Source organism: Mauremys reevesii, linkage group 13 (genome assembly GCF_016161935.1).
Source record: "Mauremys reevesii isolate NIE-2019 linkage group 13, ASM1616193v1, whole genome shotgun sequence".
Lineage (NCBI taxonomy): Eukaryota > Metazoa > Chordata > Testudines > Geoemydidae > Mauremys > Mauremys reevesii.
The window spans coordinates 47,047,540-47,110,483 of NC_052635.1; the positions used below are offsets into that span (position 1 = coordinate 47,047,540).

General features: G+C 52.9%; 1 protein-coding gene and 1 long non-coding RNA gene across 6 annotated transcripts; one reads left to right on the forward strand and one right to left on the reverse strand.

Moving 5' to 3' along the window:
* Positions 1-10,197: 10,197 nt before the first annotated feature.
* HM13 (histocompatibility minor 13) lies at positions 10,198-41,485 on the forward strand. 4 transcript variants are annotated; one of them, XM_039498196.1, is made up of 13 exons: positions 10,198-10,550; positions 15,163-15,261; positions 18,303-18,385; positions 20,312-20,400; positions 21,217-21,302; positions 21,471-21,596; positions 27,599-27,656; positions 31,725-31,808; positions 33,437-33,473; positions 34,792-34,894; positions 36,404-36,489; positions 39,600-39,797; positions 41,042-41,485. In XM_039498196.1, the coding sequence occupies exons 1-12, from the start codon at positions 10,545-10,547 to the stop codon at positions 39,748-39,750; spliced, it is 1,008 nt and encodes a 335-aa protein (XP_039354130.1). In that variant the 5' UTR covers positions 10,198-10,544; the 3' UTR covers positions 39,751-39,797; positions 41,042-41,485. The 4 variants fall into 4 exon arrangements, with proteins under 4 accessions (XP_039354130.1, XP_039354129.1, XP_039354127.1 ...); XM_039498195.1 differs by having other exon boundaries at positions 10,198-10,546; XM_039498193.1 differs by lacking the exon at positions 10,198-10,550 and adding an exon at positions 12,885-13,140.
* A 6,223-nt stretch (positions 41,486-47,708) lies between these two features.
* Positions 47,709-50,986, reverse strand: LOC120380484. 2 transcript variants are annotated; one of them, XR_005587779.1, is made up of 3 exons: positions 50,450-50,986; positions 48,797-48,900; positions 47,709-48,479 (listed from the first exon to the last, which is right to left on the reverse strand). It is a non-coding gene; the product is annotated as an uncharacterized LOC120380484 (long non-coding RNA). The 2 variants fall into 2 exon arrangements; XR_005587780.1 differs by lacking the exon at positions 50,450-50,986 and adding an exon at positions 50,350-50,397.
* Between the last annotated feature and the right edge of the window lie 11,958 nt (positions 50,987-62,944).

Here is a 62,944-nt window from a genome sequence, read left to right on the forward strand (position 1 = left end):
TCTGACTGCTACTGCTGGGTCAGGAGATGCGGCAATCACATCTCACCCTAATACTTAGGACTTACAGAAGGTGATGAAGGTTCTGCCATTGCCAGGACTTTGCACTGTATCCTTGGGGGTCAGTAGATTGCAGAGGACCCAGTTGTCTTGCTCCTATCCCAAGGCAACCCCAGTTTGTGAGTGTTGAAGCTTCTGGTGCTATTTCAAGAGAAGCAGAAGCACATCTCAGTGACCTAGCCTGACCAAGGCAAGGTCTGCATCGGAGAGAACGTGACAACCATTCTGGAGAAGGCAAACGCAGTAATGGCCACTCTAGACTGTGTTTGCCACATGGGCCCCTCTACTGAGAGTGTGTCCAAGGCTGACTCCGGTCCCACCCCGTCTCAGCACGGGTAGCTTTCCCCCTGGCCGAACAGGCATGCCTGTCTCATCTGATGGAGGATTTCCCTCCTCCTCTGCTTACTGGCATGAGCTTGGATATCTCAACTGACTGATAATGCCATTTGCAGCCTCTTTGGGCAGCATTCTCGGTCACTTTTCAGTCCACGGCCCCTCTGCTCTGCAAACAAAAGGTTCATTTCAGCTGTTTGCAGGGCAAGAAAAGAGGAGAGGAAAGAGAGTTAAAGAGGAGAAGCAGGGGAGTAGCAAAACCATCACTTCTTTTCTATTCTCTCTCGCCACATTCCCCCCTTTCCAATCTCTCTTCATCCCGTCCTTTGCCCTTTCCTTTGCCTCTCTCTCTCCGGAGCCTTGTTTATCCTGCACTCACCATTTCTTTCTGGTGGCGGTGAGAGATGAAGTGAGGCAGCATCTCTCTGTCTCTCACCCTCTCAAATTCAGTGTGCGGTTCCCCCTCCCCACTTGAGGGGCATCAGACTAAGGTCATCTCCAGAGCTTGGTGCTGGGAAGATGCACCAAAGGGACAGGGACAGGGATAGGATTTGCAGCTGTGAATCTCAGCAGGGAAAAAGGGTCCAGCCTGAGGATTTGACCCTGAAATTTTTTGTTGCTTTGCATTAAGATTGCTAAATTGACTCTGAAGTCTAACGTGTGTGTGCATGCGTGCGTGCAGAGAAGGCATCTCAAATCCAGCAGCCTGGGGTGGAAATGGTTACACGTATAAAATGTGCCACAGTTCATCTTCTCATGGAGTGGCTCTAAGAAAAGCTTTTGGGAAGGGTGGTCTGGCGCCTCTCCTGCTCCTCACTACAGACTGCAGGCAGGTCATGTTCCAAATCCCTCTAGTACAATGATAGTGGAAAGTCCCTCCTGCTTTCGCAACACATGTTCTTGCAGAAAATTCCTGTTACTTTGCTGACCGCTCCACTCTGCTCACTGCTACCCCACTGTTGGACTCTCTCTAGCAGAAGACTAAAATCCCTGCAATTAACTCTTCCTGGAACCCTGAAGCCACTATCCTGGGGTGATCCTATCTCGGTCCAAGGTGCCTGCCTACATGCCATGGTGATGGGTGCATTATAAATGCTAGAAGATAGCTAGAGATCCCGAAATCCACCAGTCCTGCTTTTTGAAACTGTCATTCTGTAATCAGCCCCTTTAGGACTAAGGGCTTTTGCCCTGAAATCTACCATTGCGATTCACGGAGGCTGCTTTCCCCAGGATCAGACTCACACCAGCGAGAGGAATGGCTGGCCAGGGTTTGATTGCAAAGCCAGAGATCTGCTGAGGCTGTGCACACCCACATACATGACACTGGTGAGCTTTCTGAGTCAAGCCTGTTGGTGCTTCCTGCCACTGTCAACGGAAAAGAATGGTCCGTGAGCAGGCTTCATAGAGCTACAACTTTATTTCTAAATTCAGTTCCTTCAATTGTGTCAAAGACCCTCACCATCTTCATTACAAACAAAGCCCCTGCCAAGCTGGACCTTTCCTCTCAGGATGGGGTCCCCACTGAGTATGGGTTGTAGCTGTTTGATGATCCCCTGTATGGGTTCCAGGGTGGGCTGGTAGGTGACCACTAGGGGCATTTGGTTGGGGGCAGAGGGGTCATTTCTGTATTGAAACGGATTCTCTTGGGGTATTTGGGAGGCCCATTCCATGACGCGGTCCATGTCTCTGGTGCAGCGTCCATGTTTGGTGAAGGCGGTTTTAAGTGCGTTAGGCAGAAGTTCTTGTTAATAGTCCCTAAGTGCATGACAGTGCACTGTGTAGTATTAAATGTCATCCTATTTCTATTACTCCAGGCCTCTAAGCCATCCAGTTCTTCCTGGCTAATATTCCGCTCCTCCTCTGTATTGATGATGCTTCCCAGTTTTGTGTCATCAGCAAATTTCATTCGCACGCAAGGTCACTAGTGCAAATATTAAATGAGCTCAGTCTCACCACTGACCCTTGAGGAACTCCTCTAATAGCCTCCCTCCATCCCAAGAGTTCTCTTTTCAGCACAACCCCCCGTTGTCATCTCTCCTTTAGCCAGTTCCCTACTCACCCTACAATTCTGTGCTACTCCCCACCTTTTCCAGCTTAACAAATCACTTCCCAGGTGGCACCCTGTCAAATGCGAGGTACACGATATCCTGCAGAAAGCTGGCCTTCAGTTCTGCATCAAGATCCCTGGCGTCTCTGTCATCGGGTTCAGCACCTGGAACTTCCACGCCAGCTTCATTCAATTAAAACCGGTGTTGTTTTTAAAGGTATCAGCCATGGACATTAGTACTACAGTCAGTAGAGTCACCCTGTATTAGTTAGTTTGAAATTATATTCCCCCTCCAGTGAGCCATGGATGGCAGTTTGGAATTATGGGGAAAATATTTGTTCAATGTTTCTTCTAAAATGCTCAGCAGTGAAATAGTTAACAGTGTTAGCATTTAAATGGTTATCCTCAAGTTTCAGATTTAACAATCCTTTGAAATGAATTGGTCAGTTCACACCTCTCCAAGCTATTGTTTCAGGCTGTCTCCAAACTCAGGCAGACAACACTGCATCAGTCACACTCCATCCAGGTTATCTAGGGCACCTTTGCAACCATGCAACGTAGAAATATGGTTTCTAAAGTGAAAGCTGAGATTCTGCAGCAAGGCATGGATATCACAGCATCATGGAATCATGGCCCTGATCACATGATGCTAAATTATTTTCTGGGGTGCACCAGGGTTGCATTTTTGAAGTCAGCACCATTGTTCTGGTGTAATTAAGAGCAGAATTTGACACTAATTTTGTTCTTCCAACCGAAAAAATAAAATAGGCTGAAAGGGTTTTCTCCCATGGTGATTTTTCTAGCCCACTTGGGAGTGATCTTTTCAAACATGCCTCTGACGCAGGGCATAATTCAGTCATCATCACCCTGAGTTGGCATGGAAAATGAGAAGCCTTGATTCCACGATGTGCACGTGTTTGTCGCTGACGAAGAGCACGCTCTGGGGCTGGATTCCTACGGCTTTCAAGGGATTGGGACAGGGACTGAATGTGGTTGAGATAAAGTCATGTAGAGGTGGGGAGAGGGCAGTAAGGGGGAGCGTTTTCCCTGCATGAAGGGGTTACAGCCAAGCCCTGGCTTAGAATATGCTTTACACCTGCTGTCTGTGAGAGAAGGACAGACAATGAAAGGAGACTCTCTTGGTCAGGAGACCAGCCCCATAGAAATCGGGACTGGACCTTTCTATCTCCCCTTTGCCTGAAATATGAAACGAGGAATCATCCCGTCTGAGCCCTGAAATAGGGTTTTTTTAAAGGGGATAAATTAAAGAAATCGTCTTTCTTTCCTTCCTGGGCTCGTTTGCCATGCCTGCACTCTGAATTTAAACTAGCACCCAGACCTGGCTTAGCAAAGAACTGAATGGGCCATGAGACAGAACGACCTCATCCTCCCAAGAGGTGGTCCCTCCAGGCCAGGGCTGCGGAGCATTGATGGGGCAGGCTGAAGGAAGGCAGCACGGCTACTGCATGTCTCCTGCGGATACAGGGCCTTTGGTCTCCAGGACTGCCAATGCTGCACCTTTTACCTGCACTAAATTCCTCAGGAAAATCCAGAGCCCCTGTTACAAGAGGTTTCCAAGTAGCAGCCGTGTTCGTCTGTATCCACAAAAAGAACAGGAGGACTTGTGGCACCTTAGAGACTAACACATTTATTTGAGCATAAGCTTTCATGGGCTACAGCCCACTTCATGGGATGCATGCAGTGGAAAATACAGCAGGAAGAGATATATACACACAGAGAACATGAAACAATGAGTGTTACCATACACACTCTAACCAGAGTGATCAGTTAAGGTGAGCTATTACCAGCAGGAGAGAAAAAAACTTTTGTAGTGGTAATGAAAATGGTCCATTTGCAGCAGTTGACAAGAAGTTGAGAGGAACAGTGTGTGTGTGTGTGTGTGGTGGAGGGGAGTAAACATGGGGAAATAGTTTTACTTTGTGTAATGATCCATCCACTCCCAGTCTTTATTCAAGCCTAATTTAATGGTGTCCATTTTGCAAATTAATTCCAATTCAGCAGTCTCTCATTGGAGTCTGTTTTTGAAGATTTTTTGTTGTAATATTGTGACTTTTAGGTCTGTAATCGAGTGACCAGGGAGATTGAAGTGTTCTCTGACTGGTTTTTGAATGTTATAATTCTTGACGTCTGATTTGTGTCCATTTATTCTTTTGCATAGAGACTGTCTGGTTTGGCCAATGTACATGGCAGAGGGGCATTGCTGGCACATGATGGCATCTATCACATTGGTAGATGTGCAGGTGAACGAGCCTCTGATAGTGTGGCTGATGTGATTAGGTCCTATGATGGTGTCCCCTGAATAGATATGTGGACAGAGTTGGCAATGGGCTTTGTTGCAAGGATATGTTGCTAGGTTAGTGTTTTTGTTGTGTGGTCTGTGGTTGCTGGTGAGTATTTGCTTCAGGTTGGGGGGCTATCTGTAAGCAAGGACTGGCCTGTCTCCCAAGGTCTGTGAGAGTGAGGGATCGTCCTTCAGGATAGGTTGTAGATCCTTGATGATGTGCTGGAGAGGTTTTAGTTGGGGGCTGAAGGTGACGGCTAGTGGCGTTCTGTTACTTTCTTTGTTGGGTCTGTCCTGTAGTAGGTGACTTCTGGGTACTCTTCTGGCTCTGTCAATCTGTTTCTTCACTTCAACAAGTGGGTATTGGAGTTGTAAGAATGCTTGATAGAGATCTTGTAGGTGTTTGTCTCTGTCTGAGGGGCTGGAGCAAATGTGATTGTATTGTAGAACTTAGCTGTAGACAATGGATTGTGTGGTGTGGTCTGGATGGAAGCTGGAGGCATGTAGGTAAGTATAGCGGTCAGTAGGTTTCTGGTATAGGGTGGTGTTTATGTGACCATCACTTATTAGCACTGTAGTGTCCAGGAAGTGGATCTCTTGTATGGACTGGTCCAGGCTGAGGTTGATGGTGAGGTGGAAATTGTTGAAATCATGATGTAATTCCTCAAGGGCTTCTTTTCCAGGGGTTCAGATGATGAAGATGTCATCAGTGTAGCACAAGTAGAGTAGGGGTGTTATGAGACGAGAGCTGGGGAAGCATTGTTCTAAGTCAGCCATAAAAATGTTGGCATACTGTGGGGCCATGCGGGTACCCATAGCAGTGCCGCTGATTTGAAGGTATATGTTGTCCCCAAATGTGAAATAGTTGTGGGTGAGGACAAAGTCACAAAGTTCTGCCACCAGGTTAGCTGTGACATTATCGGGGATACTGTTCCTGATGGCTTGTAGTCCATCTCTGTGTGGAATGTTGGTGTAGAGGGCGTCTACATCCATAGTGGCCGGGATGGTGTTTTTAGGAAGATCACCAATGGATTGTAGCTTCCTCAGGAAGTCAGTGGTGTCTCTAAGATAGCTAGGAGTGCTGGTAGCCTAGGGCCTGAGGAGGGAGTCTACATAGGGTCTCATCTACACAAGATAGAGCCTAAAAGGGATTGGGCAAAGCATATTCTAAACTCTCCCTCCCAACGGCGCCAGTGCATTGATAACTCAACTATGTTGCTTTCCTCTCAAGAGGCAAGTGGAGCCTTCATTCTATTTCTTCGTGCTCTCCTCGGCTAGTTGGGGCAGCCCGAAAGGCTTTGAAGGATGTTGTCATTCCCTGGAGCCAGCAGCCGTAGGGAGAGAGGAAGTTGGCTCGTTTCAGCACTCTAGGTCCAGTATAGCATGGGGAGAGGGGCCAACTGTCAGGTAATCAGGATCCAAATCACTAAAGATTTATAGGTTTAAAACCAACACCTTGAATTCTACTTGACAACTCAGACATTAATGCACATTCTGAAGCCCCAGCAGGGCTGCAGTCTCCTTGCAATACATTCGCGAGATCACAGCCCATGAGGCCAGCACACGAGGTAATTAGTCATGAGTGAAGCAGATGACTCTTTGGGTTCAGTGACTGGTAGTTTGTGACAGACTGAATTTACCAAGTAGCCTTAACAACTTGAGCCTACCTAAACTCTCCTACTCAGAGCCATAGGAAACCTGTGACTCTCATTGCACCAGCAAAGCCCCAGCTAGAGTCACCATGTTTTATGATGAGTAAATCCCAGTTTCCCTTGGTTTTAGGATGGTAATGTTTTATTGGCTGGAAACAGAGCTGCTGTATCCATCATTGCTACAGATGAAGGACACGTGTCCTTGTGTGGGGGATAGAAAGGGCCGCTGCCCTGTGCCGCTGCCTTTACCAGGTTTGAATTTTAGGACTTCACTGATCAGAGAATATGTGTGAATGACCTCCTCATTCAGGGCTAGCGCCTATGGACTGGAAGACCCTGAGATAGACACCTACACAGACAGGCTTAGGCATCAGAAGAAGGATCCACAGGAAGCAGAAGGACTGATTTCAAGAAAGCCTAATTGCAGGGATGAATTAGGAAGAGGACATAGCATCCCAAATGCACCAAGCCCCTCCCACCCCTTCTGTGGCAGATAGGAAAGGGGGACACTATTTTATGGAGATATACCTATTGCATAGACAGGGCCGCCCAGAGGATTCAGGGGGCCTGGGGTCTTCAGCAGTGGGTCCTGGGGCGGAAGGACCCCCCGCCGCCAAAGACCCGGAGCAGAAGCAGCTCCGGGGCCCCCCCAAGCGAGTGAAGGACTTCACTCCAGGGGCCCCGAAAAACCTCTCATGAGGGCCCCTGCAGGGCCCAGGGCAAATTGCCCTACCCCCTCCCTGTGGGCAGCCCTGCTCATAGAGCTGGAAGGGACCCTGAAAGGTCATGGAGTCCAGCTCCCTGCCTTCACTAGCAGGACCAAGTACTGATTTCAGCCCACATCCCTAAGTAGCCCCCGCAAGGATTGAACTCACAACCCTGGGTTTAGCAGGACAATGCTCAAACCACTGAGCTAGCCCTCCCCACCAGTCTAGGAGCATCAGTGTATAACCTAAGGAGGATGCTTAATAACACAGCCAAGCTGCCAGCAACCCAGGAAGGAAGGAAATATTCACAAGGAAAACACACATTTCAGCCAATTTTCCAGTGGAGCCCTGGCTCCTGTCCAGCTGCATGGAAAGTTTGATTTCATTTACAAGGCATTTTTCCTGAAGAGTTTTCTGCTGAGTCCTGCAGCAGGTGGGATCCAAGGAAGAATTAGGGGTGAGAAGGATCCAATGAGGCAAAAGGGAAGATTCAGAGCGGTTAGCTTTCACTCTGAACCAGACAGCCCCAGAACAGGGAAGCCCAGCATAAAACAGGGACATTTGTTAACGATTATAGCTCCAGACTTAGTAATTTATTCAGATTCCTCTGCTGGCTGTATATCTATCTCCTTCTCTTTTATTGCCTTCTTCTGGAAGCCCGTCGTGGCAGTGAGGGTGGAGATGAGACGGGAGAAGCAGCTGCAAGGAAAGTTAAATACGCAACACTGCGTATTAGAAGCGTTGTGCACAAAGAAGCTAGCAACGCACACACTGCTCCTGGAGGCAGGCCAGGCATCCTTAGGGTCTGTTTCATTGGTACAACCAGTGTAGAAGGCCCTTGGGCCACATCTCCAGGCACAGGACTGGAGGCCTGTTCTACCCTGTCCCCAACCAGTAAGTGGCTGAGCCTTTCGTACCCTATGTTGGCCATGGACAGAGATTTTACTTTAGGGGTTGGACCAAGACTTCATCTGCAAAGCGTAAAAGTTCTTGGCACCACATCTTCAACAAGGAGGGGCTTGGTACCCTGACTCCACAACACAAACTACAACTGCAGTGACACTGCTCTGCTCCTACCCAGCATTCAGTGCTCCATAGAACAGCCTACACATACAGAAAAAAGAGGGACCCCTCCCCCCATATTGTACCCTTTTACACAAAGCTGCAGGGAAGCCAGGGAGTTCACCGGTGTCTGTCTATCAAGCACCTATTCATAGTGGTATCTAGTCCTGAAATACAGATTTAAGGACCACAGTCATAGCTTATAAAACTAGAAGGGACTATTGTGATCATCTGCTCTGACCTCCAAGATTACACAAGCCATAGGATTTCCCTGGCTTGTGTTTGACCTAGAGCGGATTGTTTAGAAAAACATCCAATCTGGATTTAAAAGTTTCCAGGGATGGAGAATCCACCACAACCCTTGGTAAGTTGTTACTTGCTCTAACTGTTGAGAATTTGTACCTTATTTCTAGTCTGAATTTGCCTAGCTACAGCTTCCAGGCTGCACATGGCCCTTGTTACATCTTTGTCTGCGAGATTTAAGCACCCTCTTATCAAGTTTTTGTTCCCCAGGTAGTGACTATTGAACTGTTGCTATACTCGCCCTGAAGGGAGCCAGACCCATACATGCTGGCTAGCACTCTGATGCTAAGGGATGATCTTGTAGATGCTGGGGCTCCATTTTGTCTGGTGGTGTTCCCAGTCCATTGTGAGTGAAGATGTCCTGGTGGAGAGGGCAGTCACTGTACTCCTGCCCAGGCAGCAAACTAGCATCAGAGACTTTTCAGTAACTGGAAAAACAACTGCTGCCCCACGCTAGAGCAGTTCAGACATTGCAGCTCTCTGAACACAACCAGACACATTAAATCGCTCAATGGTATCGCCCTCCGGATGCAGATTATAGAGAGAGGGGCTGCAAAGTCTTCTCTTCCACACAGGCCGCATCAAGTCCACGCATCTATCAGCTGGATTCTGCTGACCTCTGGCGGCTCTCGGGTTAAACAGCAGCTCACTCCAAGCAGCCAGCTCAGGTAAGAATTTTCTGGAGATGATTTATTGGTTCTATCATGGTTCCTCCAAGCTCTTCCTGGTGACCCAGGCAACCCTCTATCTTTCCCCCCTCTATTATTTCCCATTCACAGTATGAATCCTGAATCAACCCCACCATCATTCTGGATGAAGAGAGCTGGAAATGGCTCCCCCTCCACCCCTCCCTAAGCACCCACATGAATACTTCTGAATCAGCCAAACGGTTCACTGGAGAGTGATCTGAGGGGCACTCCCTCTTGCTGTGGCTACCTTTGCAGTGTTATTCTCTAGTGCCAACCCAGGAGTGAAAGACTACAGCACAAGTCCCAACACTGGATCCTCTGCATGGTAATGCACTACATTTCCACTAGCCTGGGGGTGGGCTCTGTTCCGACAGAAATCTCACGAAGACGTGGGGCCAAGTCTGTGGCAAGCCCTCCACACAGAAGTGTTTTTTTCACTGCCTGAATTGCTCAAGGTGACACATGTCTGGATCAAATATCCTTTCTCTGTCACAGGGTGTGTTCTCCATCTCTTTCAGCTTGAGTGATCGGAATGTGGGTCAATCTCCAGACACCAAAAGGAAAGAGAGATCTCTCATTTCTAATCTGGGGGTCTCTTATCTGGGAATTTGCTGCTGTTAGCAACTGCCTGGCAAATGCTACTTGGCTGGCAACTCGAGATCTGGTTGATTAGCTAATCAATAACACGCTGTTCCATTGCTATATCTGTAATACTTGAATACAGTTGAATATGTAGCAACAGTTGTGGCATTTAGAAAAAAGAGCTGACTTGTGTGCTCTAAAAGGCCAGGTTTATTTTGTGCCATGGGGGACGCAGAGCTATGCTGTGTGAAATGTCTAGTTATATAACAGCTTGTACTCACTTTGTCAAAGAAAATATTTATAACACCTCGGCTGTGATGGCCTTAGGCCTGTGCCAGCTGTGTGATCACAATTATTACCCATTATAATAACTGGGCTTACAAATTTATCCTAATTGTGAGCTCAACTGTAAGGTCATAAGATGTCACAATAACCTATAACAACAAAAGTTGATGGGAAAAAGTATGAAAGTGAGACAGACTGAATTAGTCCAAACAAAAAGACCTCCTGAAATAACTCATGGACTGTGCTAAGATCATGCTTGGTAAACAGAAATCAGTGAACCAAAATTGGTGGGTTGGAAACTAGGCCTAATTGGTGGACAAAATAATGAGATGGGCTATTCCAACCATCATTCCTTTGTGAATCCTTAAAGAAGGAGACTTTGGGGAGAAAAATTGGCTACTGGAGCAAACTGCAACATCATGGCTGCCATGCCCACCGTCTCCTGAGATGCCAGGCCTTCATCATCCTGATCCTGAGAGAAATCCTGACTAGACTGAGCAGAAAGAGGGACCCAAATGCTGAGAAATGCAAGTAATGCACATTGGAAAACATAATCATAACTATACTTATAAAACGATGGGTCTAAATTAGCTGCTACCAATCAAGAAAGAGATCTTGGAGTCACTGGATAATTCTCTGAAAACATCCACTCAATGTGCAGCAGCAGTAAAAAAAATTAACAATGTTGAGAATTATTAGGAAAGGAATAGATAATAAGACAGACAATATCATATTGCCTCTATATAAATCTATGATATGCCCACATCTTGAATACTGTGTGCAGATCTGGTCCCCCTATCTCAAAAAAGATATATTGGAATTGGAAAAGGTACAGAAAAGAGCAACAAAAATTAGGGGTATGAAACAGCTTCCATATGAAGAGAGATTAATAAGACTGGGACTGTTCAGCTTGGAAAATAAGCGACTGGGGGGGTATGATAGAGGTCTATAAAATCATGACTGGTGTGGAGAAAGTAAATAAGGAAGTGTTATTTATCCCTTCACAGAACACAAGAACTAGGGGTCACCAAATGAAATTAATAGGTTTAAAACGAACAAAAGGCAGTATTTCTTCACACAGCGCACCGTCAACCTGTGGAACCTGTTGCCAGAGGATGTTGTGAAGGCCAAGACTATAGCAGGGTTAAAAAAAGAATTAGATAAATTCATGGAGGATAGGTCCATCAATGGGTATTAGCCAAGATGGACAGGGATGGTGTCCCTAGACTCTGTTTGCCAGAAGCTGGGAATGGGCGACAGGGGATGAATCACTTGATGATTCCCTGGTCTGTTCATTCCCTCTGGGGCAATCTGGCACTGGTCACTGTTGGCAGACAGGATACTGGTCTAGATGGACCCTTGGTCCGACCCAGTGTGGCCATTCTTATGTTCAAAAGATATTGCCACCTCCACTGGCTCCAGCTGAATCCCAAACACCACCTGGGATAAAGTGGGAACAGATTTTAACACCATCTTTGATTCCATCTAAGAGACTGTCAGACAAAGGGGTTTTTCCTTCTAAACACTCTCTCCAGCTACAGGGAAAGGGAACAAAGGATGTTGGTAAAATGCAAGTCTTGTTTCATACTTTATATTTTAAATGCTTTAACTGTTGTGTTCTCCTTTTTTATCTTTAATAAAAGGTTAAAAGGATTTTTACTGGTGTGTTTGCCATGGCATTAAGCAGCCTGAGGTCTCTGTATATGAAAACCCGGACCTGGTTCATCACTGTTTACTGTTGGACAGTGACCAGATTATGTTAACACCTTCAGCCCATATATTCATCTAAACTAATACAAGAGACCTGCCTCGCAAGCCAACCCAGTAATCAAAGCACACAAGCCCTAATTGCCCATCCACAGTCAAGTCTATCTAGTACCCATGGAGGCCTGTTAAATGGAGTGTTGCACAGACCAATGTACGTGTTGCACTATCAGGGTGGGGGAGTGACTGTGAATGCAGCTCACGCTGGCTGGTGCACCATAATAGTGCACAGGTCTCTACTTCCACACAGGGCTTGCAAAACTATTAGATACCTATTAGTCAAGGGGATAAGCCAACTAGCCCAGGGGTAAGCACAAAAGACGGAGGAAGGGGCTCCACTGCTGAAGGCCGGGGTGAAACCATGTCCCCTGCTAGGAGTTCTGCCAAGCTCCTCTTGGTGCTGCTTAGGGGCTCTGTCAGCCTGGGGTTAGCAGGAGGCTGATTAGTTAGAAGCTGTTGGATGGGAGAAGGGGGCTCTGCTTCTTCCCTCCTGGCAAGAGCCTCTTTGTGGCCCTGTGGGAAGGGAGCCCCTACTCTACCCTGCTGGGGACACAGGTCACAGGCTCAAGGATAGGGGCCTGGGAATGGGGGCCCAGGCCAGGGATGGGGCTGGCCAGGGGAGAGAGGATGGGGCCTGGGCTTATGGGTGAGGCAGGCCCGGCCCAGGGGTTGGGTAGGGTTGTCAACCCTCCAGGATTGTCCTGGAGTCTCCAGGAATTAAAGATTATGTCTTGTGAGGAAACCTCCAGGAATACGTCCAACTAAAATTGGTGACTCTAGAGTGGGGGTTCCGGCTTGGGGGGAGGACATGGGCCTGGAGGTGGGGCTCAGGCTGGGGGCCAGGCCAGGAGGCGGGAGGCCGGGGTGGCGGGGCCAGGCCAGGCCGGGAGGAGGGAGGCCGGGCGGGGGGCCCGGCCTGGGGGGAGGATGGGGCCCAGGACGGGGAGGCGGGGGCTGGTCTAGGCCTAGGCGTGTCCCTTGCTCATCCCCGGTTGGTGCAGCCGCAGCAGCAGGTCCCTTGGTAACGGAGCCGGCTCGGTTGCTAGGCGCGGGGCCAGGCTGGCGCACGCGCGCTTCTCACTTCCGGCTCTTAAGGGAACGTGTCCCTGACGCGGCGGGGCTGCCGGGCCGGAAGTGCGGACCGCGCTGGGAGCAGGCAGCGATGGCGGAGCAGGCTACGGCTCCCTTGAGCGAAGCGCACAACGTGAGCGGGCCCGGGGAGGCCCCCGCCGCCGGCCCGGCGCGCCCGCCCGCCACCCCCGAGGGCATGGCCCTGGCCTACGGCAGCCTGGTGCTCATGGCGCTGCTGCCCATCTTCTTCGGGGCGCTGCGCTCCGTCACCTGTGCCAAGAGCAAGGTAACCTCCGCCCGCCCGGGCCGGGCCCCCACCCCCCGCTCCACCGGCCCCCTCGGGCCCCCCCTTTGCGTGTCTGCGGCATCCCGGGGACCTCCCACGCGGAGGGGCCGTGAGTCCGCGTATTGCTGCTCGGGGTGACCCCCAGAAGGGGTCTGGGACCCCCAGTGACGGGTCCGCCTTTTGCTCTGGTCCCCCACTGCTCCCCTAAGACACCGAGGCCTCCTGAGCGTCTTGCGCTGCTCAGAGATTCCCCTCTCATGCCATGGAGAGGAGAGTCCTGAGCATCCCCTTGGACTGAGCCTCCTCCGGGGACTGGGAGCCATGTGTGCACACATGGGGGCCACGGTGTTTTCATCCCCCCGGGTATTACTGCTCCCTTCCTGGCAAGAGATGCCCTCCAGCTACTGGTCCCTCATCGCTGTCTGTGACCCATAGGGTTCTGCTTTCATCCCCTAGTACTGCCTTCATTCTCCCCATCTGGAGAGAGGTAACCCATAGGGTACCTCTGCCTTCTTGGGTAGTGCCCCTACTGGCTCAGGAGAAGTTCATATATCCTTGGAAAGCTTCTAAGCACCATCACCCCTTTTTGAGTAATGCATCCACCAGAGAGCTGAGCCTGGGTTCTGTTTCTATTCCTGTGGCTTTCTCCTGCTTCTTCTCACTATCCTCCACGGAGATGCCTTCTCTGTCTGAGAGAATTGTGCTCCCAGCTTTAGCTTAAACAAGTGCCTTTCAGAGTGTCTACTTATACTTGGTCCTGCCTCATTGCAGGAGACTGCATTAGATTAACCTCCCAAGGTCTGTTCCAACCCTGCATTTCTGTGATTCTGCGCATTAGCCTGTCCCCTTCTTGGGGGCTGTCTAGTAATGGTAGCTCACCTTGGTTTTCCCACTTTTATCACATTTTCTTCTCTAATGCCTAGCTTTGGGAGTTTATTATAGCCACGTTGTTCAGTATGCGCTAGATGGAAATAAAGCTGCAGAGTTAACTACAGACCTTGTTGCAGAGAATGAGCAATTCTTTGGGTACTTAGATACTGTCTTGAGCTGGGGACTGCTGCGTAGCAGCCAGCTGTATGCTCTATATGAGTCGTCACTACTTTCATATGGTTGTTTTGCATAAGTGGTGGCAGTAGGGTGCATTCCTCTCAGGCAGGATTGCAAGTGTGTTGTGAAAGTTTCTGTGTCTTGATTAGCCAAACAGCTAATGCCAAGTGTAGAGTGCAGTCAGCTGTTTGGTAACCATCACTGAGTGACGCTGCTTTCGCATTCCGAGTAGACTGCTAGCCATTATGCTCTGCCATACGGTCTGGGTACCACAACAAGGCTGCTGATGTCATGGAGAGGATGCAGTGTAGGGGAACAAAAGATCATATCAGGAATTGAGGACCTACATTGAGAGAATCGGACTTTGTTGGGTCAAAACAAGAGACTTCAAGTTACCTAATAGATGCTTCCAAAATTATTTAAAGGCATTTACAAAATTGATACATCTTTCACACTAGTAAGGGGCTCAGTACAAGGGCGCATCCTAAGAATGTGATGAGTAAATCGGTGGCTGGACAGAACTGTCATTCAATGGCTAATAAACATATGGCATACACAGATGGGGAAGCTAAATGAAGCCAAGAATATGAATAATGTTGAAACAGTTCTGGTGCAAGAATAGCACAGAGGGGCTGCAGAGCCAGCAGTGTCCCACACTCCTCTGCTGGGCTGGGGGAGTAGGAAGAGAGAACTGGGGAGGGAGGTCAGCCTAGAAGGCCCACTGCTTTCTCCCCTAGAAAAAAAGTAGTAAACTCTGGCAATTCCTGCTGGGACAAAGGTGGGCAGGTATCCGTTTCTGAATCAGTTTGTGCTTTTAATAAAGGCTCGGCAGGGATGACAGGAAGCCAGCAAGCAACCTGCATCCACGTGAGCCCAGCGTTGATTAGTTCTGCTGGTGCTTCTGGACCTCTTCTCCCCAGTGTGTTGATACAGAGAGCAGATTAATCTACAGATGTGCTCTTCTTCCCTCTCTAGAATGCCTCAGATATGCCAGAGACTATTACCAGTCGGGACGCTGCTCGCTTTCCCATTGTCGCCAGTTGCACCCTCTTCGGACTCTACCTCTTCTTCAAAGTAAGTAAGCCACTTAGATCCTATGTTGTTGGGGGCCATAGAAATGTGTAAGCTCCCTTCTTTGCTTGTCGTTTGTTTTAACCTCTCTACCTTACTGCTTTCATCTTTAAATCACATCAAGACTGATCACAGCCTGCAGTGCAGACATCTCAAAGAGGAGTCTGAAAGGCTCTTTTTGGCTTGCTGTATTGATCTCTGGGTGCACAGTGTGTTGAAATTGCACAGGTTTTAGAGATCCTTGCGACATTGCTAGGCAGTGAGAGACATGAGGGATGGAGTCACAGCCTTTATTCTGAATTATCTGACTTTTATGGCAAGTCTGAGTCTGTGTACAAGTAATTGCTTATAAAATAAGGCCAAAGAGCCAATGGAAATTTTGAGTCGATTCTCAGACTACTAAGCACATGTGGCCTTCCCTGACACGCTGTGGTGCTGTCTCTGAAGTCTGAGATGTAGTAACTGATAACTGAGTGACCTGACCGAAAGCAGAGAAGAATGAAGGTATATGAACTGTAGCTTCTTCCAGCTTTGTTTCATGTTCCTTTCCAGCTGTAATCAGCCTTAGGCATTGATAAATGCAAGCTATCCAGCTAGCTGCGAAGGTAAAAGGTGACATTTTTACTTATAGACAATCTTCCACATGTTTCATAGGGGAAGCCTCAGAGAGTTACTATACCCACATCCATAGGCGGCGAGTTATATGGGCCCGTGGTGTCTGTGCTCCACCAATATTCAGGAAGGTGGGCCCAGCTCCACCAATGTTCGGGCTGATATTTTCAGAGCTGTCCCGTCCATAGGACGGACCAAGGCAACCGCCCCAGGCCCCACACTTCAAGGGGCCTGGGGGATTAGCAGGGGGGCTGGCACTGTCAGCAGCAAGTAACCCGGCCCCAGCCCACCCTCTGCTCTGCCTCTTCCTGCCCCTGCTCCACCCCACCCCCACTCCACCCCTTCCCCCAAGCCCTCGCCCCACCTCTTCCCAGGGTTGCCCCAGTCCATCCTATAGACTGGACGGCTCTGCTGGACCCATTCTGGGCACCACCAAAAATTATACAAACCTGGTGCCCATGCCCACATCTCAGGTTACATGAAAATGCCAGAACTGTAGCTAGAGGTCATGGCAGTAAGGGCTTTGGGCCTTGTATATGAGAATAGTGGCACTGATGTAACTAAATTGACTTAGGCTTCATCTATGTGAGAATGTTTGTACTAAAGTTACGAGGAGTCCTTGTGGCACTTTAGAAACTAACACATTTATTTGGGCATAAGCTTTCGTGGGCTAAAACCCACTTCATCAGATGCATGGAGTGGAACATACAGTAGGGAGTAGGATCAGTGCGACCCCCAACTTGGTAAGGTAACTCCCATCTTTTCATATGCTGTGTATTTATACCTCCTTACTTTATCTTCCACTCCATGCATCTGATGAAGTGGGTTTTAGCCCACAAAAGCTTATGCCCAAATAAATGTTAGTCTCTAAAGTGCCACAAGGACTCCTCGTTGTTTTTGCTAATACAACCTGTACTAAAGTTGACTTATGTAGTTAAACCCATACAAATCCCCTATGTAGCTGCGCTTAAGGTAGCAAATTACCAATTTAAACTGAAGCTTAAACTGGCTTAAGTTTGTCTACATGGGGGGATGTACAGGCCTAACTAGTTTACAATTTAAAATCAGCTTAGTTAAAGTGGTGCAGAGTTTCTTTTATTGAAGAGGCCTTAGTTAAGAATTCATTTCAACTGCCATTCTAATCCTTCATCACTTACAACTTTCTCATACTTCTCTGGGCTGTAATCTTCCATTCTTGGTCTTCAGTCCAGGGGGAATTTATTTTTAGACTACTTGAATGAAATTGGTTCAGGCATATCTGAATTATGTGAGCATTGGGGCAGGGGGAATACGTCTCTAAAAATACCATCTGGATAGGGTTCTTGCTCCTGGAATAGGGGAGACCAGAAGCCAGGATCCCTACTATTTATGGCATCCCCCCACCATGGTTACAAATACTGCCCATCAAATGTTCTGGTCAGTTCCTTCTTGCCTGTGGTCAGAGAAGGTGTTCCCCCTAAGAGACCCAATATCCTGCAGTGTCAGGATGCTAGCAGGACTCCTCAGGTACCTTTACCATCCCTTATCTTTTGGTCATGCCAGGTGTGGCTGTGAAGTGTCTCAAGGGAAAATGCTAAACGTGTGCAATGTGGACAAATTAATGTTGCTACATGAGCCTTCACTTGGACAGGTTTAAATTGTTACTGTGATGTTACTCTGCAATAAGCATTTGTATTTTAATTTCTCTCTATTTTAGGAGAGTACAAGAAAAGCTCAAAGGCTGCCTTAAGTGCTTCTTGGCACATTTAGCTAGGTTACGTGTGTGATTGAATGCAGGCTCTAAGGCTGCACATGCATTTCAGAGGGATAGGGGTTCTCATAATATCCTCAGATAAACTAGGGCGGAGCATGAGTTTAGGATGCCTTTGGAACTGAAGGGTAGGGGGAATGCTACCGTAATTCAGTTTTCATAGAAATGTAGGGCTGGAAGAGACCTCAAGAGGTTATCTTGTCCAGTCCCCCAGATTGAGGCAGGACTAGGTCAACCTCTGTCATTTTTTGTTTCAAGCTGTTGCATGCATTTAACAATTTCATGCTCCAATCACATGCTGAATTTTTCTCCAAAAAAGAATTGTTTGGAAAAAATGCGTGCCCTTTCCTGCAATTTTTTTTTTTAAACCATTCTGAATGGCTCACTGTTGCATGTGGTAGTATAGACTCTGGAGGTGGCCGCCTATCCCACATGGCCCTTATGTGATTGGGGGACTAGTCATTTATTTTAATTCCTTTTTTATTTTAATCCTGCTGGTATGAAATATAGTAAATATGTCGCGTTTTAGTCATTCTTAGTCACTTGTCACAATCATGACCAGAAAGCAGCGACAAGTAACTTGCTAGTTACATCACAGCTGTGTAACCTGTAAAGGGGTTCTTGCCTTTTCTGCCAGGTGGGAATGGCAATTGTAACCGAATCTCGTTCTTTTGCCTTCCAGATCTTCTCTCAAGAATATATCAACCTGTTGCTCTCCATGTATTTCTTTGTCTTGGGGATCCTAGCCCTGTCTCACACCATCAGGTAAAAACTGGGGGGGTACCTCAATATTGTATGGTAAAGTCTGTCCTGGTGACTAGGGAGTGTATAGGGAAGTGCCCTATGGCGTATGAGCACCTAGGAAAGAGGGCAGATTGGACTTGTTTATTCCCAGAGTGCTGTTACCTTGCAGCAGTAATAATATGACCTAGCTCTTACGTAGCGCTTTTCATCCGTAGAACTCTAAGCACATTACAAAGGAGGGCAGCAACATCATCTCTGACTTACAGACAGGGAAGCTGAGGCATAGAGAGGTGAAGTGACTTGCCCAAGGTCACATAGCAGACCTGTGGGGGAGCCAGGCGTAGAACCCAGCTCTCCCAAGCCCCAGGCTAGTGGACAAAGCACTGGGTTATGCTGCCTGCAAAAGCGTTTGGATTTATGCTGTTACTGCACCATAGGTGTGCGTGCCCAGCAAGGCACTGTCCCTCTCCTGAGGAGCTTACAGTGTAGGTTGTATTTAAGCAGGACAGAGAGAACGTTTTGCTTTGAACAGCGACCGAGAGAGATGGTTGTGAAATCCTCAGTGGGCTTTTATTGCCAGAGCTTGTGCCTCAGCAAAGCCAGTTGGGAAATGGGTTTACAACGCACAAACCTCAGTGAAAACTGCAGGCTAAATTCTCAACTGCGCTGGGACAAAATGTGATACAGTCCAGGAAGCAGGTGGAATTGGGCCACCGTCCTGCTCCATCCCCAATGCCTGTGGCTAGCCACAGCCAGCCTCGCCTCCCACTGCAAGTTAGAGCAGTCGGAGCTCATTGCACCAGCAAGGCTTACTAGAGTGTGGTGTACTCCAGCCTGCCCCTTCCTGCCCCATCCACCGGAGGGGCCAGCTCTGCACCAGTTGGGGACTCTGCCTTTCCAGGGGACACTGGTCGCCCACTGAAGGCAGCGTTTAAGGGCCCTTTGCACCTTAGAGTAGGGTAGGATCTGGCCTTGGATGTTGCAATCTCATCTGAGCTTTTCTAGAAAAGTAAAGTTATTGCGAGGAGAGAGGAATCAACTTCCTGTCTCCTCAGCTGTTTGGGGCCTTTTGGGGGTGGTGCGGGGAGGGGAAAGAGCCTGTAACCTAAAGGAAGGGATTTTAATCCCTACATGGACCCCTCTGACTTCTGATATTGGTTCCACTGGGCCCTGCAAACCCAGGAGGTTGTGGGCTTTTGGGACAGGGATAACTTTCCCCAGGCTTTTGGATTATGGTGTTTTGCCTTTCTCTCTAGATGTGCTGACACAAACACATTAGCTACTGCCTGAGACGGTATTGCTGGTGTCAGGCTTCGAATGGGGGTCTCTCTTCTGCAAGTCTCTGATCCAGGAGACTCATGGGATGCTGCAGGAAGATACACTAGAAACTGTTAGGTGGGCTGGGGCGTACAGAGGGCAATCCAGAGTGAGCCACAACCTCGCGGTGTTAGGAGGTGTGATGGATGGGAAATGAGAACCATCACTCCTGAGCACTAGCAGAATTGGGATTAGTCTTCTCTGCCTCCAGAGCTCCCATTTCTCTCTGGCTAATGCCAAGCCAACCCTGCCATGGGTGACTCTGAAAAGCATTGGAATGCAGCCAATTGCACCAAATTGGCATGCTTCCAAAATATACCCAGCAATGGTCCCCTGCAGGCCCCCCTACAAATTGGTTTGAATACTGCCTATAACCTTACAAGACTGTCTCTTGCCGGTTAGAGCCTGGTGACAGTCACAGCCCTGGCTGTGCCACTATCTCAGGAACGTTCAGCAAGTCACTTCGTTGTTCTGTACTTGAGTTTCCCCATCTGTACAGTGGGGATAGGGCAGAGGTGTTGGGACTTAATTTTTGTAATGGGATTTGCAGTCATCTTGGAGGTGCTAGGGAAGTGCATTGAATTCACAGGTGCTGCTGCAGGATTGACCTTCTCTCCATCTCTATTTCAGCCCCATCATGAACAAATTCTTCCCAGCTAACTTCCCCAGCAAACAGTACCAGCTTCTCTTCACACAGGGCTCAGGGGAAAACAAGGAAGGTATGTCTATTTTGCCTGCTTTCTCTTGGGACTTTATTGTTCTACCTTCTTGTTTCCTGCTTCATGTGCTCTTACTCTCCCTCAGCTTGTCAACTTTCAGCCCTTCATTGAATCAAAATATTTTGGACTCTCTGCCTCTCGTTCCCCACTCCATGCTGCTAGGGCCTGTTTGGATGTACCCAGTGCTCTTTAGATACTGTGCATTTGCTGTTGGACCTCTGCTTTGGTGTCTCCCTGTCGGCTGCCTTCTGGTCGGATGGAAGATCCCAGTATCAGGGCGCTGCAGAAATGAAACTGATAAAGAGAATTCATTGTTAATATTTTTATCTAAGGCTTTTAAGTAATCTAGTGCTGTCTACGGTGCTCCTGATCTCCACGCATTGACGGTCTATGCACAAGTAGAATGTTTCACCTAGCAGAAAAAGTACTTACCGCTAGTTAACTGTGTGAATGTGAAAGGCAAAAAGGCATCCACCTCCTGAGACAGCTGTGTGTATACAATCCCAGCAAACCTGAGTTCTGTGTCCTTCCTGACAGCAAGACAATCTGCCGAGGAAGAGTGGCCTGGTTGAAAGGAAAGGTCTGGATTTTCCAAGTTCAGTTCTGAATGCACACCTAACTTGAATGTGGTTACTGTAGAACTGGTCACTTGCACGTGCAGTGTCACTCCGACATTTGTTTGGGAAAGTTGCCACGGTGGTCCTGTGTTGCTCACTTGCTATATATATGTATATACACTAGTCACTGCTCTGCCTGTGTGAGTGGGAGGAGGAGTTGTGCGGGCTAGATGGAATCATGCTGTTATCTTTGTTACAGAAATAGTGAATTATGAGTTTGATTCCAAGGACCTTGTGTGCTTGGCCATGAGCAGCGTCGTTGGAGTCTGGTACCTGCTGAGGAAGGTAAGAAAGGGAACAAAGCAGCAGTGGGATATTCAAACTAGGAAGGGGGAGGAACAGCCCCTAGATCAAACTTGGGAGTCTCTTGGTAATTTGCTTGCAAGGAATAGTCAGTTTGTGCCGCTGGCTGTGCTGAACTAGATCCATCTTCCTGTTGTGTTTGGCCCTTAGCACTGGATTGCAAACAATCTCTTTGGACTGGCGTTCTCTCTCAACGGCGTGGAGCTCCTGCATTTGAACAACGTCAGCACTGGGTGCATCCTGCTTGGGGGCCTCTTCATCTACGATGTGTTCTGGGTAAGCAGGCGCAGCTCGTGGGTGTTGGAGGAGGAGCAATGTCACACCACCCCTGTTCTGTGGGTTGTCTGGCAGAGTTAGCCGTATATGATGTCATGCTAAGTTTGGGAAAGGAGGGAATCTTGGAAACCATGACTACAATCAGGTGTACGCTTTCTCCTCTGCCCAGAAGCAAGGGGGGTGGGAGGAAGGGGAAATGACAGAGTCTTTGGCCAAAACTTGGCCCAGCAAATATTCTTCCAATTTATTCACTTAATTCCATAGGGTGGCTCCCGGAGCATGCATCTCTCCAGCGAGAGAAACCTGCTGCATTGCATAATGCAGCTGGCACCAGCACTGCTATCTGTTTGCTCTAGAATATCTGGTTTTCTCAGCTGATTGTCACGCTGTTCCTACAAGCAGTCTCCAGCCAGACTTCCTGGCTCTGTACAAAGGACTTGTCCTTGCTGCTTGATTTCATGTGTCTCTTCAGCGTTAAACAGTCACGTTGTAGTTCAGTGAGAGTCATTCACAATTTGGGATTCAAGGTATTGATTTTACAATAAGGAGAAGATAACTTACTGAACGTGCTACAGGTCCCTCTTGTAATGTTGGTGTGAAGTTTTGCTAGAATGTTTGTTAAAGATTTTCCTTAGTCCTGGTGGCTGCTTCAAGGCCCAGTCTGCTGGAAAGTCCCTCTGGATACTGTCCTCTCTTTGGCCCTAGCTAGAGCTTTCTGACCTCACTCCTTGATTATAATAGACATTCTAACAGTGATTGCACCATTCTGTCATACTCTTGTCTCTCTGTAGGCTAACTCTTGGATCTCACTGGCCAGGAACTAGTTGGCCTCTGATTTATAGATCTACAGTCGGCTTAATCTAAACTAGATGCCATGAAATGACCAGGAATTGAAGAGTCCTGACAAACACATGTTCAATCAGTCCAACAAAAAGATGTCAATATTTAAAATGGAGATATTCCTCCAGATAATACAATAAAAATAGCTGGCCACAGAGCAAAATACAGTTGTCAGAAGCAATTGTTACACTTCCTATTGAATTCAGTCCTGTTTTAAACTTCCAGACACAAACTGTGCATTGTCTGCTAACTGAGGCCAAGTCAGCAGTTTGTACTTTTGCTGAAATGGCTTCATGTGAATTTAGGCCAATGGCAGGCACCATCAATTTGTTCGACTTAATGTATCCTCTCTACACATGCACATCATACATCATTTGGAACCTTATGATGTCTGCTTTAGGATGAGGTATGACCCTCATCCTAAAGGTGCCATTACCATAGAAACAGGGATAAACTGACACCATCATACGTTAGTGACCACTTTCAATATTTGCATTCACTTCTGTTAGTTCAATGTCTCTCTGTATTGTTGTTTTGATGCTTTGAGGTCATAATCTATTATTAGATTTTGTTTTACCCTTTAAACTCATATAGTTATGCAGCAGCCCGTATTGGTACAGGCACAAATAAGGTCTTGTAGAAGCTCAGATGCAAACTGGCCCTTGAAGAATACAGGAAGTAATTCATCATCCACATTTTTCCATCCATGTTGTAATGGTGATTCACTGTCTGGTTTACCTGTCTGCAAGGACATCCAAATCTTTGTTTGCTAAGATGCTCTTTTGACATGCACTTCAAAACTCTCCTCACATGGTGGGCGTTTGACCAGCGACTTGTCCTTTTTGAAGGCTAGATTCAGGCACAAGCAATTCAGATGTGTGGGTCTTCTTTTCTTTCTCACTTCAGACAGCACTGATACCAACCTCCTTGCTGCAGACATTACGGCTTGTCTGTTCTCCCTCCCAGAAGCAGTAAGCTGTCTTTGTTTTAACAACATTTAAGCACAGATTTTTTTTCCCCAACACCAAATAGAAATGACAGTCACATCCTGTTAATGCAGGTACAGCAGGAGGTATGTTGCAGAAGTCAGGAATGAGTGCATCCCAAATTGCATGCACAAGTATGAAGTGCAACACTTGTCAGTTGTGCTGGTAATGGAGTGTTTCAATCCACATGTTTCTCTCTCTCTGTTCCATTTTCGGAAAGTAGTGAAGAGCAAGTGCTACTGGAAAAATCTCCAGCCAGGAGGGGTGTTTGTGCTGAGTGTTTTCATGCACCCTCAGGTATATTTTGAACCATCTAGTCAGAGGAATATTACAAGTGACTGCTTGCTGGATGCCACATTTAGGCCTTGTCTATACTACAAAGTTTTGTCTGCAAAAGCTGCCTTTTGCTGACAAAACAGGGGAGTGATACACACTACAAAGCTGCTTTTGCTGGCAAACCTCTGCTATTTTGCCGACCATATAAAACCACCTCAACAAGAGGTATAAAGCTTTTTGCGGCAAAGTTAAAGCAACAAAGTGTCAATTTAGACACTGCTGTTTGTTTTCTGGCTTTCTTTCCCACAATGCCCCTCAGACAGCTCTGCTCACTCCTTGCTGCAGACATTACGGCTTGTCTGTTCTCCCTCCCAGGAAGTATCTGACAGCCCAGTGTGCTGCTCTGTTTGGGGAACAACATTTAATGCACAGATTTTTTTCCCCTGCACTAGAAATGACAGCGGCAGGCATCCTGCTTAATGCAGGGGACTGCTGTGCAGCTTTGCCATTTCTCAGCACGGAGAGCTACAGAGCTGCTCAAGATGGCTCCTGGCAGCTGAGGAGGCTGTGGGAGAGCTCAGGGAGTCACAGAGCCATAGGCAGGCAGGCAGTGTGGGCTGTCGGGAGAGCTGCTGTGCAGACTCCAAGCAGTGCCAGGGGATGATGGGGGCGGGGGGGTGTCCCTCTCCCCCTGCCTCAGGATAGGTCAGTCAGCCTGCTGTCTTCCCCGTCAAAGACATACCACTCTTCTCCCCGCACGCGCACATACACACAGACTCTGCAGTTGAAAAAGCGGCTAACAATATACCGAGGCATTGCAAACCCTTCCCAAAGCACCACGTGGCCTCTTGCACGGTGGGATAGCTACCCATAGTGCACTGCTGTCTGTGTCCATGCGAGAGCTGTTAGTGTGGATGGACTCTGCCGACACAAGGAGCTAGTGAGAGCATGCAACAGTGATTTTAATTAAAGCAGCTTACCTTATGCTGACAAAACTTTTAGTGTAGACAAGGCCTTAGAAACTTCTTCCTTGGAGGCACAGGGCATCCATCAATCGCCTGCTCTTTCTTGCATCCCTCCTTAGTTCCTGTCCGGTGTTGTCTTTCTGCAGTTTTCACAGAGTTACTGTTGTTGTATCTGTCAAAGACTTCGATGGCAGAATTAGCTTTGTCAGATCCTTTTTGGACCTGCCTCAAGTACTCAGCAGCCAGTTCATCGAAGGTGTGGAATTGGAATGTGCCATCATTTCTATGGCAGCCATGGCACTTCTGATGTACACTGTGGTTTCTCTGTTGCACGCTCTTAACTTACTGATTCTTCCATCTTGAGCTTCCAGTTGATGTCCTAATTCATCTTTGTCTGTTCTTTTCGTTGTATCAGTGTGGAAGAGGGACATAGGTACAGGTCCTATTGGGTGACTAAGAACAGTTGCCATTGAAATATCTCTGCACCTTGCTAAGGACAGGGCTCCATGGAAAACATTTTCTGGACTGGTTGCAGCTGTGATTATCCCTCCCTGGCCAGACTTAAATTTGGTCATCTTGGCCATGTCAGCAAATGTTTTGATGCCAGATTTCTTGACTGGGCTGAAGAAGCTACGGGTCTCGTTAGAATCAAGTGCACCTCTCATGAATCTGTTTGTTCTTCACCAACATCTGCTGTTTTCAGTAGAGACTTTTTTACATGTGAGGTTACATGTAGTCCGGTAGCTATGTTGGTAAGCACCTCTAGATCAGGTGTTCTCACAAAAAAAAATTTTGGCGCTTCAGAGTGCGGCCACTAACTTTTGCTGGTGGCTGCTCGACAATTTTTCTTAAAATACTTAATTGACTTTAGGAAAAACAAATCTGCACGTTTCTATGTCCAAATCATTGTAATTTATTATGTACATTTTTTTGCAAACTTAATAATAAAAATAACGTACAGTTGTGTCTCTATTCTTTACTGGACCCTAAACAGAATAGAAACACAAATAAGGTGCTTTGTATGTTCTTGTCTTTTTTTTTATTGTTGTTTCTTTTGCTTTTTTCGCTGCATTTTTTAGACTTGCTAGCTAGTAAGTCTGCTTCTGTGAAAAGTGATTTGTATGTTTGCTGCTGTGAAAAGTTATATTAACAGACCAGTTAGCTGGCTGCAAGGCAGTGAAAACTGATATTAACAAATATCACTTTTCACAGCAGACTTATTCAGCCCTGGCAAGCTGGGGAGCAAATTAAGCCTTGGATGAGGAGGTGGGTAGGGAGGCAGCAGGGGCAATGATGGGGTGGTGAGTCTGGGGATGGAGTCCTGCAGGCAAGGGATGGAGCCTACTGCTGAGTAGCCAAAGCCCCATGGTCAGAGCCCGTGGCAGGATCCCGGTGCCACGTGGCCGGAGCCTGCCGCCCGCCACGCCAGGGCTGAAGCCAGAAGCCTGAGCCCCACTGCACTGGGAAGATGGGAAACTCACACCGGATGTCTGCTCCTCCGGTGTTTGTGGCTCCAAAGGGGGCAAGCCTCAACCCCTCCTGGCAGCCCCAGGGGAGGGGCTGCTCCTTTCCTCCCCAACCCCCAAATCACCACCCAAGAAGCTGTGACTGCAAGAAAAGCCCCTGGTGGCCACATTTGAGAAATGTTGCTCTAGGTGTGATACAGGGTCAAGTGGGTTTGTCATATTATTGTTCACATGGTTGGTAAGAGCTGTAACATGCTCTTCATCTCCCTTCAGTGCAGAGGAAAGGACTTGTTTGTGAGGTTTGTCATCACTACTTCTTGTTAGAAGCTTTTGTATATTCATAATATGAAGCTGTGTATTGTCATCTTTAACACCAATACTGACCTGTGCATAAAGTGTCACTGAATTAAAAAGCTAGTTGCTAGAATATTTCAAAGGCTAGTACTGCATGCCCATGCATAGGCAACTGCAAATTAAAAACCTTCGACCAGGCAGGCTAAATGCGACTTTGTATTTACAAATGGAAAAGCATTAGGCTTATACCTCCCCACTGTGCAGGGCAAACTATGGGCATGCACTCTACTGTTACTGGTTCCCAACCTTCAGCGTGAAACTGGTCAGCAAACTTCAATTAAAAATTTAGGAAAACTTCTAATCATAGGGTTGGAAGGGACCTTAGGAGGTCATCTAGTCCAACCCTCTGCTTAAAGCACAACCAATCCCCAGACAGATTTTTAAACCAGTTCCCAAATGGTCTCCTCAAGGATTGAACTCACAGCCTTGGGTTTAGCAGGCCAGTGCTCAAACCACTGAGCTATCCCTCTCCATCCCATTACTTGTATTTTTAATTGTCAAAGTATCTCATGTGATGTGAAAATGGTTCATGTTACTGTATTGCAAAATGTTGATCTTCACCACTTTTGCCACATGCTGAATAGCATAACTTCTGGAAAAAACACCCGTTCAAAACCAATACAGATCTTTTAATACATTGCTGTTTGGTAGTTTTCACCAATAAACACCATAATAAGGTGTTGAAATTAATCTAAACAGTAACCACTCCAGTCATAGTCATGTTAGTGTTTCTAGAACATCCAAAAAATGACTTTCTCATTTTGTGTACCATTGTTTCACCTTGCGTACAAGCTTATGGCACCACTTGACAGTTCCACATAATCCTTCATCTAAATGTACCTAAAATAATCTTTCAAACAAGATATGATGTGGGTGTATGGAGAGCGAGTACTTTAAACTCCAGAAATAAGGCCCTTTTGGGAGAGTTGCTGCACTCCTGTTACTCTGGCTTCACACTCAACTGAATATTGTGATTCTGTGCCTGGCGGGAGCTCAGCTCTGCTGTGACCACAACTGGCTCTGGTGGTGGTAGCTGCAGCTGGGCCGCTGTAATAGAATGGCTTCTTTCGTTATTACTTGGGCCTCTGTTTTCACTTTGGACTGTTTGCTCCTAGGTTTTTGGCACCAACGTGATGGTGACTGTTGCCAAATCATTTGAGGCACCAATAAAACGTGAGTAGATCTTTCCTGCTTTCTGGGAGGACCTGTCCTGTCTCCTGCCCATCACCCTCACTGCCTGGGCTCTGCGCTCCACCTGGCTTGTTTTACATTCTATTGTGCATGCCCCTGTTCATGAGTGGATTCTTTCCTGGGCTCCTTCTCTCGGAGTTGGAATCCTACTCCTGCTTACACTCTGCCCATGAGGAATTTGGATCCTCTCGCAGCCATTTGCTCTAGATCTGTTCCAGCGTGTCCTGTCACTGGCACACCATGAAGTACAATACACCTGCCAGGCAGGGTAGCATTGGATGTGGGCATTCAGGTCTCTGATGATGGGGCGGGAATATCTGCAGAGACCTGGCCCAGCCAGTGAAGGGGGTCAATACAAAGCCTTTAAGCTGGAAATCATGGGGACTCAGGGTCACCTCAGAAGTATGAAGTGAGTTTCAACAGCCACTGAACAAGGCAGGTGCATCAGACACGGGATCTGAAAAGCACCTGAAGCCATGGAATCTGAAGTATTCTGGGGTGTTGGTAGCTGCACCACAGTTCAGGCTGCATGGGGATTTGCATGTAAAGCTGGAATAGAATCTTAGAATATCAGGGTTGGAAGAGACCTCAGGAGGTATCTAGTCCAATCCCCAACTAAATCATCCCAGCCAGGGCTTTGTCAAGCCGGGCCTTAAAAACCTCTAAGGATGGAGATTCCACCACTTCCCTAGGTAACACATTCCAGTGCTTCACCACCCTCCTAGTGAAATAGTGTTTCCTAATATCCAACCTAAACCTCCCCCACTGCAACTTGAGACCGTTGCTCCTTGTTCTGTCATCTGCTACCACTGAGAACAGTCTAGCTCCATCGTCTTTGGAACCCCCTCCCCGCCCTTTCAGGTAGTTGAAGGCTGCTATCAAATTCCCCCTCACGATTCTCTTCTGCAGATTAAATAATCCCAGTTCCCTCAGCCTCCCCTCATAAATCATGTGCCTCAGCCCCCTAATCATTTTCATTGCCTTCCGCTGGACACTCTCCAATTTGTCCATGTCCTTTCTGTAGTGGGGGGCCCAAAACTGGACACAATACTCCAGATGTGGCCTCACCAGTGCTGAATAGAGGGGAATAATCACTTCCCTCGATCTGCTGGCAATGCTTCTACTAATGCAGCCCAATATGCCATTGGCCTTCTTGGCAACAAGGGCACACTTGTCTCATAGAATCCCTCTTAGTCTCCAGATTTTGCTGGGTGAGTTGAGGTACCACTGTTGTGGCCCCATGTGGCAGGTAGGAGTTTAGACAGTTTACAGTCCTTTTTCCTTTGTAGAGAGGTGAAATCTGTAATGTAGATCTCCTGTCTTATTTTAGTAAAGTCTGTTTGTGTGGAAGGTTGTTATTTTATGAGTCTCCAGGTTGGAGAGCTCTTTTTTTGATGTTTTCCTGTTTGCTGTATAGGTTGCTGATCAGGTGGTTCCTCAGTTTCTTTGATAGAGTATGGCATAATCTCTCACTGTGGTCTGTGCAGTATGTTGATAGCAATGGATTTTTCACCTTCAGTCCATTTGGTATGATGTCCATCCGTTTGCATTTGGAAAGGAAGATGATATCTGTCTGTCCTTGTGCAAGTTTCTTCATGAGGTTGATGGATTTCCACTCCATACGGCTAAATGCAGTGCCTTGCATGGTGTCAAGTATCAGAGGGGTGGCCGTGTTAGTCTGGATCTGTAAAAAGCAACAGAGTCCTGTGGCACCTTATAGACTAACAGACGTTTTGAAGGATAAACTTTCATGGGTAAATACCCACTTCATCAGATGCATGTAGACTTGTCCACAAATTTGACCCGCTCAAAGAATTCTAATTGATTGAGGCATGATTTCTCTTTACAAAAGCTGTGACTCTTTCCCAACATATTGTGTTCATCTCTGTGTCTGATCATTCTGTTCTTTACTATAGTTGCAACCAATTTGCCTGGTATTGACCAGGTGAGCTTAACTTCTGTAATTGCCAGGATTGCTGCTGTGGTCTTTTTAAAAAATTGGCATGACATTAGCTATCCTCCAGTCATCTGGTACAGAGGCTGATTTAAACAATACATTACGTACCACAATTAGTAGTTCTGCAGTTTCACCTTTGAATTACTTCAGAACTCTTGGGTGAATACCATCTGGTCCTGGTGACTTATGACTGTTTAATTTATCAGTTTGTTCCAAAACCTCCTCTAGTGACACCTCCAGTTCCTCCAGACATCAGTTCCTCAGATTTGTCACCTAAAAAGAATGACTCACGTGTGGGAATCTCGCTCGCACCTTTGGCAGTGAAGACTGATGCAAAGGATTCATTTAGCTTCTCTTGAGTGCTCCTTTAGTACTTTGATCATCCACTGGCTCCACTGGATGCTTGGCAGACTTATTGCCTCTGATGTACTTAAAAAAAAAATTTGCTGTTAGTTTGTCTCTCTTTTGCTAGTTGCTTTTTTAATTATTTTTTGGCCTGCCCAATTATGCCTGACTTGCCAGAGTTTACACTCCTTTCTATTTTCCTCAGTAAGATTGGACTTGCAGTTTTTAAAGGAGGTCTTTTTATTGTTTAGCCATGGTGGCGTATTTTGGCTCTCTTACTTTTTTCGTTTATTTAGTTTTATATATTTTGAGCCTCCTATTACAGTATCTTTTAAAAAGTTTCCATGCAGCTTGCAGGCATTTCACTCTTGTGACTGTTCTTTTTAATTTCCATGTAACTAGCCTGATCATTTTCGTGCAGTTCCTCTTTTTGAAGTGAAATGCTACTGTGGTGTGTTCCCCCCGCTCTAAGGATGTTCTGGTTGCTGTTACTGAGCAGTTCACCTCTTGGACCAGACCATGTGCGCTGCTTAGGACTAAATCAAGAATTGCCCCTCCCCTTGTGCGTTCCAGAACTAGCTGCTAGAAATTTGATCTCTGCATCCTGTCCTGAGGTGATGTGTTCCCAGTCAATACGGGGTTAGCTGAAATCCCCATTATTATTGGGGTTTCTGTTTTTGTAGCCTCTTGAATCTCCGAGAGTCACCATCACCATCCTGGTCAGGTGGTCAGTACTATATTCCTACTGCTATGCTCTTATTAGACACGCAGGGAATTTCTGTAGTGAGTCTGTGGGACTGTTGGATTCATATCAGATTTTTACCAGATTTTTTTCTCTGCTTTCACATATAGTGAAAGAACCATACTGCACCTTTTCCCTGAGTCGCCTGTTTCTTTGGGTTCCTTTAGCTAAACAGCCCACCCACTCCAGACAACCCTGCCATGCATTCCTATCGCATCTTGGGCACGGGTCACTCTGAACTGTTGGCCCCCTGTGGCCTGGATGGCTACAGGCTGTTCATGATGCTCCATCCGCCGCCTTCTTACCCATCTCCCTGCCCCCTCCCGCCATGTCCTCCCCTGCTTCTAATACCGGGTAGAGAGATGGGACAGCTCAACTTGTGAAATGTCTTGAACTGAAACTATCGGCTCCTCTCCAGAGACGGCAGCTTCTGCAAACCACCTGAGCAGGACTATTGGACTCATCTCCAGCTGGGGGACCCAGAGCAGGATGCCTGGAGGCTTCCCACCTCACTCTTTCTTTGCCCTCTCAATGTGATCTTCCCCCAAGTTGGCGCCACACAGCACTGCTGCCTGTGAGATGGGGGAAGTCAAGACAGCCTCACCAAAGGAAGCTCTGAATGTCCTAATACCGCTGCTTCCCCAGCTCACCGGGAGGAGCCCAGCCGTCGTGCACAGAAGAATTGCATGTAGATGGGGCATGTGTCTCCCCATTCACCTGCTGTGGGTGTTGGCTCGCAAGCGTGTCATGTGAATGGGATTTGAATGATTTATCTCCTTGTTCCCTTGCTTTCCAGGGCCTGCAGTGGGGGGATATGCAGTATGTTGATGCAGCTTTGTGGCAATAAGAATAGATTGAGTTTGGAGAGAGAGCTCTCACCTGTAGATCTTTCCATCCCTGTACTTATGCACACCTGCTGCTAATCTCCAGCCAAAGCATCAGCTTGGGTTTGTGCTTTTAAACCTGAGCTCTTCTCCTGTGTAATGCTCCCTCTCTGCTTTTCCAGTGGTTTTCCCCCAGGATCTGCTGGAGAAGGGGCTGGAGGCTGACAACTTTGCCATGTTGGGTCTTGGAGATGTCGTAATTCCAGGTAAAGATGAATGGAAGGTGTGTTAATAGAAAGTGTTACTCAACCAAGGATACGATTTTGGTGCCTGGACTCTGGCCTGCTGGGGCCTGGGTGTGGAGTGTATACTACAAATCCAGCTGAATGGCTGCAGGTCACCAAGGAATCCTCTGCATAAGAGCTGGGTGAGGACAAAGTCTCGTGGTTCTGAAGTGGGGGGAGCCCAGAATGGAGGCTGTTAAAGGGAGATTGGAGAAGCCCTTGGCTTTTGGGGAGCCTGAAGCTGGGAGCAGGAAAGGGAGCAAGGAGAGGGGAAGGCATATGGGAAAGGTTGTAGAGGGAAGCCAGGTGTTGGCATTGGTGCTGTCATGATAGCTGTGGAGTTTGTTTGCCATGCTGATCTGCAGCAAGGCCATTGCCAATCCTAGCGCCAGATGGCTCCGTTACATGCATTCATATAGCGCCTGCTGCAGGCTCGCAGCCTGGGGCTGCCGGGAGCTCTTCAAGTCAGCTGGGAGCTGGAGCTGGCTGGCCTGGGCTGCGCTCGTTGGGAGCGCTGATGCAGGGATATGCTGCCGCCCCCCTCTCAGGGTTTGGACTCTCAGGAGATCCCTTTCCCCCCCGACTGCTACCGTGGGCCCCTAGGGAAGGGACTGGTGGGAGCAGATGGGCTTAGAAGCATTTTAGACTGAAAAGTGTTCTCTGAAGGGGAGGGCTTCTGGCAGCACAGCTAGTGGTGCTCACAGATGTGCTGGGCCTTGTCGTGTAATCTAGCTCTAGTGTGCGGCAGGTACGTCAGGCCTCCCTTCCTGTTAGAGCCGGGGAAATGTTCCTTAAGGCATGTGCTCGTGTGCTGCCCAGCATGGTGATGGAGACAGCAGCACTTGGTCACCAGTTTGAATTCCAGGCTAGGGACCACTTGTTTGAAGGGAAGTGGGGTGAGCATGTGGGTTCAGATGCATTCCCTCTCGTGGCTTGCTCTGCCCTGTGCCCCAGCATAGTGCCCCTGTATTTACTCCCCTGAGCTTCAGTGCCTCTCCCTCCTGCCGTTTCCCTTTGCAGCGAGGGGTTGGGGTTGGGTGCTCAGCAGCAGGGGCTCTCAACCTGTCCAGAGCACTGTACCCCTTTCAGGAGTGGGATTTGTCTTGAATACCCCCAAGCTGCACCTCATTTAAACTACCTGCTTACAAAATCAGCCATAAGGATACAAAAGTGGTCTCAGCCACTATTACTGAGAAATGGCTGGCTTTCTCATTGTGACCATAGAATTATCAAATCATTTGGAATATAAATACTGTACTTACATTTCCGTATGTAGAGCAGTATAAACAAGTTATTGTATGAAATTTTAGTTTGTACTGACTTTGCTAGCGCTTTTTATCTAGCGAAGATGAGTTGACGTACCCCCTGGAAGACCTCCGTGTACCCCCAGGGTACACGTGCCTTGGTTGAGAACCACTGCTTTACAATACCAAGGGAGTCAGGAATTGTTTCGCTAGAACTGGACCAATATTGAATTCAGCCACAAGGGGGTGCTGTGGTTTGTGGCTGTGGCCAAGTACAAAATCATCTCCTCACTCTGCATTGGGCACCAGCTGTCAGATAGGCGATCTCTCCATCCCGTTCTCTAACTCTGTTTTTCTGCCCCTCAGGGATCTTCATTGCTCTGCTGCTGCGTTTTGACATCAGGTGAGCTGTGCCTCTAGGAGCATGTCTACAGGACAGCTTTGTTTTGCACTGCGTTTGTGTAAGTTGCCCCAGAGTGCTTTGCTGAGCTAGACGAGGAAGGCCAGGGTGGCCAGCTGTCTCTTGCTGAGCCTTGAGATGGGGAAGCTTTGACAGGAGGCCACGGGGTTAGTCTAGAAAGCAGCAGAACAAAGGAGAAGGCAGCAGCCATTGTGAGTGAAAAGAGCCTGATGCTGAACAAGCCCAGAAAGATCAGGTCTGTGAGCTAGGCTGGGGAAAGTCCATGGGCAGGGGGCGGTCACTTGTGATCTGGGCCATGAAATGACTGGGGCCCTGTCATGTTGTTTGACCCTGGAAACTGCTGCGTTTGTGCGCGTGAGAGCAGCATCCCGCACATGCTGGGACTGGAGGAAGAGCAAAGAGGAGACAGCTGTGGAGGAGCTGGGAGAAGTGGAAGCGAGGCAGCAGCGTGTGGTTGGGCACATGGAGACGGGAAGAGGAGCGCTCAGGGCCACTGTTGCCGATGGTGTAGGCCAGTGGGAAGCTGGGAGTTGTCCTGTCACACCCAAGAAGCACTTCTCCGGACGCGTGACCCATTGTCTGTGCGCATCTGTTGCCAGGGCTGTTTTCACATGTGTAGGGAAAGCAGGGCCTTCCCACATGGCGTTCGGCCTGCCTCTGGGACTCTAGTTCCCAGTGCTCACCTTGCGGCCCTTGGAAGATGGGCTGCTGAACATGCCTCCCTCAGGTTCCCACTCCTGCTCAAACGCTCCACTTGCCATATGGATCATGGATCTGTGCTGGCTTTGTGCAGGACTGGAAGTGCTGTGGGTGCTTCTGCCTGCAGCTGCTGCCCCGGCCTGACCTGCAGTAAAACAGCTGCCCAGCCGGGGAATGGGTGCAGGGAGATGCAGGTGAAGAGCTGCTCCCTTGTTGGAGGGCTTCTCATTGCAGCTTCCTCACTCACGTGAATGGGGTACGGCTGCCGGGCACTTCTTGTGTTTATTGGGTAAGGACTGGGGGTTCCAGGATCCTTCCAGAGACCTCGTGTCATGGCAACCTCCCCTCCAGGACTGGACTGTGCTCTCACCAGATCCTCTGCACCACTCTGAGCACAGGCAGGAGGGGCTGCTCAGGAGCAATGGTGCCGACGGTCTCTGCCAGCCTGGATGTCAGTCTCCTGTGTGGATGTGTTGCCACTAGATTGTAGGCCAGCTCCAGATCTGTCCTGATACAGCTCCCAAAGTCCATAAGCTGGAGTGGTCTGGGGATTGCCACTCTCAGGGCCCCTGTTAATCCTGCACTCTCCCCTCCCCTGTAGTTTAAAGAAGAACACGCACACGTACTTCTACACCAGCTTTGTGGCATACATCTTTGGACTGGGCCTGACCATCTTCATCATGCACATCTTCAAACATGCCCAGGTGAGCCTGCTGTCCAACCGGCCTCGCCTCAGGCCGTCAGAGGAGCTGCAAAAGTGCAGTTTTGGCCACAAGACCAACCTGCGTTTGTGCGGCGAGGATCTGTAAAACATGCCTTCCACTGCACGGAGTTTGCAGTCCCTGGCCACCAAGGGCTGGCAAATCCCCCGTCTTCTGTGCCCTGCCCATTACCGCTCTGCTAACCCCTGAGTCTCAGGCAGCCACGTGCAGCAGCAGGCTGGGGAAGCTTGGTCAGGACCTGCGTTACAATCAGGGTGACAGTGCCGCTTGCGGGCAGAGAATCGACTCTGTATCTGAGCTGAGATTGTGTGGTGACCCCCTGAGATGCCATCGCAGCAAGTGATGCTAGACACAGCCGCTCCGCTTTGGCTTTTCATATTGGGGGTGTGCGCTTCGTACCAGAGTGGAGCACCTGGCTGGGGAGAGACTGCATGAAATGCAAAGGTTCCTGGGGCCTGCCCCTCGGAGTGCTATCCGTTCACTGCTTCTAGCACGGCAGAGCCTCATGCATCTGCAAGCCTGGATGCTAAGCTCCTCCTGCAGGGTGTGTCCTGCCAGCGTGACGCAGGAGGCAGCCAGGCCAGCAGGGTTTTCAGCTCCCGGGGGAAGTGTGCATTGACAAATTGTCTCCAATTGTAAATTGGGCAAACTGGCTCTGGGATTCCCAGGCACTAAAGGTGGAGCCTGCTGCAGGCATCTCTAGTATAACTGCACTTTACTGTCTTCTGGAGGGAGGAGGGGGGTGGTTCTCCCTGGCCTTGCGACTCCATCGTGTCAGTGGGGAGCTCTGCTGGGGTGCTGAGAACAGCCTGCTCCTTAGTAACGGGGAGCATCGGCATGTTCTCCTGGGCTCGTCTGTGGATCGCAAGAGCAGGTGCAAGCGCAGCAGAAATACCCGGCTAGTTTTAATGCTTCCCAGCTGCCCCCTGCAGGGGAGGAAGGAATGAACAAGATGTGGAAACTATGGGCGAGCGTGGCAGCCGCTGTGCCCTCAGCACACAACTCCGCTAGCCTGGGGCAGTGGGCTGCTCTGGGGGGGTGGGGGTGGTCAGTACTTGGGGGTTCTCCGCTCCTCCTCTGGGGCTGTATCCCCAAATCATTAGTCCCCATCTAGGTGGGTGCTAGACAAGCAGACGGGACCTTGGCTATCGGAAAGTCAGCACCTGTAAAGTGTCACCCACCCCTTCCTGGAAGTGCTCTGTGCTGGGCCAGAGTGTGTGACTTCTGGTCACGTTCTTACCCTGGTGCCAGGGTATGTTGGGACTCCACTTACAGATTTCTGGAGCATAAAGGAAAGCTCTGATGCTGAGCCCTAGCCCTGAGCCATGCCCAGCATTCCCTCGTGTGTGACTTACTCCGTAATCTGGGGCCTGAGACCAGCCGTGACCCGAGACGAGCCAGCCCCGTTCCTCCCCAGGGGCCTTTGCTGCAGGCCGTGTTGGTTTTTTCGGCTGTTGGATGCAGTAATTGCCTCTTTTTCCTCCCCCTCAGCCAGCCCTGCTGTACCTGGTCCCTGCCTGCATTGGGTTCCCTCTCCTCGTGGCCTTGGTGAAGGGAGAAATAACCGAAATGTTCAGGTAAGTCAGCCTCTGGCACGGCTCCCTAGCTGGGAGTGCCTGAAAGGTGCAGGTGTTCCCATGCTGGGGCGCAGGCAAACGGACGAGTGCATCTGGGCATGCTGTGGGCGCGTGGGCGTGTGTATGGGTGGAGGGAGCGAATCTGTGTTCATACACGTTTCCCTGGAGCGTTTCTCCTCTAGCCCAGTCCCTACCCTCCTCCTGGGTAACTGTGTGGGAGCGCCAGGGCTGGGACACAGGTGAGGCCTCTGGTATCGCTCTGCACCGTGAACTCTGACTCACTCTTCCGCTGAGCTGGGGTGAAGTCAGAGGGTGGGCCTGCACACCTGGCTCGTCAGCACCCAGTAGCTGTTGCAGTGCACGCTGGGGGAAGGGAGCAGAGCCAGCCCAGCCTGGAGAGGTAATGGCATGCTTCAGCATCACGGGTGCCACGAGGCCTGTTTAATCGTCACCCGGAGCAGGTCCTAGCTATGTAGCCATCTTCTCTGGGCTACTCCCACCCCCAGCTCTGCAGAGGGGGCGCTTCTAGCCCTGCTGGCCAGCAACTGGAGGCGCCCTTCAGTCTGGCTCCAGCACCTTCTGGCTGGCCTGTTCCCGACATGGGGGTCCTGTACCCTCCCAGCCACAATGGAGCCCTGTAAGTTCCTCCCCAGAGCTGGCGTCCTTCTCACATGTCACAGGAGAACTTGGACAGTTTGGCACATGGAAACACGAGCTCCTTGCATTGTGACCTCCGTCTGCTCAGAGGGGGCCTGTGGCTGCAGGTCTGGCAGCTGGCCTGAACCCACTGGGCTGACACAGAATTGATCAGAAACGAATGGGGGCAAAAGTGTGTTGGAGTAAAGGGGCGAGTTGTCATTCACCTGCTGGATGCCAGCGGAACCAGTCTTCCCCTCCCCATCTCCTAGCCCAGGGAATGCTACTGTGCGTCTTCCCCACTGTGGCTCTTCGCTGGGACTTCTCCCCTCTTCCCAGTCCCTTCAGCACCTGCCTGCTCTTTGATGTTTGCTTCTGACAGTCGCTGCTGCAGGCACTGTGTGTTCTGGCTTCATCCTTCCTGTGCACCTGGTATCCTGCAGCCACTTTTCACACACGCCTGTGACTCACCAGCCTGCTGCAGCATCCCCTCCCGTGCTAGAGACGGCTCTGGTGAGAGACAAGCTGCTTGTACACGCGGTATTTGAACAAGGAGCTCGTGGACTCGTGTGGCAGAGCGAGAAGGGTTAATGTTCCGGAGCGCTGGGCCGGCATGGACGCCGCGCATAGCTCTTACCCCGGTGTGGTTCTCAATTGTTAGCAAGCCCCCCTTAGAACTAACGTGATAGGAAAGAGCGATACCCTCCTAGCATCTGAGAGGCGGACGCAGCATTCTGCATCTCCGGGAGTCGCTGTCTTGCAGAGACCGCGGGGGTTGGATGTCTTAGGAAAGTTTCTGGGGTCCAGCATCTCTTGAAACTGCTCCAGTATTTGGAGGTGGAAATGGAACTTGATAGAGCTCATGTGCCTGGAGGGACGGAAGCCTCCCCACCCTAGGAATTCCACCAGGTGGAGGATCCTAGGTTGCTTTGATGCAGCCTGTGTTCCTGTGAGCGCTGAAAGTCTCTGATTTGAGATGGGGAACTGCTCCATGTGTCTCCATCAGCCACCTGTGCTGCTGGCAGCCCACCTTAGTCTGAGGATGGTCCCTGGCCCAGCTCTCGGCCCGCAGTCCCTTGCGGTTTGCAGTGTGTATTGAACGTGGAGGAGCTTACAGGTTTTGGACAGAGCACCAGGTGCCCAAACAGTAGAATTGCTGCTCAGTGCAGCGGTGTCATGGGATCTCACCCCCACTTTGAGCTTGTGGGTTCAAAGATGGGGACCCGCATGTATTCTGCCACATGTCCTAGGGTCTCACCCCCACTTTGAGCTTGTGGGTTCAAAGATGGGGACCCCTCTGTTCCCCTGTCTCCTTCAAAGACACTCCTGGGAACACAGATCCACTCACAGAGGAGGAACCTTTCAAACCCAGGAGGACTGTCTTAAGAAAAGAATTTATTAAGAGAACAAAAGAAAATACAGAATCTCGAATAACCTTATCAATCTCTAAACAGGAATAAAGAATTCCTTTAGCAAACACACAATTGCAAATATAGAAAACAAATCATAAGACTAATTCTAATTAATACTCACTATTAATTAGTAGAAACTTTAGATTCAAAAGAGTTCTAACACAGAACACAGACAAAGGCTTCCCTCCACAGAGATTTGAAATTATCTCGTCTCTGATTGGTCCTCTGGTCAGGTGGTCACCAGGTGCTTCATGTTAACCCTTTACAGGTAAAACAGACTTTAACCCTTAACTATCTGTTTATGACAAGCGGTATTTTCAATGGCTGGGCAATTGTAAGCACGCTGCTGGGCTTCACAGAACCAGTGCCCTAAGAAGAGGGGGGCTGCCTGCTGTGCCTGGCTACGGAGGGGATTGGTGGGGCAGCCAGAAAGACGTGGGAGAAGAAGCTGGGGGAACAGTTAGATATATGGGCTTGGGCAGGGGGGTGGAATGCAGGCTGGAGCTAACTCTCTGGGGTTCGTGTCCCTGCAGAGCCCCCTTAGGCAGGTCCCCAACCTCCCATCTCCCTTTGTGCTTTGAATTAATCCCAGGAAATCCGATAGCCAGCACGCCCAGAGGAGTCAGACCTGCTGTCAGACCTGCATGGAGGAGCTTTTGCACGTATTGGTCTGCTGCCTCCCAGAGGCCTCTGGGCCTGGCCCTACCCTGGGTGCAGTTCTGTGCACTGGTGCCCAATTCTGTTCTCCTGCCGGGCCCTGTCCATTTGCTGTCTGTGGTCCCGCTGCAGGTACGGCCATGCCATAAACCTCGGCCCCTCACGCCTCATACAGCTGCACTCGTGTAGGCTCGCGCCCCCCGGGCTTACACGACGTACACAGCGGAGTGAGCCCCCCAACTCATCCCAGTGCTGGGGCCGGAAGTGCGGGTTAAGAGACGGCAGGCAGGCTTTGCAGGGCAGAGGGTTTGCAGACATATCACTCAAGCAATTCTTATTCCTTTCTTTCTCTCCCTTCTATCCCATTCCTCCTTGTCCCCTTCCTGCTTCCTGTCTTTCCTGCAGCTATGAATCCTCTGCTGAAATCTTGCCACACACACCAAGACTTACCCACTTCCCAACCGTGTCGGGTTCTCCGGCCAGCCTTGCCGATTCCATGCAGCAGAAACTGTCCTGTCCCCGCCGACGCCGGCAGCAAAGCCCCAGCGCCATGTAGCAATCGCACCCGATGCCCTTTCTTTGTCTGTCTCTGTCTCTGGCCAGGTAGGGTCTCTCCAGTTCTGTCAAACTCCTTCCCAGCTCCACGGTGTCTGGCTTGTGCTGTGGCCATCTGCCTTGCTGCGCTGGGCTGGGCTCACTCTTTCCTCCTTTGAACTGGTGCCCCTCTGCTGATGGCGTCCTGGGTCCCAGCACTAAGTGCCAGAGCACCTTCAGGCCACCTGCTTGCCCAGTCCGAACCCAGCTCGTGAGCCCAGTGCACAGGCTCCAGAATCGCGCCCCCAAGGATCACGTGCCTCGGGGGGCTGGAGCAGGTGTCGTTAGCTCAGAAGTGTCCGAGGCGTGGGTGGCAGCATTGCACGTGTTCAGCTCTCTACTGTCTGCCTGAAGGCCTTGCTGCCAGGTTCTCCTCTGATTTCCCCTGCAGCTCCTAATGTCGCTAGTGTGGGGCGTCTGCTGAGGGACTAGCCTCTGTGTACGCTCTTCCCTTCAGCCAGCCAGAGCCAGCCACCCGAAAGAAGAAACAGCCTAAATCTGCCTTACTGACTAGCCTGCCTCCCAGCTGCCGGCTTCCCTGAGGTCACTTGTCCCAGGCACTCGTGCTCGTCACAGCCTGGCCCCTCTGGCCTCGGGACAACGCCAGTGCCACGCTGCACAGGGGGCAGTGTCGAGGGGCCATGCTTTTATTCAGGATGCCCGAATGTTCTGCGTGGCGCTGGGAGCCAGCGCTCAGATCCATGTGCCACCTGCACAAGCCAGGGCTGGCTTGAGCTGAATTCTCAGTCGCTTGACCGGGAGGGGGTTTCCATCGGCGTGCGTGCTCAGTGGGCCGACCGGAGCGTGTGTTAGTGTATCTGCGTGTGCGCCTTGCTGCCCTAGTGAAATCCTCTCTCTTCTCGGTTTGGAATGTATATTGGGGGAGGGGAGGGAAGGCTGTCTGTGGTGGGGGAGGGAGGTACGACAGTGCATTTTCCGTTGTCTTCAGGATGGCCGTTGTCAGCCTCCCCTCTCCCAGTGACTTCAGCTGAATCCAGTGTCTGGCGCTGTAACACTGCAGTGTCCGTGGGAGCTGTTCTCCCCACCTGCGTGGAGTCCTGCTCTGTGTGAACTGTAGCCCAGTGATCTGCACTGCTGGGGCGGGCTGGAAAGCTCCGCTCTCTGTGCAGCTGGCTGCCCTTGGTCCTGATCCATACTTTTCCCCACCCACTTTCACCCAAAGCAGAGGCACTGACTTTCCTAGGAACTGCAGCTGCTTAACTCCCAACACCCTCTCCTTCTCTTGCCCTCAGCTATGAGGAGAATTCCACGCCAAAGGAGGAGCCTGGGGACTCCAAAGACGCAAGGATGGAAACGGATAAAAAAGAGAAGTGACCTTGCACGTCTGGGCCAGGATGGGCGTGTCGGGACCAGGCCAGGTTGGGATCCAGGCGCCATCGCAAGGGATAAAGATAAAAAGACCAATTGTGTATCAGCATCGTGGTGTGTGTGTGTGTGTGTGTCGGGATGGGAGAATCTCTGTAAGCCACATCTCTGTCTGAAGTCCTTCTGCCATCCCGACGTTCCACCTGGGGCCTGTCCACCGCCACACAGTGCTTTGGGCAGCCACGCTCCCTTCTTTTATTTCATTTTTTTGTCATCTCCAAAAAGGGGAGGGGGAAAACCAAGGGGCTGGTTTTTAAATTTTGTATTGTGGATTCGCTTTCTCTCATATTAAACCATCTCAAAGGATGGAGGAGCTGTCTGGGTCTGATCCTTGGTGCTAAGTGGGTGGGGGAGCTCCCCTCTCCCTTTGGGCCCCAGCGGGGAGAACACTCATTACCCCAGAGCAGCGGATCGGGGGTCGCCTGGCCCGCTCTCTGGGTGCAGTCCTGCCTGGAGTGTGTTCAGTGCAGATGAGGTTAATTACTTCCAAGCTATAAAGTGATCTCCAGCATCACTGCCTAGTGGGCGGGGGGGTGCCTGGGAAGGTGCTTTTCTCTGAGAACTCCGGTCCAGTCACTCCCTCCGTTTGCTACACACTCACATCACTCACCTGGCCCCTGACAGAGAGGAAAGGTGGGGCTGGCTGCCTGGAGGAGTTGGATGCCTGTTTCCCATTAATTTCTGTCTTAGGTTCTCATCTGGCCCCCATTCCCCTCCTATCAGAGCACCAGTCCACCTTTGTCCTCATCCGCACAAAGCCCCAGGGGGCAGAGTCGAGCTGTTATCCCCATTGTACAGATGGGAAACTGAGGCACACAGCGACCTGCCTGAGGTCACACAGGGTCTGTGGCAGAGCAGAGAATTGATCTCAGGTCTCACCGATCTCAGGCTAGGCCCTAACATCCTTCCTCTCCCGTTAACGTCTCGTGGGAGTCGAGGAGCCACAGCTGAGGGGGCTTTGAGAATCCCACTCGATCAGCTTGGCTTAGATCACGTGACCCCTCCTTGGCCAATAGCAAAGCTGCAGTGGCACTAGTGGAAGTGGCTGACATCAGTGCACGTAAATTGTTTGTGCTTTGTCCCACACCCCTTTGAAGCGTCTCTGGGGAGAGTGTTGCTGGCGCTTCTAGTGACCTGCAGGGCACTGGCGGTGCCAGGGAGAGCTGCATGGTGGGAACACCACCTCCTGGGGGAGGAGAGCCACCTGCCAGGGGGTGCTGCTGCCTGGCAGGACAAGGGGCAGAAGTCTTGCTGCTTCCATGAAGAACCGAACCCAGCAGCTGCTGATGGAAGAGAAGCCTTGACCCACCTAAGAAGGAAGCTCGCAAGGTGGGTTGGGAACAGGACAGAGGGTCCCTTGGGAGCCTGTCACTGCTCAGAGCAGGTGGAAAGGGGAGTGGGGGGAGGAGCAGAGGAGCAATGAAGGTGATCAGGGCTATCCCGATGTGTGTTGCCTGTCCTATGCCAAGTACCATGGAGCCAGAAAATATGCCCCAGAGGCGGGGGCCGGAAGCAGGAGACAAGATAAACGTGTCAGATCCATTCCCTGCCCTAAATCCTGAGGCTTCTCCTCTTTAACTCCTGGGGCTTAGAGCCCCAGTCTGGCCAGTCCGATAGCCAGGATCCTGAACCGGGGCAAAGGAATTAGGCAGTGTGCAGGCCTATGTTCAGCTAAGGGGACTGAGGCCGACAATCCACATCTGACTTTGCCATCTGTAGGTTGTGCCCAGAGACCCTGATCAGCATCAGGGCCCCATTGTCCTACAAACAGCAGTAGAAAGGATCCCTGCCCCTGCTAGTCTGTGCCTTTGGGCACTGTTGGGCCTCAGGGTCCCCGTAATAACTGCTGGGCCCTATCGCTTTCTGGGCTGGAGAAGCTTCCGTCTCTGAATGGGTCCCACACATCTGTGACCTCGGGCTTCTCTTCCCAGCCCGCCCTGCTGTGGTTCTGGACGGGGAAGGCTAGCAGCAGAGTACTCTAGGAACTGACACTCTCTTCCCCTGTCCAGCCAGCAGGGAGACCCAGCGAACCTCCTGCGCTCTTGCTGAGTGAGAGTTTTGCCCAAGGACAGAGGAAACTGCAGGGATCTCAACATGTTCGGAGCCAAGGTCAGATGCTTCTGATTGTAAGCGGTTACCTGCTGGAGCTGTAGTCTCCTCTGCCCCTTCTTACGGCACCTCTGCGTTTGGCCTTAGATGTGCGACCTGGGGCAACATGGAGCTGTTACCTGTCGTGATCTTTTCCCTGAAGGATTCAGTGGAGCAGCTGTTAGATTCCCTCCCTTAGCTAAAGGAAGCAAGGCTGGGTCAGTGATTCGTTGCAGGACTGGGGGGGTGGGGGCGGCACCTCCCTGGTACCCACGTAGCATCCTGCACGCAGGGAAGCTGATCAGTGAGAGCAGTGGTGTCTGGGAGAGGCCTGTCCTGTCCTGTGCCATAGGTGTGCCAGTGCTGCTACTCGCAGTGAGTGGCAGGGCTTCACTGCCCTCCCTTGGGGAGGGATGTTCTGCACTGCACTGCACTGCACTGCTGCAGGTTCGGGCCCTGGCTGCCAGCCTCAGGCTGCCTTAACTAGAGCTGTGCTAGCCTTGGCAACGAGTGTCTGTCCGCTAATCCCAACGTTGGGCTAAATAGAAGCATTATGGGCTGTGGCAGGGTCCCGGCTGTGGGAGTCGTGGGACTGAAAGCCAGGCTGGTGTTTTTAAAAGGGGGGGGCGGGGAGAGATTAGTCCTGGTTGTGCAAGAAACACTGACAATGGGAACTGAGTGTGCAGAAGCCTGAACCGCTAGCGCAGAGGGTGAACTGCCCTGTCCAGCTCCAGGGGGTGCTAACTACTCGACCCACCTCCAGCCACACACCGTACCGGCAGAGCTGTGTGGCAACGGGAGAAAAGTACAGCCAGCCCAGCCCACCTCCCCAAGATCCGGCAGCAGCTGTGATGTGAGTACTGGTGGGGGGCCCTTTCTGTCTCTTGGGGGTAGATGGGGACCCTTTGCCATTCCTGGAGAGAGAGATGCTCCTCCTGCCACTCAGGGAGGGGGTCTCTCTGCCACTGTCACTGCAAGTGGAGGGGAGAGCTGCGGGGCAGCCAGTGGGGCTGGGGGATGTTACATTGTGTCTAAGGCCTCTGCTTCCCTTCATCTGGCCCTTGCTAACTGGTGCCCTGATCTCTCGCTGCCTTCTCACAGTGTGCTCAAGCAGTGGCTCCTGGGGGCTGTATGCATGCGCCCTGCCTCATACGGGGTAGCCCTTGCTCCCAGCCGGGCACCGTATCGCTCCCGGGATCAGCTCCCTCTCACACGTCCGGCTGGGCCGACACCTCGGGCACCGTGTCCTGCTCTCCAGCCCTGCGCTGTCCTGTCCCCGTGCAGGCCACAGTGGAGTCATGCAGAGAGCTGGCCTCTGGTTGCCTGCCTGGCTCCTTGCCCCCTGCCCCCCTGCCGCAGCTCCCTCTGCCATGAGTGCAGGCACCAGAGAGGAGCTGCAGCCAGGAGCCCTAACATGCTTCAGCTCTGGGCCCCTCCAGCCTGCGCTCAGCCTCCCCCCCGCGCTAGAGCGCCTGGGAGTACGGCCTGGCTAAAGGGGAGCAGGCTCGGGCCTGGGAGGCAGGGGGTGGCTACAGCAGTGAGCCCCTGAGCCAGCTCCTCGGGTAAAAGGCAGTTTCAAAGCTCCGGCCACGGAGGGCAGGGAGGAGGGGCACCGCTCCAAAGCCGAGACAGCTGCAGCCCTCGCCCTGCCTCCCATTGTCAGTGGGATTCCGCTGGCTGCCTGATTCCTTCACACTGGCCCTTGTGTGTCCCTGTGCAGGTGGGAGCCTGGCCCCTTTATTGACCGGCCCTGCCCTCTGCACAAGGCCTGGCCTGGACGGATCAATGCAGCCTCCGTTGCTCGGCAGTTTCTAAGTGACCATCTCCTCCCCCCACCCTGCCCGCCCCTCTCCAGCTAGGGCAAAGGGACAGCTGGGCCATCAGCTCATGGGTTTGTTCCAGGCCTTGCGCAGCCTCTCGCAGGCAGCAGCAGGCGAGATTTACTGGGCTGGCCTGCTGACCCGAGCCCCGTGGCCGGGGAGCAGAGTTTAACAAGCGAGAGCTGTGTTCAGGGAGCCCCCCACTCAGCCTGGCCTCAAGCACAAAGCGTGAGAAGAAGCCAAAATGCAGAAATACAGTGGACAGGGGAGTCGTTTGTCTTAAGATTGATTGGGAGATGCCTACGGCCTGTCTTAAGGTGCACAGAGCTGAGGGATCCAAGCCATGCTGCAGCCAGCGACCTCAGGCTCCCATGGCTACACCTCCCCTCGTCCATCCTCAGGCTGGAGGGGAAAGGGCCGGAGGGCGCCAGGCCAGGCCTGGCTGCAGCAGATTGAGGGCAGGGCTTGCAGGTCACACCCTGCCATAGAATTCGAAGGCTGAACTGGCCTTGCCCTGGAGGCAAATGGGTTTTCCTCATTCCACCCTGGCTGTTCTCAGGGTATAAAGGGGGGATCTGTCTTCTTGCCAGAGTCTCCAGTGCTGGACCCAGCTCCCAGTCCGCCCCCTCCCCACCTCTCTCTCCTGCGCCTTCTACAGACGAGTCTCCCTCTCCCACTGCTGCTGGGTTTCTGGATAGTCCATCGCATTCCCAGCCCACGTTTCATTCTCCAAGCTCTGCCCTGGGGGGTGGGGGGGAACACGACCCCCCTCTACAGCTGGGAAAGCAGAGGCAGAGTGGCGGCAGTGCCATGACAGGCGGGGCGGTGGGCTGAGAGCCCCAGCAGCTCACGCTCAGAGCCAGCCCGCGGTCCGTGGAATCGGTGTGGTCACTGGGCAGTAGCTTGTCAGCAGCGGGATGCAGCCTGGGCTCTCCTTTGTCTGACAGGACGTGGACAGCTAGACTTGAGCATTTGGTGTTGGGCCCTACTCTGAGTGACCGGCCTAGCTCGAAGAGCACAGTCATACCCCCCCCCCCCAACGGGCTGGGATTTCTCAGGGCACTTTAGAAAGGTGGGGGAGGGGATGTCTTTTATTGGACCAACTGCTGTTGGTGAGAGAGAGCAGCTTTGGAGTTTACGCAGAGCTCTTCTTTGGGTCATGTTTAAGCTCAAAAGCTTGTCTCTCTCCCCATCAGAAGTTGGTCCGATAAGACGTTACCTCCCCCACCTTGTCTCTCCAGTATCCTGGGACTGAACTAGCTACAGCAGCCCTGCATCCATCCATGCAACTTGTCAGTACTGAGGACGTCTCCAGCTGGAGAGCGTGGTCTGAATTGCTTCCGAGGGGGTCTCCAACGGAGCGGTCGCCTCTCTCATCTCCCTGGGCCAGGAGTGAGTGGTCTGGGTTCCCAGCTGCTGCTGCTGCTGTTTTCTGGGAGGTTATTCTATTGTCTGAGCCAGGAAAGCCATTTCAGTCGTGAGGAGACAACCATTGAAAACCCATTTCCCAGTCCACCTGCTTATTGCACCGAGCAGGGACGTTGTGATGCCTTCAAGCAGCATCGCGGTTGGGTTTGGTCAAGCTGAGGTTGGGGTTGGGATTGCGCTGAGCCTTGAAATGGGTTAGAGGAGGGAGCAGTTAGCTTAGGCTGGAATAGTTACGGAGCGGGTGGGTGAGATTCTGTGGCCTGCCTTGTGCAGGAGGTCAGACTAGATGATCATAATGGTCCCTTCTGCCCCAGTCTGGCCGTTCTGCTGGAATGCCCCAAGCAGCACTATTGCCTGAGCAGGGCTGAGAGTCGGACCCGGCCTGCACTAGGGATTCCTGCTCTCGGAGGCCAGGCGCTGGGATAGCTGCAGCAGGATCTGGGCCAGTGCTGGGAGGGGGCAAGCTGCTCTCATGCAAGCCAGGGCTGGCAGCAGCTTTGCCTGGGGGGTTGCAGCAAGGTCAAGGGCTAGAGGGGTGAGCCCATGGGCCCGAGGCCTGGGTAGGTGGGATGCTGATTGACCCGTGTCCTCTGTGAAGTCGCCCAGCCAGCCAGTAATTGCTCGCTGGTTTCAGGTTCCCTTCCTAGGCGAAAAGCCCAGTCAGCCAGCACTAGCCTCGCTCGCACAGGATCTTCTGCTGCCCAGGGGAAAGGGAGGCGCACCAGGGGGGTTTCGGCTGGACACCCCTCTCCGAGCGGCGAGTGAGGAGCCTCATTGTACAGGGCTAGCTTAGAGCAAGACCCAAAGCGCTGGAGCGATGGCGCACACAGCGTCTCCCCTGCTGGCGTAGAGACTGCCCTTCAGTGCAGGAGCTCCTGGAGAATCCCCACGTCTCTCCCCATGCCCAGTGCCAGAATAAATAGAAGTGTTTGCTGGCTTGGCAGCTCCTCCACAAAAGCCGTATTGAACCATTATTCCCTCCATCGGCTGCGAGCACTAAAAGTGGCGCCTCGCGTTCTGCCATCTAATGACCCTTCGCCGTCTCCTACAGATGTTTTCTATGACTTACAGCTACTTTTCCAACAGCCTTGTCCGCAAAAACAAGAGGGGCCACTTTAATTCCAATTAAATACCTCCAGCTAAGCAAACAGTGTGCAGCAGGGACTGGGCACAGCCCAGCCTGCAAGTCCAGCCCACAGAGTCACTGAGTCTAGACTCCAGATGTGATTTCACCAGCCTCCAGTGTCCCATGGAAAAATGACACTCAGCGAGCATAGGAGCAGTCATAAACAGCCCGGGAGATGGGAGAGAAGGGCTGACTGTCACACTGTGGAGGCAGCTGGGAGGATGAACCCTGGCACTAATGCCCTGGCAGGAACCCTACTGCACCCAGATGCCAGGCTGCAGACTCACTGGCAGCACCAGGATGGTGGGAGCGAGTAGAGGTCTCCCAAGTGGGAGGGTGAAGCCTGGCCCTTGTGCATTGCTGGGGTGTGGCTCCTACTGTGCAATGCTCGGTGTTGAAAGACTGGCACTTGTGCCCAGGGTATGTAACCTACTGTACTCAGGAGCCGGGTGTGTGAATCCTGGCACCAAGTCAGTCAGTGTTTGGATCCTCCTGCATTTCTGCCCTGCCAAAACGAGGCCTGATTTCTGCCTCCAGCAGCCGAGTGGGGCCCAAACGTCAGACAGGGCGTATGTGGTTCTGGATTTTGTCACGTCTCACCCCTCGGTGTGTTGCATTAAATGCCAGAGCACTCCCTGGCTCCAGGAGTGCTGCTGAATACTGGCTCCTCTGGATCCCAACATGCCTCGCTGCAGTCCCTGGAACCCCGCTTCCCCAGATCCATTGGGAGCCCTCTGAATGGGTTTATCATCACTCCTGTCTTGTCCCCAGGCTGCAGACGTGAACTTCTTCCAGTGTTCCCACATTGCTGGTCCCAGCCAGTGCTAGGAAGTGCCGAAACAACTGAACAGGGGGAGGAAAACGAGACAAATTAACAAAACCTGCTTGGGGCCAGTTCAGACTTTACTCCCATCAGTTCTCTCATCCCTATTCTCCCCCCGCTTCCCGATTTCCTTTGGAGCTAATGAGGTTAAGCCTAGCGCCTTTCCACTCAGCTGCTCTGGGCACGGATTCCCTCTGCACATTAATCCCGTATGGTGAACAGCCCAGAGAGGTTAAGGCTTTAATTTGGGCCTTTCCCCTGGTCATTAGCAGTGTTCTCTGAGTAGAAGGGTCAGGCTATTTCATTAGAAGTGGAGGGAGAAGGAAATTAGAGAAACCTGCATTCTCCAGTCAATTGTCCGCTCTCCAGCCCACTCGAATTCCCACGTGAGCAGCTGGTGCTGTGCTTGAGAGCTTGGATCAGTAACGTGGAGGTGAATGTCTAAGGAAGATAAGAAGCTGGTGTCACTAAGGGGCAGAGTTAAGGTTGTTTTGGGTGATTTTAACTGTGCGCTTCCAGACTGTCAAATGGTGGGATTTATTTTCAATTTAACCTTAACTCTAACATTCCTGCTTTCTAAAAGTTTTCTGCCCACGATGCTGGCAGTGTACGTTTTCTTTTTATTTGGCATAAACGTGTGACTGAGACGTACTTCAGCCTGAACTCCAGACGAGCCAGGGCGAGGTGTGCTCTGCCGGGCTCCAAAGAGCGAGGAAGCAGCAGGTTCCCTGGGAGCTTAGGATCTCCATCTGCGTCGCTGCTCTTTGCTCCCCCAGGCTCCAGAACCCAATTCCCAGTCCCTGCCCCCAGGGGCGGCTCTACCTTTTTGGCCGCCCCAAGCAGTCATGCGCGGGAGGCGCCCCGGAGCCGCGGGAGCAGCGGACCTCCCGCGGGCATGACTGCAGAGGGTCCGCTGGTCGCGCGGCTCGGCTGGACCTCCCGCGGCTGCGGACGGTTCGCAGGTCCGGCGGCTCTGGTTGAGCTGCCGCAGGCATGACTGCGGCAGGTCCGCCGGCCCAGCCTGCCGCCCCCCCGGGAAAGGGCCGCCCCACGCGCGTGCTTGCCACGCTGGGGTCTGGAGCCGGCCCTGCCTGCCCCAGACCTCTGCAGAACGTAGGCAGTTTGCAGGAATTGTAAGTCCTGTACATACTATATACAATGCATGTGCAGAGATCCTGGGCCCCAGACTTTAAATCACCTATTCTGACAAATCTCGCCCTTGGAACGAGGCATGATCTGCAGGAGCAGGGAAGCTAACGGAGGAGCCTGCTCCACTGCAGGATCCAGTAGAAGAACATCGTTCCAGCAGGCACTTGCAGAAGTCCTGGATTCCAGGGTTCTCTGTTCCTTGTGCCTGGAGCCTTTTCCCTCTCTCCACCCCCCTCAAAGCAGCTCTGTCTTGGGGGGGGGGGGGTTGATGCTACCACATGTCGCTTCTGTATGTGTAAAATCCCACCCCCTTCCCCTGGCTGGTGGGGCGGCTGGGGCGTGAAGACAGACGCCTGCACAGCTGTGCACTCCCCTGCTCCTGCTGCTGCCTGTTTCCCTTACACTGGGGGCTGCGGCCAGGCCTCCTGCATGGGGCGTTGGCTCGACCGTTCTGGCCTGGGCACCAGTTCCAGGAGGGGCGTGGAGGGAGAGGTGATTTCTCAGCTCGCTAGGGCCAGGCTGGCAGAGGGGTTCCAAGAGGGGCCAGCTGGCTTGAGTTGGGAGGGCACTGAGCCGAGACGGGTTCGAGCTGTTCCAGGCTGCGTGGCTTCTGCCTGCCAGCCCCGGCTGAAGGGGAAGAGGGAGGCACTGTAACTGAGTGGGACTCAGTGGAGACTCTTTCTGCTGTGAATGAATGTGGCCAGCGTGTCTCCCACCAGACCCCCTATTACAGCCACTAACACGGGCAGGTTTGTGCTGATCCCATCATCCGGCCTTTGGGGGGCTGGGAGCACGGAGGTGGAGCCGTCCCCTGGTCTTGGGGATGCTGTCGCGCTGTTACCTCCCTTGTCCTCGTTTTCCTGTCCCTTTCCCGGCCGCGTTAGCACACAGTGACGGAACAAAGCCAGCGTTCTGGTCCCCGCTCAGCAGATACCCACGCCAGCTCCTCCGAGCGAGGCCTGCGTGCTATCCAGCCTCCTCCCCTCCAGGCGGCTGGCCTGACGAGTTCGAGGTGGCTTGGCCTTGGAATTAGGAGCGGAAGGATTGGCCGGGGGGACTTGCCTTCGCCCTTGGAGCAGTGCGAGGCCCTGGCCTGGAACAGATAAGAGATGGGGATGCAGAGCAGGGGAGGGGCAGGGCATTTAGGAAGGAAGCAGAAAGGTCACGGGAAGATCCCCGTTCTCTCGCTGCATGTGCCAGCATGAGCTGCAGCCCGAGGCACTGTCAGCGCACTCCTCTCTGCCTGCCCCTGGTGTGCGTAGCAGCAAAACAGCTCCGCACCTGGGCTTCGTAGTTGTTACAATAACACAGCTTCCCAGGCTGGGTCGCTCTTCCCCCCAAGCCGGCTCCACTCTGTCTGGGCAGCTGCTGAGACCACCTTCCTTCTCTCCGTGGGGTCCCTCCAGATGGGAAAGCCGTCTTCCAGCGGAGGAAATGTGCGCCACTCCTGCAGGAAATCTCCGTTTGTCTTTCAGAATCTGCAGGAATGTTTCCAGGGCTGTGTTTGGAGCAGGGCATGGCGGACAGGAATCCATAGCCCCTTAGTCCATCTCCTGCACCGCGGCTGCCCCCACCCCACCCGCAGCTCCCTCCATCCCTACCCTCTGCAGGGAGCCTGGCCTTTCAAGGCATGATCAGTAACTCTGCAATTCCTCTGGGCTGGATTGGAACCGGGATTGGTCCACGGTAGACGACACTATCCCAGAGGGCCGAACCACCATGTAATTATACTAGTGCCAGCCCTGGCCTCTCTAATGAAAACACCCTGCACCAGTGCAAAACGGGCCTTGCACTGGTGTGAATTACACACCTACCCACCTGACATGGACCACAGGCGTCTGCACGGGTGTAGCTACAGTGGTGCAAAAATTCCGGTGGCGATGGGACCTAATGAGGCTTTTTCAGCTCAGCTCCTTTGCCCTCCCTGTGGCCTGGACTCCCCAGAGCCAGACCCCCCCCCACCCCAGAACTCTCCCCAAGGGTGGGCTCGGGATCGGAACGTGAGTTTCACAGCGGGTCCCATCTCTCCAATGAGCTCAACCACCATCACGACTCCAAGCGCCCCTGAGCTCAAGGCTGCTGCGTCGCCCGCTGCCTGTAGCTGGGGTGTTTTGCCCGGCTGGTTGTGCTGCAGCCCTGCTCTGGGGCAGGTCGGGGACTCGTGCTCCTGTCTCTGCCTGTGCTCCTTGGAGTTAAAACTTTGGACTTCAATGAAGTGGTTGAGCTGGGAGCAGCCAGTGCCCTTAGGCCCAGCCCTGCATTACAGCTGTTAGCGCCTGCAGCCTGGGGCCTGCCCAGCCCCCACTTTGCCTCCCAGCCAAGCCTCCCCAAGTGCTTCCCACATGTTAACGGAGGGTCCCCCAGGCCTGCCTGTCACTGAGCGTTAGCACCTGCCTGGCGCGCATGAGCACCACAGCGCAGGGGCAGCTGAGGGGTTTCACAGGGAGCCAGTTACTGGAGGGGGACAGAACCCAGGGATCCTGACTCCCAGGCCCTGCTGTAGCCATCAGCCAACACATGCTCTGGTCTCCTCTCCATCTCAGCCGCGTCTCGAGAGGAGCCACCTTCCGGCTCCTGGCACGGGCTCAATGGGAGCTGTTGCCTCAGGCCCATCGAGTTATAAGATTGTGACAAAGCAGGTTGGTGGGGTGACCTAGCGCTTAGAGCCAGCCGGGCTGTGAGAATCGGGCGTTGCGAAGGGCTTTGCAATGCTCAGAGCAAAGGGCCTGCAGAAATGCGACGAGCGACCACCTCAATAACGGCTCTTTCGCAGCCCCCAGCCCTGGCCGGCCTGAGCACCTTCGAGAGGCACTTTGGAGGGTGCTCTGCTGTCTCCTAGCATTGGCCCAGTGCAGGCCTGTACCAGGCCGGGCATCAACTGCCAGCTGCCCCCGGCCCGCATCTGCACTAGCATCCCCGCTGCTGGTACCCCGCGTGGGCATGCAAGGGGAGGAGAACTTCCCTGGGAAGGTGAGAACAGACCCAGGGTGTATGTCTCCTGGGGAGGGCGGCTGGCCTGGCTCAGGAGTGGACATGCTGGTGGCAGTGATCTTGGTGAAAAGTGGGTGACCTCCCTACCCGCTTGCGGGGGTGGGAGGGGATTCCGGGGTCGTCTGTTACAAACCAGTTTCCATCCATTAGCTGTCTGGTGGGAGCGCCAAGGAGCCCCTGTCATGGCCCAGGACCCCGTGTGCTAGGTGCTGTACGAACAGTCCTGCCCCACCAAGCTGGCAGCCTAGGATCGCTCCAGTCTGACACATCCCCGCCAGCATGACCCCGAAGCCCCAGTTGGCCCTGACGATCTCTGTGACCTGAAGAGCCTCCCTCTAGTAATCAGCTGCTGCGGTGGCTGCTGCATCAGAGCCCAGAGTTAATAACACCAGGGCCCGTCTCTCCTCTCCAGCTGTCCCTCATCCCTTGGGCCCTGGAGCTTCTCCCGGGGTTGCTGATTCCCAGCCAAGCTGGGGTGCTTGACTGTGGGCCGGGCCAGCCCTGCTCGCGCCGCTTTGGAGCATGATGGATGGCGACTGCCCGCGCCCTGGTGCAGCTCCTGGTTGAAGCGGAGAAAGGAAACAGGCGCGAACAGCCACAGCCTGACGTCTGCCTGCGCGAGGAGGGGCAGGAAGCTGGGATAAATCCCAGGAAGGGGCGCTTGGCTCCAGCTGGTCTGGGCTGAAGCGGATGGAGCCAGGGGAGGGGAAGCGAACGGGAGGGGGAGGGAATAGAGGGTTTCTCAGGCAGCTCCCAGGCCTTGTCCTTGCTACAGCTGTGCAGCTAGTGAGCTCATGGGCAAAGGGAGCTAACACTGGGTCACATCTGCCTTGGCAAGTAGATGCCTTCCTGGGTGCCTCTTGGTTCACCGTCTGTGACGGGGCTACTTTTCCTCCCACCTGGCAGCAGAGGTGGCCTCCGGATCTTAGAGGCCCCTGGGAAGCCCACCTCCCCGGGGAGCACCTGACAGGCTGACGAGCAGGCTGTGCAATGCACCCACCACCCGCAGCAGAATGGCTCCCACCTCCAGCTGCTCTTGGCAGGTGCGTGAGCAAAGGCTGCTGGGAAACCGGCCTGCCAGGAGCATGGAGCAGAGCCAGGAGTCCTGGTGCAAGAGCTCAGGGTGGGGGAGGTTAGTACTGAAGGGGGTGCATGAGACAGGGTGTAACGGAGCAATTCCGTCTGATCATACAATACTGACCCCGTCTGTCATGATTAAGGGCCCAGTCCTGCTCCCCTTGAAGACTCCTGGACAGCAGGATCTAGGGTGAGCAGACATCCCGATATTTAGGGGTTTGTCCCACGTCCTGACCGATCTTCAGTCGGGACGCAAGTTGTCCCGATATTTCGTTCCGCCGGCAGCACTCGCCTTTTTCATTTATTTATTTATGTATTTATTTTATTGCTGCTCCGCCAGCAGCACTCGGATTTTTTTATTTTTTTTGCTCCGCCGGCGGACCCCATGTGTCCCGATATTTTCTCCCTCTCATCTGGTCACCCTAGCAGGATCAGGCCCCAGCTGTTTTGTTCAGATGCTGCCGCGGGCTGTGCCTGTCCACACGAATTGTCCACACCTCTAGCACAGCCACCTCGTGGCCAGTCACACACCCTGGGCAGTTGAGGGCAGATTTCGGACTCTGAGACAATGCTCCAGTTTGGTCTGTTACTGACACTGTCCCGAGCAGTCGGCTGCCTCCTAACTCCAGCGCCGAGGTGCCAGCGGCAGGGACACGGACCCTGACAGCCTAAATCCCAGCCCATTGGCTCCTGTCAAGGACACACACTGATGCTAAAGTTTGGTGCCATTTAATGCTTTGGGTAGATCTGTTCCATCGTATTCAGCTGATGTTCCTGAAGCCTCTAGCCCTGGTTGTTCTTTGCTGTCCCAGCTGGCCGGCTATTCTGTCTGTCCTTCATTTCATCTTTCCACTGTCAGAGCTAGAGTTTTGTGCATTTTCATGCTCTCCTGTGCAATAGCTTTCCTCTAACTCTGCCACTGTCTCAGCTTAGAGACTAACACCTTTACTTGAGTATAAGCTTATGCTCAGATAAAGGTGTTAGTCTCTAAGGTGCCACAAGGACTCCTGTTCTTTTTGCGGATACAGACGAACACGGCTGCTGCTCTGAAAAATGTCTCAGTTGTGGCTCAGAGAAGGTGAGAGCTGAGGGATGGGGCTTGAATTGGGAGGATGTTTTCAGGTGATGGATAAAACCTTTGTCTGTTGGTGCTTCTTTTAATTGTCTGTGGTGGCGTTATCTGTATTGCGGCGGGCTGGCTGCGAGGGGGAGGTCTCAGCTTGGAAATACCTTGAGTTCCTGAGACCACAGTTTGGATCCATGGCCGGGCAGATAACGCACGTCCTGTGTGATTTACACGGTGCGCGTCTTTGGGGCAAGGCTCACAAACAAGGTCCTGTCCGCTCGCTTGGGTGACCTGTCCCAGGAGACAAGGGTTTTGTCTTTGTCACTTGCTGCCCCACCCGCTTCTCGTCTGTGCACTGTGCTGCGGTGCCCCAGTCCGTTGTATCCTCCACCCCAGAGCTGTGTGCATGGCAGCAGGGCTGTGTATAGAGAACAGGGGAAGAATGTGTTGGTGAAAACTGTATAGAGCTGTAAACCGTCATTAGCATAGCACTGGAGACGGGGCCATGGCCAGGGACTTCTCTGCAGCGGGTTTTACGAGTCCAAAGTTTTGTTCTTTTCGTGTGGGTGTCTGCTGTGAATATCGCTGTGTGTCTGTACTCGGGGTGTGTGTGTGTGTGTCTCACTCCATGGCAGTGCACACAACAACGTGTCTTGCCATACGTCCATGTGTGCACGTGTGTGTGCAGAGGACTATCTGCCGTGCCTGGGCTTTTTTGATGGTTGGCGTAACTCTCCCCCAAACCAATGCCATGTGGCCTTCCGATTCAGCCCGTCCCCAGCTCAGTGAGTCACGGCTCCTCCAGACGAACCACACAGAGCGTCAGATGGAAGCAGCACGAAGCCCTGGACACAGACACGCTCTGTGCATTCACTCAGCACAGATGCTCCCCAAAGCTGCCCATGCCGGCCCTGCTCTCCTCTGCGCCAGGGTACATCAGGAGTAACCCCCATGCAGGGGAAGGAGGAGCAATGAACAGCATTTCCCTGGCTGGGCTCCCCTCCCCCGGATCCCAGCCCTAATCTCCTCGAGAGAAAGGAGCGGGGAGGCTCTGGCCTCTCCCGGAGCTCACAAAGGCCCTTTCCCAGCTTTGTCATGCTAAGAGAGCCAGTGGAGAGAGACAAACGCTGCACATCTGAGCGAAATAAAGTGCCATCTGGAGCAAAGCTGGTTACCGGGCGCCTCCCCACCCCCACCTTCTCCCAGCCCTGGCTAAGCAAGGGGCATGAAGCGGGGGCAGGGGGGCGAGAGCCAGGGCTGGTGGAAATTGGGCCGAACGCGGGAGGAGTTACACCAGGGTGACTCTGGCCCCGGGCCCCAGCTAAATGCCCACCAGAGCCGGTGCCCTACGCGAGGTGCTGGAAGGGCCCTGTTGGTGTGGATGATGCCTGGGGTGCCAGGAGAATGGAGATCCCACCCCCGCTCGCCTCCTAGCCCCCAGGGCCCCGCCCCCCTTTGTTGGCAGCCAGCGATGGGAATTGTTCGTTGGCGGTGTAAGGGACAGCATGAGCGGTGCCTGGCCCTCTCCCTGCAGGGAGTCCACCCTGGCTGCACTGACAGCTCTGTGACTGGGTGCTCCGACCACAGGCCACCCTCTGACTGCCCCGGGCCAGGCAGCAGGAATCGGCCAGGAGGGCAGTGAGTCTCCAGTGACCAGGGATTGATTGCTTTGATCTTGCAGTAACCCCATCCCAGCTCTAATGACTCCCCCGATCCAGCACCCGGAATCCCGTCCATTGCTCTGATGGGTGTGAAGCCACTGAGGGCAGCAATTTCACTGCTATGGCTCAGATGCCCTCGGCTGCATGGCTGCTGTTTTCACAGGACATTCCACAGCACTTTGGTGCCCCGTCTGCAGGGATCGCAGTGTCTGGGCAGTTAATCTGCAGGGAGCCAGCAGTGACTCCTCTGAGCCCTGGGCTACCTGTCAACGTCTGTCGGTACAACTCCGTGGCTCGGGGGTGGAGCTGAGCGATGGAGTGGTACTGGCCAAGCTCCCAGCGTACACCGCGCTAAGTCGGCGGGAGAGCTGCTCCTGTCGACGCAGCTACGGCTTCTGGGGGAGGTGGATTAACTCCGCCGGCGGGAGGAGCTCTCCTATTGGCGTAGGTAGCGTCTTCACTAAGCACTACCAGGGCACGGCAGCTCCGATGCAGCGCTGTCAGTGGAGACAAGCCGCAGGCATGGGGTGAGCGCCGGGAGTGTCCAGTGCCTGCGGAGAATGGGGGCTCAGTGATTGCACTGCAGGTGCAGTGAACCGGGAGTGACCATGCAGATCCCACTCTGGATGTGATAAATGCAAGTGGATCAGAGTAAATCCGTTGGGGCGGCGGCGCTGTGTGTGTGACAGCCGGGGTTCAGCACATGACACCAGGCCTTTGCGGGTCGGAGTCCAGTAGGAACAAATGTTTATGTGGACTGTTCCCACCTGGCGCCTCAGTGAACGCTGCCAGGTCCCCCCCCCCATGTTATAGAGAGGCTAAAGCACCTGCACACGGGGGACCACAAGCTGCCGGAGTGGGGCTCTGGATTTCCACCGTGGCAAGGCCGAGGGGATTCTCCTCCAGGGATTTGATTTGGCCCATTGTAGAGATGGGCCCAGATCCTGGAGCAGATTCTGAGCCCCCAGAATGAAGGGGTGTTAGGATGTGCTGGGTTTGAACCCAGGCGCGTCTCTCATTTCAAAAAGCGACAAAGTCCTGTGGCACCTTACAGACTAACAGACGTATTGGAGCATGAGCTTTCGTGGGCGAATCCCCACTGCGTCGGACGCATGGACTCATTTCAAAGGCAGCCGCGGGCAAGTCTGTTAACGCTTTAATTGCAGTACCACGTGTGACAGCCCGAGTCATCTCCCCTGTGCTGGTGCAGTGAGGAGGAGCTGGCTGGCGATGGACCGGACTCCAGCCCTGCCTTGTGTGGTCTCATCAGAAACCTTGTTTTGAAGAGCCCAAGTGAATAGCCTATAGTCTGCAGTGCCTTTGATATCCGCGGCTGCTGGGCAACCTTTGCTCCGCTCAAAGAAGCTGGGATCTGCCAGCAATCCTCAGCTTAGCTCTGAGCGAGTGCCATATGGACAGGGATGGTGTTACTGGCCTCCTCTCCTGTTTCCCAGAATTCACATGGTAATGAAGCTATTCGTCTTGCACTCTGACACAGTCCGAGGCTGTCCAAGATGCTGTGCAGGGACCCTGCCGTCCCGGAGCCTTTCACGCCGCAGCCAGAGCACATTGTCAATGGCCTTCAAACCACCTGTTTGATTTTCCCACCGCCAGGCGTAATGGAGAGAAAAGCAGTTCATGAAACCTCCTCTTCCTGCGCACCATCTTGGATTCCTTCACTCCCTGGCCTCCAGGCTTCCCAGCTGGCTGTAGCTCGTCCGTTCAGCAGCCTCTGGAGCTCCCCTTTCCTCCCTCTCTGATTCCTTCCCTCCCCTGGCGCCAAGAGGCGATGGGCTCCCGCTCCTCCGCCCGGGCAGGAGGTTTGTGTGCGGCTGGGACTGGGACTGTCCCTGGAAGTAGCTTCACAACACTCACCCAGCTCCTCCTCTCCAGCCTCCTGCACACTCGCGCTCTCCCTCTGCTGCCCCCGAAGCGTCCACTGTAACCCCCCCCCCGCCCCCGCTGCACTCACCTGGCAGGGAGGGGCCGGGCTGCGTCACTCTCACCGGGGAGTTCGGTGGTGCCTGGACCAATTCCCCGACATGGAGGCAGATGGCAGCTTGGGGCCTTTGGTGCGTAATGAGCTGCTTCCAGTCTCTGGTGAGAACCGTGCGGCAGGAACTGCCCTGCCTGCCTGGGGGAGCGCACGGGGTGCGGCCGGGCTGGAGAAGACGTGCGGGGAACTCCGGGCACTTCCAGGGCCCTCTCCCCCAGCCCAGCAGCCAGCCAAGGAGTGGGATGGGGGGGCCGGTGACAGAGCAGAGCCCTGGGGCTGTGGCTGTGGTGAGAGGCTGCGGCCCCTGGCCTGGGCGCAGGGACCCTCCAGCCATAGAGCAGCTGCAGCCAGGGAAGCCACGTTTCCAGCGGCCTGGCAAGAGGACTCTGCCCTGTGCCCCCCCTTGAGCCCTTCGCCTCTCTCCTGGGAAAGGAGAACCATCCAGGCTGGGCTTGTGCCGCAGCCGCGTCTCCCCTAGGCCCCAGAGCTGAGCCCAGCCAGCTCATGTCCCAGCCCACTGAGCCAGCAGGTTTTCATCCCCGGTGAGAAATGAAGCAGACCCCCAAAGGCACCTCACAGCAGCATTTGCTGACCCCTAGCCAACAGCGGGGAAGTCAAGCTCCCTGACTAGTGGGTGGCCGGGGAAAGGTTGAGGTTGTCAGGGCAGCACCGTATCTGGGCCGGGGGCCGGGCCCCTGGGTGACACAGCAAAGGCCGTTCTTTCATTAGAGGTTTACCCTTTCCAAGTTCAGCACAATGATGGCCTCTGGGCTGGCCACTTCCCTGCAGTTCATGGTCGGCTGGGTCCCAGGCTGCCCCGCTTTCCCCCAGGCCCTTGGCTTGTTCGGAGTTTGGGTGGAGAGCTGCACAGTGCAGAAGGCACATGCAGTTGCAAGTTTCACGGGGACTGCGTGCACCGGTTACATGCCCAGGGAGGCTGCGAATTTGGCCGTAGGATTGGAAGTGCCCCCATAGCCAGCAGCACTGCAGCCCAAGTCTTCTGCTCTTCTCTTCTCTCCCACAGCTCTGGGCCTGGCGCCGGTGGCTCGTGTCAAATCATGGCATGGTCACGGAGGGGTGGGTGTAGTCGTAGGTGTTTTTCCCTGGGGTATCCATGCATGGGTTCCTCATGTGGCATCTAGGCCCCACCATTCATTCTGCGGAAGAATCCGCAGCTTGGCATCCTCGCCCGAACTCAGATCCCCTCTGCACCATGCCAGTGCCAGGAGAAATGCACCTGGATTCCCACTGGCAATCCCCTTCCAGTTACCACGATGAGCTAGCACTGTGGGGGCCAGATGAATCGTCACGTAACGCCACTGACTTCGGTGGGTGCCCCCCAGTGACGAGGTTGGCCCTCTGCTGTGCGAGCATTCGTGCATGGAGCCCCATGGTGACCCCAGGAGGTGAGCCAGTTCTATTATCCCCTTGTAACTGATGGGGAAACTGAGGCACGGGGTGGTGCAGTGACTTGTCCCAAGGCCATCAAGTGAATGTGCATCAGAGCTGCGACGTTCCTGGCTCCCCGTCTGGGGCTCGCTTCACCTGCCTGTGTCTCAGGTCTGTGGAGCAGTGGGTGGAGGGGTGAGCTGGCCTGGGGGATTTCAGCCCCTCGTGTGCTGTGACCAAACTACATGCCCTGGGGGCACTCGTGAGCGTCAGCCAAATGGGCTTCTGGGGAGAGCTGGGTCCGGCCCAGGCCAATCATCCTAGTAGGGAGGGGGCTACGACTCGACCCTTTGGCCCTAGAGTCCTGAGCTTTGACATAAGGCTAATATGTGCCATGAGCCCAGCCACAGAGCTAAGCGGGGCTGGAGGGACGGCCCTTTGGCATTGTTCCTGGCCCGGCTGCACAGCCCGCCTTGCTCCCCAGGCCCCGGCTCAGGCAGTGAAAGACATTCCTGCACACAATGCCCCGCTCCTCAATAGCCCCTCACATGCCACCGGTGGTGGCTGCTGCGGCTGCGGCTGCTGCTGGCAGATGGGGGCTAATTAGCTGCTTTGAGAGGCTGTGTGGGAACAGGGCACCCACAAGGCGCGCATCTGGGCCGTGTGAATGGAGGGGCCGCCCTGCCGGCAGTACCCGCCCTGGGAATCCGGGGGTGTGAGCGAGGGAGAAAAGACAGACAGCTGAAAAGAGCCACAGCCGGGCTCGGCTCGAGGCTGCAGCAGATGGGTTTGGTGTGCCGTGCCGGGCAGGCCTGGCCCGAGCTGATATGGGACAGCAAGAGACTTTGGAGCAGAACAATAGCCAGGGTCCCTGCATCCCCCACAGCCAGCCCAGCCCAGGAGCAGGGGGATTTCCCCAGCCCTGCTTGCAAGGAGCCTGTGCAGCACTGCCTAGGGGGTATCTTCTGTTCCCTTGCTGCTTGTGCACAGTAGCAGTCCTGGCCACCCCAGAGGCCTGAGCCGGGAGGGTGGGGTGGGATATAGGGACCTGGGTAGTTTGGCCAACTGGCCAATCCAGATACCCGACAAGCTTGCAAGACTCTCCATGCAGTTGGGCTGGGTGGGCCGGGCTTGAATGAGGGACTTGCTCAGCTCAGTGGCAGGAGCCTGCCCGGGCACCAAGTACTTTATTGCATTTGGAAGGGACCCAAAGGGACAGCTGGGCACTGGGGGACAGGTGCACTGGGAGATGCAGAATGCCCACTGCAAGACTGAAAACTACATCCACTTCCAGCCCAGGGGCACAGGTGCCAGGGGGGCGGATTAAAGCTAAATGGGAGCCTGTCTCTCCCAACCGTCCTCCCCCATGGACCCTGCCCCCTCCCCACACTCTGCCCTGCCCAGATGTTTTTCTGCCATCCTCCCCTGTCTGAGTCCTTGACGTGCCTCCCAAGCGGGCAGCCCATCCTGGCAGGCAGCAATCGGCCGTGCAGTGCCCTGCTGCCGTGACTCAGCTCCTGCCCCACCCCTGCAGCAGGTGCTTGGGACTGGCCTTGCAGTGAAGCCAGGATGGAGGCAGCCCTTCTGCAGGGCTGGGCTAACCCGGCTGCACAGGAAACGCCTGCACTTTCTCTCCCCCACCCCCGGCTCTCAGCCGTGCTGCCCATTTTCCCACAGGCCCTGTGGTGGGGGGAGGGTGCAACCCCCCACCCCCCCCCCCCGGCCTGCTTTGCTGCCCTTCACTCGCACACCTGCTCCAGGCTGGCCGATCCCTATCAGCCAGCGGGCCGGGGATGAGAGGAGGCAGCGGCATGCACAGCTGTTACTGGTATTAGTAGCGTGGCCGTGGTAGGAAGCCATCGGGGACGCAGCCAGCGCACCTTTCAGCTACAAGAGCAGCCAGATTAATCCCAAACCTCCTGTGTCCAGATGTCCCTGCACAGGGCGGCAGGGAGAAGAAAGGGGAGCTGGATTTAGTGTGCTCAGTAATTAGCCCTTAAGTACCTTTTTGTCCCTTCCCAAACTGAGCTCTGCAGAGTTGAGTCATTTTAAACCAGATCATTTTCTGGCTCAGTGAGCAGAGCCTTTCTGGGGGCAGGCTGCTCACATCCCGTCAGTGCCTCTCTCCAGCAAACCCTGTGTGTGGACCGGGGGGCTCGGTGCTCGCAGGGGGCGTGCAGGAAATGTGCCGGGGAGGCTGAGAGGGCCATGTCCCTGGTGTGGGTCACGGGGACACGTGCAAAGCCGTGCGAGTGAAGCACGAGAGGTGCAAAGGTGGGAGTGTGACGTGTGCGTGGGAGGGGGGGCAGAGGCACGCACATACTGAGCTGTGTCTGGGGAGATGGGCACCCCGATTACAGCCCATATGGACACGAGCCCCAGCGAGCGCCCAGCTGTGCTCCGGGTGCCCACTCACTGAGGGCTGGGGGAAGCTCTGCTGGCTGCTGGAGCCATTGCTCAGGGCAGTATTGTGTTTGATGGGACCTGCTATCAGAGCTGCCCCAAGGAGAGCCTGGCCTCTCCCTCGGGGAGGCTCCCACCAGCCCTGGGGGTTGGCACATGGGGTGTATCACAGGGTGCATGCGATTGGGGGGTGCAATCCAGCTGAGCAGCCACTCATCTCACAAGACAACTGAATTCGCTACCCCAACAACTATGGCAGCACCGCAGCCCCCTCCGTCAACACGCAGCACTCGCCGTCCGGCCGGCCGGATCGACCCGGGGGCTGCATTGCGGGAGGTTTGGCGGCTGGAGCTGCTGTCAGGCGCAGGGCAAGGAAGGCAGATTCCTGCTGGATGACTTGTGGGAGTGAGCGTCCCACACACGCCAGTGTTTTCTAATCCCCAGCCGCCCGAGGACGGGGGTTAGTGAAGGAATGGCAGGGCCGGGGCCACCCCAGGGGGATGCCACTGACCCGCTCAGACACTGTGATCACACCCCCTGCCGGAGCGCGAAGGAGCCCCGTGCTGCCCCGTCCCAAGGGAAGGAGCCATTTCCTAGCCCGGAATTTGGGTGCGAAGGCGCCTGGGCTCTACCTTCCCGCGATAACACCTTTAACTTTCACATCCTGTTGTCTTGGCAGCCTGTCCAGTCCAGGTCACCACTTAGCCAGCGGAGGGCAGCGGGAGAACAATGGGAGATCAGTGCGGGATTGTG

Coding starts and splice junctions, on each gene's coding strand:
- HM13 (XM_039498193.1), top strand. CDS start 12,946: ATGGCGGAGCAGGCTACGGCTCCCTTGAGCGAAGCGCACAACGTGAGC. Junction 13,141..15,162: donor TCACCTGTGCCAAGAGCAAG/GTAACCTCCGCC, acceptor TTCCCTCTCTAG/AATGCCTCAGATATGCCAGA. Junction 21,597..27,598: donor TCATCTACGATGTGTTCTGG/GTAAGCAGGCGC, acceptor GTTTGCTCCTAG/GTTTTTGGCACCAACGTGAT.